At 43.5% G+C, this 72,089-nt stretch overlaps 1 protein-coding gene across 1 annotated transcript; it reads right to left on the bottom strand.

The window, feature by feature from the left end:
* Positions 1–32,451: 32,451 nt before the first annotated feature.
* Positions 32,452–71,348, bottom strand: LOC148039148 (las1-like family protein). The gene is made up of 7 exons (XM_087675037.1): positions 71,073–71,348; positions 70,785–70,876; positions 43,547–43,621; positions 43,266–43,372; positions 43,063–43,118; positions 34,153–34,294; positions 32,452–34,072 (listed from the first exon to the last, which is right to left on the bottom strand). Exons 1-7 carry the CDS (start codon positions 71,199–71,201, stop codon positions 32,964–32,966), a joined length of 1,710 nt encoding a protein of 569 aa, XP_087531163.1. The 5' UTR covers positions 71,202–71,348; the 3' UTR covers positions 32,452–32,963.
* Between the last annotated feature and the right edge of the window lie 741 nt (positions 71,349–72,089).

Raw genomic sequence — 72,089 nt, 5'->3', positions numbered from 1 at the left:
GGCTAGAAGCGTTTAATATCCAAGTCACCACAAGACCACCAACCCCACAAAGAACCATTATGGAGGAAGTGACAGGATACCAAAAAACAAAAGCCATGACGGAAACGCCACTGGATGGAAACCCAAGGACACCCTTGCAGGAAAAGCACATATTGCAATTGAGCATGGCCAAGGCATAATCATCGATTACCTCCTCCTTCTTAGCCAAACTCTATGTTCGGGCAGGAGCCATGCTCTCAACAAGGGCAAGCGTCTCTTCATCATCCAAGATTCAACTCGCAAGATGCTCTGCCCTTGTCCATGCATAGCTCACTCCAAGTGCTACCTCAATTGTTCAATGTCTCACATGTTACAAAGAGGTTTGCAAAATCTCAAGTGTATCTCTTCATCTCAACAACAGTTACTCTAGCATCAAGGCTGAAGACACAATCATCTTTGTAATATCCATCCTTCATAGCCTTTGGATCCCAACATTTCTCAATCCAAATGAAAGGTTAACAGCCTCAATGTATGGCATTGATTGTATTCATTTTTCCCACCAAAAAAAAAAGGAAAAAAAAAAGAGAGAGAAAGAAGAAGAAAGAAAGAAAGAAAGAAAGAAAAAGAAAAAAGAAAAAGAAAAAGAAGAAGAAAAAGAAAAAAGCACACACAATCACAGCACCGCACCTAGGGGTCCTCAAATTAGGTACGTCCAGTGACCTTGGTCGGCTGGCTCCGTCCCTAATCCCCTTGCCCTTTGTACATCCCCCACAATTGTTCAGGGCACATCAAGGGCAGGACATACCTCGGGAGCTCGCCTCGCCTATGGTTAGACTTGTCACCCTGAACCACTTGCACAATTCTCTCGCACTCATCTCAATGCCATTACAATCAATAGTGGTAAGCAAGGCATGAAAGACACTAGACAAGTACAACATACTTTTCTACGAGTAGCCACTAGCTACCAAAAGCTAAGACATCAAGGAGCTCAATTATGCTACATGGCCTTGACAAGACCATAATGATGTCTCAAGCAATATTCAAGTGTATTTTTCCCATCTTCATCGACAAATTTTTCCATCAACTTAGCCCCTTGCTACACTAACCCATTGCTATACAAGGAACCAGGTCGACAGTCTTTTGACTAAGTATAACCTAAATACTCACGAGCACTCACATACTATTTACACCAAAGCATTTACATGGTTTGGGTCCTCAAGTGCAGGACAATACTCCAAGATTACTTAGAGTTCGACATGTCTCCCAAACTAATCAAAATATGTCTTGTGCACGATAAGAAGACTAGCACTACCCCTTAGGAAGAGACCACAGGAGAGGTTTTCAATTGCAAGTGTTGAAGACTCCAACGCAAGTGTCGTTCGCTCTTCATCAACACCCAACTCTGAATGTTTATCCCTTACCATCCGACAAGACTGCAAAGAATCGTCATGTGCAGACTCCCCAACCAACCAACACTTGTGCTGGCCATCAATGCAATCCCCAACACAGCATAGCCCTACCACCAACTCCAACAACCTTTCACCAGCCACCTTGGCCACCAACAGGCCCCCAGGACCTTCTCCCACACCACCACCAACACTCCTCCACGGAAACCACCGGCGTCCTTATCACCCATGTCTTCGGTGCATGCTACAGCCTGCTACCTACGACGGTGAGTGCCATGGGACTGGCACTCGTCTAGGAGGGGGGTAATGTTAACCCCAACACGAAGAAAGCAAAAGGAAGTGGAAAAGACGCAGGGCAAAGGGGAAAAAAGGTAGCCCAAGTGAAGAAAGAAAAGGAGAAAAGGCCAAAAGCGCAAGGGCAACCTTAAAAGTCCAAGGCAAAGGCAAAAGGGGAAAGGCGCATTTTAAAATAAAAAGGCACACCCTGAAATCTTGTAAAAGAGCGCTGGGCTCTCACCCGTGCAATTTGTAAATGTAGATGGGCGGTGGAAAGGAAGCTAGGAAGGTAGAAGGACAATGGGAAAAAGGGCCTAGGCTACGGCCGGCCATGTAAAAAAGGGGGAAAAGGGGATGACCGCCCAAAAGGGATTTAGGGCTTTGTATATAAAGTTGAAAAGTGAATGAGAAGCTCATTCTTGTGTGTGGCCAAAAGTAGCTCTCCTCTTCTTCTTCTTCTTCTTCTTCTTCTTCTTCTTCTTCTTCTTGCTTGCTTGAGCTTGTGCTTGAGAGAGGGAGTGTGAGAGTGTGAGGGAGTGAGTGTGTGAGGGTGAGGGACCGAGGAGGAGAAGCTCTTCATCGTCTCCTCTCTTCTTCTCTTCTCTTCTCTTCTCTTGTCTTGCTCGCGGCAATGGAGCTTGGAGCGTGGAGCTTGAGGATGGAGCTTGCTTGAAGCTTGCACTTGGATCGTGGAGCTACCGGAGTGCGCGGGAGAGGAGGTAACTCGAACGGCATCAAGGTAAGCTCACTACACCCGTAGATATGGATGGCACGTCGGCTATGTGAGAGGTAGCCATTAGTGCTCGGCTTGGATTGCTTGAATCAATAAGCGGTCCGTGGGTCTCGGCGGTTGAGTGAAAGCTCCCACACTCGTGCTACTATCTTCAAAGTCCATCTCTGATCCTTTGTTAAGGGATAGGAAAATAGGGGATACAAAAGGGATTCCATTGTTGATGGAGGCAAGATTCTTTGTTGCATAAAATATTGGTTGATTCTTCTTTGAAAAAGAAAGATTAAATGTCACATACTTTGGTCTCTTCTTCATATCCTCCAAGCTTGTGGTGTGGCTATTTGACCCATCAAGTGGCTATAGTTGCATTTCAATATATCTTTGCTATCTTTCTAATCATCACCCTTCCCATCCTGCCCTAGCGCCTGCTTATTGGGCCTCTTCCCATCATATACATCATCCTCTTATGATTACAGATATCCCATCCCCTTCAATAGAGACATCTTTCCCTCATCCATCTATGAGTGGACATGTGAACTATATTTCCTTTTGTTGCTCTTCCTTGAAACATCTCGTATTATAAGAAACCAAAAAGAAGGGAAAGGGGGTGAGGGCTGCCGTTGAGGACAAGGGTATATGGAGTGGGGTTGTTTGACATGGGAGATGGGTTAGGCCACCATATGAAGAGAACATGAAGCAAAAAGAATGGAGATGCAACACTCCTTGCCACTATAATATACAACATAGAAACTTTGGTACCACCTCCATTTGAACTTACTAAAATATATTCCACAAAAATCAATTCCCCTTCTTTATCTTCTACATGAATAATCTGAAGCATCCTTTGGAGAAAAATCTTAGATATCTCACTTTATCTTTCATTCTCCTCGCATGATAGAAGAGGATCATTAAGTAACCCCCACACAAGATTTGAGATCAACTTCTTTCCTCTACTAAGCACCAAAATGAAGGTAGCCCTCCCCCGGCATAAAATGAATAGAAAACTAAGGTACAAGCATGCAAAATCTATACACATGGTTGCACCATTGATGTCAAAATTTGAAAAAAATATGTTAACCATTAGACGAACAAGGTGGAAATTTTGGAAAAGCTAAAGCAGAAGACAAAGGCCAAGGCAAAAGTGAAACGGAAGACGAAGGTGCACCAAGAAAAATCTAGAAACACAAGAAGCGCAGAAAAAACCTAAATAAGGGAAAAAGGCGCACAAGGAGAAGCGCAAGTCAATACTTTTGTAAAAGAGCGCAAGCACATCATGAATTAATTTAAGGAGCATCGGGCTCTCACCCGTGCAATTTGTAAATGTAGACGGGCTGTGGAAAGGAAGCTAGGAAGATAGAAGAACAATGGGAAAAAGGGCCTAGGCCACGGCCAGCCATGTAAAAAAGGGGCTAAGGGGATGACCACCCAAAAGGGATTTAGGATTTTGTATATAAAGTTGAAAATTGAATGAGAAGCTCATTCTTGTGTGTGGCCAAAAAAGGGTCTCCTCCTCTTCTTCTTCTTCTTCTTCTTCTTCTTCTTCTTCTTCTTCTTCTTCTTCTTCTTGCTGCTTGAGCTTGTACTTGAGAGAGAGTGTGAGAGTGTGAGGGAGTGAGTGTGTGAGGATGAGGGACCAGGGAGGAGAAGCTCTCCATCTTCCCCTTGAGGATGGAGCTTGCTTGAAGCTTGCACTTGGATCATGGAGCTACCAGAGTGCGCGGGAGAGAAGGTAACTCGATCGGCATGAAGGTAAGCTCACTACACCCGTAGGATCGATGGCATGTCGGCTAGGTGAGAGATAGCCATTAGTGCTCGGCTTGGAACGCTTGAAACAATAAGCAGTCTAGGGGTTTTGGCGGTTGAGCAAAAGCTCCCACATTTTGGTTTCGTTGCCAGGACAAACGGATTCAAGCCTTGAGCACTTGCGCACTTCGAATCGAGCATTGAAGTAGGGTTTTCCCTGAACTGGTGCTTGAGGTAGATAGGTAGGAAGTGAGGGAGTTTAAAGAGGTATTCGATCTCCTTAGTAAGTAGGTTTTTGTTGTTTTGGACTTGGGAAAGTATGATGGAGTAGTGTAGTATTTTCCTTATGATTTTTTCTTGCATTTAGAAAGGATAGGAACAAAATATTGGAGCAAACAGTAGGGTTTTCTATTGCTGTATAACAAGTTGAAATAGGGAAAAGAAGGGCAAAAAATAAAATTTTGGGTTAAATGTTAGTAAGGGAAGCAAGACTGAGGTGAGTACAGGCCTGGGCAGGGTGATAAGGGGCCAAGAGTGGCAAGAAAGGCCACATTGTGCATTGCAAGGTTTCAGGAGAGCAGGAGAGAGGGAGAAAGATTTATCGTGTGGATCCACTTTGATCTGGCCATCCAAGAGTTATTTGCCCAACCCAGGTAATTCCACACCTTCCCTTACATAAGTAGGTTAGATCTGGAGGTGCTCAGTAGGTAGGAAGCCCTTGATTGCTCGGTGCAACGAATTCTTTGAAGTCCGACAAAAATCGCATTGCACTCGACCCGTCCGAGTGACGATGATTCTGGGCCGAGTACCAGAATCGTCCCTCGGCCCACTCAACTTGGACAACCATCGCTCGGCCCATCCGAATCGACCATTCGAACCAACTTAAAAATTCGTCCCTCGGCCCTGCTGACTCGGCCCAACCCCACTTTCACAAGTTGACATTCCGCCTGGCCGAATTCACCATTCGGCCCTTGGACACTCGGCCACTCGGACTGGCTGAATTTGACATTCGGACCAGCTACATTCGGCCCTTTCTCATTCGGCCCTTGACTCTCGAACGGGCCGAATCGGGCATTCGGCCCCTGCAATTCAGATCTGTTAGGCCGAATTTACATTTTTTTAAATTTTAACATGTAGACCCTGAAACTGACCAAGAGACCATATAGAGCCGAAACCATATTATAAATCGATCACGGGGCTGAAACTTAGAGCAAGTAGTTCAAAATTTGGCTATAAATGGTCCTTTCAATTGTGCATGGTGTTTACAGTAACGGCCCTGCGGGCCGGGGGGACTGCCCCCCCGTACCCCCACAGAGGGCCCCCTCCACACCTCCCCCAAGTAGGTTGGAGAGAAAATGCGCACCATGACAAGTCCTCCAAATTAGACCCTACTAGTGTAGTAATGGCTCTACACGAGTGTTAACCATTAGACGAACAATGTGAAAAATCTGAAAAAGCTAAAGCAGAAGACAAAGGCCAAGGCAAAAGTGAAACGGAAGACAAAGGCACGCCAAGAAAAATATGGAAGCACAAGAAATGCAGAAAAGTCCTAAATAAAGAAAAAGGGCGCACAAGAAAAAGTGCAAATCAATACTTTTGTAAGAGAGCACAAGCGCATCATGGTTTAATTTAAAGAGCGCCCGGGCTCTCACCCATGCAATTTGTAAAGGTAGATGGGCGGCAGGAAGGAAGCTAGGAAGATAGAAGGGCAATGGGAAAAAGGGCCTAGGCCACGGTCGGCCATGTAAAAAAGGGGATAAGGGGATGACCGCCCAAAAGAGATTTAGGGTTTTGTATATAAAGTTGAAAAGTGAATGAGAAGCTCATTCTTGTGTGTGGCCAAAAGTGGCTCTCCTCTTCTTCTTCTTCTTCTTCGTCTTGCTTGCTTGAGCTTGTGCTTGAGAGAGGGAGTGTGAGAGTGTGAGGGAGTGAGTGTGTGAGGGTGAGGGACCGAGGAGGAGAAGCTCTCCATCTTCTTTCGCTCAACTGCCAAGACCCACGGACCGCTTATTGCTTCAAGCGTTCCAAGTCGAGCACTAATGGCTACCTCTCATATAGCTGACGCGCCATCCATATCTACGGGTGTAGTGAGCTTACCTCCATGATGCTGATCGAGTTACCTCCTCTCCCGCGCACTCCGCTAGCTCCACGATCCAAGTGCAAGCTTCAAGCAAGCTCCATCCTAAAGCTCCATGCTCCAAGCTCCATCGCCGCGAGTAAGAGAAGAGAAGAGAAGAGAAGAGAAGAAGAGAGGAGAAGATGGAGAGCTTCTCATCCTCGGTCCCTCACCCTTGCACACTCACTCCCTCACACTCTCACACTCCCTCTCTCAAGCACAAGCTCAAGCAAGCAAGAACAAGAAAAAGAAGAAGAGGAGGAGAGCCACTTTTGGTCACACACAAGAATGAGCTTCTCATTCACTTTTCAACTTTATATACAAAACCCTAAATCCCTTTTGGGCGGTCATCCCCTTATCCCCTTTTTTACATGGCCGACCGTGGCCTAGGCCCTTTTTTCCATTGCCCTTCTATCTTCCTAGCTTTCTTCCTACCACCCATCTACCTTTACAAATTGCATGGGTGAGAGCCCGGCACTCTTTAAATTAAACCATGATGCGCTTGCACTCTTTTACAAAAGTATTGATTTGCGCTTTTTCTTGTGTGCCCTTTTCCTTTATTTAGGACTTTTCTGCATTTCTTGTGCTTCCATATTTTTCTTGGCACGCCTTCATCTTCCGTTTTACTTTTACCTTGGCCTTTGTCTTCTGCTTTAGCTTTTTCAGATTTTTCACCTTGTTCATCTAACAATTAACATTACCCCCCTCCTAGACAAGTGCCAATCCCATGGCACTCGCCTTCGTAGGTAGCAGGCTTTAGCATACACCGAAGACGTGGGTGGCAGGGACATTGGTGGCTACCATAGAGGAGTGTTGGTGGTGATATGGAGGAAGGTCATTGGGGGCACGTTGGTGGCCTAGGTGGCTGGTGGTAGGGTTGTTGGATTTGGTGGCAGGGTTGTTCTTTGTTGGGGATTCGGCATTCTTGGCGGGCCTACAGGACGATAAAGGATAAGAATTCAGAGTTGGGTATCGATGAAGAGCGAATGACACTGTTGTTGGAGTCTTCAATACCTACAATTGAAAACCTCTCATAGGTGGTTTCTCCCTAGGGGTAGTGCTAGTCTTCTCTATTGTGCACAACACATAGTGCAATTAGTTTGGGAGACAGGTCAAACTCTAAGCAAGCTGAGAGTATTGTCCTGCACTTGAGGACCCAAACTATGTATATACTTTGGTGCAGATATTATGTGAGTGCTCGTGCATACTTAGATATTACGTAGTTAGAAGACCGCGGGTTAGTTTCTCGTAACAATGTGTGGATGAAGCAAAGTTGTCCATGTTGAGAAGAAGTACACGTGAAGGTATATGAGACATCCTTTGCATTGTGACTGCACGACGTAGCATAATTGAATACATGGACACTGCACTTTTGGTAGCTGGAAGCTATTGGACTTGCTTGATGAGGACGGTGTACTTTTCATGGCCAATTGTGCGGTGCTTACCACAATTGATTGCAATGGTATTAAGGCAAAGTGCAAGAGGGAATTATGCAAGTGGGTTAGGGTGATAGGTCTAACCATAAGCGAGACAAGCTCCCTCGGTATGTCCTGCCCTTGATGTGCCCTGAACAATTATGGGTGATCCTAAAGGACTAGGGGACTAGGGATGGAGCCAGTCAACCAAGATCACTGGACATACCTAATTTGAGAACCCCTAGGTGTTATGCTGTGATCGTGGATGCTTCTTATCTTTTCGTTCGTTTCTTTTCTCTCTTTTTTTCTTTTCTAATTTCTTTTTTGTTTCTTTTTCTTGTGTTGTTTTCTTTCTTTCTTTCTTTCTCTTCTCTTTTCTCCTCTTTTTTTTTTTTTTGGACTTGCCTGAGTACATCCATTGCAATATATTGAGGCTATCAGCATTTCAATGGGTTGAAAAATGTCAAGCTTCAAAGGCTCAGGAAATGGATATCACAGTGATGATTGTGCCCTAGCTTGTTGTTAGAGAAGTAGTTGTTGAGATGGAGAGATACACTTGAGATATTTCAAACCTCTTTGCGACACGCGATGTTGGTACAATTGAGGTAACAACTGCCGTGAGCCAACTATAGAGCTTGACCCAGAAAGAGAGCATAGCCCATGAATATGCTTTGGGCCATACGATGTGGGCAGTCGACAAGGGTGATTTTTGCTTTCGGCAGCGTGGCTTTGTCGCGATTCTTTGTGGGGTCGATGGTCTTGCGGTTATCGAGGATTGAACACTTTCGCATAAAGACCTGTATCATCCTACATCCACTTATCACTTCATGAGAGTACATGCATGGTATATGCCGCAACTATAATAAACCAGTGCAACGCAAGGAGACATCACTTATCTGAATTCCATGGTGTTGACTTAGATACTTATCACCTGCGCTTGATTAGCTTTTTCTTTTGCTAAAGACGTGAAATATATGAAACGCAGATATGAAAAGTTTGTACAATTGGGGAACATGTCAACACTTAACCATTTAAAGACAAAAAGTCATGGCCAGGTAGCATTTGATAAGCCTTTTATACAACATGGGGCTACTCTATTTGTACGAGGTGGGGCGAGTCTAGGTGGTCGGGTGACTGAGGCTGTGCTGGTGAGGGGCTCCTGTAAGGCTGGGAGGGGAAAATGTCGACTGGGACCCGGATGGTGTAGTCCCTGGCCGCAACTGTTTCCAGAATGCTTTTAAAAAATGCGTCAAATTCTTACTTGTCTCGAGCTACCCTCTCCTCTTTCAAGCACCTGGTGCTCGAGCGTCTCGTAGGAGCTTGCACGGCTGGTGTTGCCACGCCCTGTGTGCTCCTTTGAGCTTCTATGCTCCTGGCCTAGGGATCTTTTGGCCTACGTTCGGGTTGGTGTCGCTTCGTTTCTTTGCATACCTTTTAAGGGTAGGTACGTAGCATTCCAGCGGAGGCGCTTTTGCTACATGCTCCCTCTACAGCGGATAGCGTCCTTGCAAGCCAACTGCACTAGGTGCTCCATGTCGGCTTTTTTTTTTGTAGGGGGACCTACAAAATGTGAACCAAGGATTAGGCCTCGAGGCAGGATAAAATTATTTGCACGGAAGGGATTATACAATGGGTTATCAAGCGCATATGATGAGGAGGGGAGAGGTGAGGCATGCGGCATTTGTTGCAGAGGGATGGCCCCCATGATGATGTTCATTTTGGCTTCAACCATTAGCAGATATTGGCTTATGCTAAGTTGTGTGGACTAGTTGTCATGGAGTGGGGCAGGGCTCATCCTCAGAAGGATAGACCGGAAAGGGGGAAAGGTGTATAGAAAGGGACGGTACCCCGTCTACTCCATCAGAGTTGTTGGTCAAGGCTTCCTATGGCGGTAATGAGGGTTGCATGCCCTTCACTTGGAGGTGGGGATGGTCACACGACTTTTAAATGTGTGATGAGAGGAGGATCTGAGGAGCTTAGCCTATCAAACCCAACTCTTCTCCCTGCGCTTGACTATCATTGCTTGTGTGTTTTGATATTGTGTATACAGGGTCACACCAAAATCATTGTTTATTTATATACATATTTATGAATACATGTCACTTCACGAGGATAAAAGCCAATTGTAGAACTCCGGATTGTACTGAAGTGTGGCACACGCATCTAGTACTTGTGGCAGCTTACTCAATATCGATAGATATTTTGCAACATCGAGTAGCATTGAACCTTGTCCGAGTCTACTGGCGACATGTAGCTCCTCCTCAGTGAGAACCTTATCAGCCAAAGAGTTCTCTTGCCTAGTTCTAGCTAAGTTCGTACCCCGAATGGCAATTAGCACTCAAAAGGAAGTTGGCGCCACATAGGTTGGGTCTCTTTGAAACCGCCATTTGGCCAATCGCTCTTCTGAGACTGTCATGATTTAGGCTCCTACTTTGGCCATTGCAACACGGTTTTCAAACCAACGTTTCTCAAATTGACTTTGACCCTTCGTTTGTTGCTTTAGTTTCTCTATCTCAAATAGATTTGGTTGGTAGAGCATATCATTGAATGTTACAGTTAAGCGTAGTTCGTCGGCTTCCTCGTCAGAGATGAGTCGCATGCGTTCATGCAAGAGCCTATCATAGTGCTCGTTAAGATGTTCTTGCTCTTCCCAGGATAGGGAAAATGGCAAGTATTCTCCAAGCTGCTCCTTAGGGAATGCGCCCATTTCCGCAAGGACGTAGACACGTGCGAACACCTTGAGCTTAGCATCCAACTCAATTAAGCATTCTGCGATACTTCTATGTTCAACGAGGGCTTGCTCAGTTGCTATCTCATGCAAGGTTCTAGGAGTTTGCCTAGGCTTTAGCATAGCTGGGGGCTCAAGCCTAGATGAGCAAGATTGGTCAACACTAGGATTGCTTATGCTCTCGGGGATTGTGTGTTTTTCCTGAGGTTTTGCTGCTATTTTGTCATGGTTCTCCTCAGATGTAACTGGTATAGATTTGTCACCCTGTTGTGACAGCGTTGTATCCACTCTTGATTGGTCGATGTGAGTTCTATTGTCGGTGGATTGAGTGTCGAAAGCAACTGTTGATGGCAGCGTCTGCTTTGATTTTTCAGAGCACACGGATGTGTCTGAGGTTTCACCGCTATTAGGAGAGACATCAATGGATTCATTGGTGGATGGACTTGATGCTTTATTCCCCAGCTCTCCAGCGCTCTTGGTCTCAATGCTCTTGGGGTCCACAACCACCTGTAGTTGTTGTTGTTTTCATTGTTTTCTCCTCTTTTTCTTGGTCAATGAATGTGTATAACTTAATGACTCAAGTCCCTGAACTAGGTCAGCCATTAATGTGCTTGGTTGGGCCTCAACTTTCCCCTGCTCTAGTGTGTCCTCATGGGACATAGCCGTGGCATGCTGAATAGCCTTGCTATCTGTTTAACTCCTACAGTCTAGACTTTAGGCACTTTGAAAGTGCTGGAGTTGTTAATGAAGTTGGTTGCAATACCTCCTCCACATGTAAACTACTAAGGACATGTTCTGCAAGAGGCATTGTCGTGGCCAAGGGTTGTGACTGTTGTGATCCCTGATTTGAAGTAGTAGCAGCTAGTTTAGTGGACTTGCTACTATTGGTGGATTGCGGTGTCAAGTCCTTAGGGAAATTGGAAGTGGTCATGTCTCTTGTTGCCCTTAGAGCATTCACTTGCATAGATCGAGTATCAGTTGAGCTAGCCACGGTGGATTGCATAGGCACATCCTTAGGTTGAGAGCTAAGGGTGGTGTCGTGTCCTGCCTCTTGGACATTTGGAAGCTCTGATGTAGGTAGAGATTGGGATTGAGTAGCCACACTTGACGAGTGTTGTGCTTCCTGTGTCCATTTAGGGGAAGAGGGTGTAGGAGACTTGGGACTCCTAAGTGGCTTTGGCACTGGTGGTGGCTGGGAGATTTGCTCGTGGCTATTAGATGACTTTGCTATTTGCTTTGTTGAGCATTTAACCTTGCCATGAGCAATGTTGTGCCTATGATGCCTACTATCCTCTTGGGGAATCAAAGGCTCCTTGGGCACTAGTGGCTTTTGCATATCCTCAACGATTACATCTGATGTCTGCTTGTCAAGCACGCTAGGCTGAGGATCTACCCTCCAATTGGTCCCGTTGGGTTTCTTGATTTCGACCATGAGGGGCTCAGTTACTCCACTGTTTTTGACTTAAGACTTGGTTTTTCGTTTAGATCTCCTCCTACGCTTCTTTGCTCTTGATACAATCTGGCCTTCAGTCGACAAAGGAGATTTAATAGGGGGTTTTGGTACCCAAATCCATCGGTTACCTGCATAATACCCTTGAGCACGTAGCAACGCTTTGGATATCCATCGCGGCGTTGTATTGACTCTCCATCAATGCCTTCGTCTATAAGGCTTGGGCTTCTTTTGGGGTCTTCTATGATATTTGTAAGTCCAAAGGCCGTCCTTGGCATTGTCTCCTAACCTTCTTGTTTCAGGCATGGCCTCACTCACTAGTTCTCGTTGTTCGACCTGTGCTTGTATTAACTCTTCCAACAAGTCCTTGCTCTCGTTAGCAGGCTTAACTGTTATGACAGCACCTTGCTTGCCTTTCCCTCAAGGTTCGATGAGGTCACCCTTGCTAAAGGTCATGACTATCCTTACACCCGGTAGTGTCAGGTGTATCCTCTGTGCTACATAGTCAGCCTCACACTTGGTCGCCCTTTTCAAGGGTCTTCCAAGGAGGGTTCCTTTCTCACAATTAGCACTATTCGGAGGAACATGAAATATGATAGGCAAGCTTTTAGTTTGAATTGTCGCAAGGATTTTTCACTTCCCTATGAGTGCTTGTGGGTGTCCCCCGTAAGGGCTAAGAGTTGCATTAGTCGGTGTGAGCTCTGGTTGGCCTAGTAGGGTCCATGCTTCATAGGTCAAGATATTAAAATTTGCTCCTTCATCAATCAGAGCATCGATAGTATGCTCTCTTTTCATGGTGAGTTTGACCTTAAGATAAGCAGGTGGTACTATATCTTCATCTTCTAGGTCTTGGCTTGTAAATTTAAGCCTTCTCACAAATGTCCTTGAGTCCCCAACTGAATGACCAGATGTGGATTCTCCACTGGTGCCTTAGATCGTCAGTATAGTGCTATTCAAGGAGCATCTATCGTCAGGACTGTCATATCTAGTCATTCTCACTATTGTAGCTTGATGTTGTTGCTTTCCGCTTTGAGTAGATGCAGTCCGAATGCAGTGTTGTATGTGTTTTTGTAGTGTGGCCTTTTTGCCCTTGTTGGCTAAATGGGCCCATTGAGGTTCTAGGGTCTCTATTCGGGTACAGGCTTTTGGTTGCTCTTTTGCAAGTGCGAACCCATGCTCATGTAGAGCCATTGCTACACTAGGGTTTGCTTTGGAGGACCTGTCATGGCGCGTGTTTTCTCCCCAACCTACTTGGGGGAGGTGCAGAGGGGGCAGAGCCCCCTCTGCGGGGGTCCGAGGCGGACAGTCCCCCCCCGGACCCACAGGGCCGTTATGGTAATACCATACGTGATTTGAAAGACTGTTTACAGCCAAATTTTAAACTACTTGCTCTAAGTTTCAGCCCAGTGATCAATCTACGATATGGTTTCGGCTCTATATGGTCTCTCAATCAGTTTCACTGTCTTCAAGCTAAATTTTGAAAAAATCTAAATTCGGCACGACAGGTCTGAATTGTAGGGGTCGAGTGCTCGATTCAGCCCCCGTCCGAGGGCCGAGCAGGAAGGGCCGAATGTGACTGGTCCGAATGTCAAATTCGGCTAGTCCGAGTCGTCGAGTTGTCCAAGGGCCGAGTGGCCAAAGGCCAACTCGAGTGGGCCCAGGGTCGAGTCATGTGGACTGAGCCAAGTGGGCCGAGTCGGTAGGGCCAAGGGCCGAATTTCAAAGTTGGTCCGAATGATCAATTCGGACAGGTCGAGCGGTGGGTATCCGAGTCGAGTGGTCCGAGTCAAGTGGTCCGAGTGGTAGTGGGCCGAGGGCCGATTTTGGGACTCGGCACAGAATCGTCGTCACTCGGACACCTTGAGCACAGCGTGTTTTTCGTCGGCGCAATGATAAATCACCCGAATTACACGATTCAGGTCACGGCCTGTCATACACACCTCCAGATCAAAGCTATGGATGGAGAGGAAGAGTTGTATATACCTGGAATAGCCAATAAACTCCAAAATGCAAATCAGCAAATGAATCAAACCCTCATGCCCTGTTATGATAGCAGAAACCCTGATGCTTGTTTTTCTTCTTTTTCTTTATTTTTTCCTACCCTAATGCACCCAAATCACGAAGCAAATAACTACCCTACTCCAACATGCTTTTCCAAATCCAAAATAACAAAAACCTACTTGCTAAGGAGATCAAATACCTCTCCAAACTCCCTCGCTTCCTACCTATCTACCTCAAGCACCGATTCGGGTAAAACCCTACTTCAATGCTCGATTCGAAGCTCGCAAGCACTCAAGGCTTGAATCCGTTGGTCCCGGCAATGGAACCAAAATGTGGGAGCTTTCGCTCAACCGCCAAGACCCACGGACCTCTTATTGCTTCAAGCGTTCCAAGTCGAGCACTAATGGCTACCTCTCACATAGCCGACACGCCATCAATATCTACAGGTGTAGTGAGCTTACCTCCATGCCAATCGAGTTATCTCCTCTCCCGCGCACTCTGGTAGCTCCACAATCCAAGTGCAAGCTTCAAGTAAGCTCCATCCTAAAGCTCCATGCCAAGTTCCATCACCACGAGTAAGACAAGAGAAGAGAAGGGAAGAGAAGAAGAGAGGAGAAGATAGAGAGCTTCTCCTCCTCAGTCCCTAACCCTCACACACTCACTCCCTCACACTCTCACACTCCCTCTCTCAAGCACAAGCTTAAGCAAGCAAGAACAAGAAGAAGAAGAAGAAGAGGAGAGCCACTTTTGGCCACACACAAGAATGAGCTTCTCATTCACTTTTCAACTTTATATACAAAACCCTAAATCCCTTTTGGGCGGTCATCCCCTTATCCCCTTTTTTACATGGCCCACCGTGGCCTAGGCCCTTTTTCCCATTGCCCTTCTATCTTCCTAGCTTCCTTTCTACCACCCATCTACCTTTACAAATTGCACGGGTGAGAGCCCGGTGCTCTTTAAATTCAACCATGATGCGCTTACACTCTTTTACAAAAGTATTGATTTGCGCTTTTTCTTGTGCGTCCTTTTCCTTTATTTAGGACTTTTCTGCATTTCTTGTGCTTCCATATTTTTCTTGACGTGCCTTCGTCTTCCGTTTCACTTTTGCCTTGGCCCTTGTCTTCTGCTTTATCTTTTTCAGATTTTTCACCTTGTTCGTCTAATGGTTAACAACAAGCATGGATTCTCACTTGCAAAAGAGCAACCAAAAGCCCGTACCCGAATAGAGACAAACAGAGACCCTAGAACCTCAATGGGCCCATCTAGCCAACAAGGGCAAAAAGGCCACACTGCAAAAACGCATACGTGTTGCATTCGGACTGCATCTAGTCAAAGCGGAAAGCAACAATATCAAGCTACAACAGCGAGAATGACTAGATATGACAGTCCTGATGATAGATGCTCCTTGAATAGCACTGCACTGACGATCCAAGACATCAGTGGAGAATCCACATCTGGTCGTGCAGTTGGGGACTCAAGGGCATTTGTTAGAAGGCTTAAATTTACAAGCCAAGACCCGGAAAGATGAAGACATAGTACCACCTGCTTATCTTAGGGTCAAACTCACTGTGAAAAGAGCGCACACTATCGATGCTCTGATTGATGAAGGAGCAGATTTTAATATCTTGACCTATGAAGCATGGACCCTACTAGGCCAACCAAAGCTCACACCGACTAATGCAACTCTTAGCCCTTACGGGGGACACCCACAAGCACTCATAGGGAAGTGCAAAATCCTTGCAACAATTGAAATTAAAAGCTTTCCTATCCTATTTCATGTTCCTCCAAATAGTGCTAATTGCGGGAAGGAAACCCTCCTCGAAAGACACTTCAAAAGGGCGACCAAGTGTGAGGCCGACTATGTAGCACAGAGGATACACTTGACACTACACCGGGTGTGAGGATAGTCGCAACCTTTAGCAAGGGTGACCTCATCGAACCTCGAGGGAAAGGCAAGGAAGGTGCTGACATAACAGTCAAGCCTGCTAGCGAGAGCAAGGACTTGTTGGAAGAGTTGATACAAGCACAGGCCGAACAACGAGAACCAGTGAGAGTAAGGCCATGCCTGAAACAAGAAGGTCAAGAGACAATGCCAAGGATGGGCTTTGGACTTATAAATATCATAGAAGACCCCAAAAGAAGCCTAAGCCTTATAGATGAAGGCATCGATGGAGAGCCAATACAACGTCGAGATGGATATTATGCAGGTAACCGATGGATTTGGGTACCAAAACCCCCTGCTAAACCACCTTCATCAGCTGAAGGCTAGATTGCATCAAAAGCAACGAAGCACAGGAGGAAATCTAAGAGAAACTCCAGGTCACGAGGCAAGAAACCAAACATGAGTGTTCAAAAGAAAGAGCCTTAGCCTAGCATGCTTAATAAGCAGATGTCATATGTAACCATTAAGCGTGCACAAAGACCACTCATGCTCAAGGAGCTTTTGACTTCCCAAGAGGATGATGAGCACCAGAGGCACAATGTTGCTCATAAGAAGGTTGATTGCTCAACAAAGCAAATGGCACAATCGTCTAACAGCCTCGAAAAAATCATTCAGCCACTGCCAAGTCGACCTAAGAGTCCCAGATCTCCTATACCCTCTTTTTCCAAACAGACACAGGAAGCACAACAGCGGTCATCAAGGGCAGCTGCTCAATCCCAATCTCTATCTACATCTGAGCTTCCAAATGTCCAAGAGGCAGGACATGACACCACCCTTAGCTCTCAGCCTAAGGATATGCCTGTGCAATCCACCGTGGCTAGCTCAACTGATGCTCGATCTACACAAGTGAATGCTCTAAGGGCAACAAAAGACACGGCCACTTCTGATCGCCCTAGGGACTTGACATCGCAATCCGCCAAGCTTAGCCATCCCACTGGACTAGCCGCTACCACTTCCAATCAGGGATCACAGCAGTCACAGCCCTTGGCCGTGACAATGACCCTTGTGGAAGGTGCCCTTAGCAATTCACCTGGGGAGGAGGTGTCACAACTAACTTCCTTGACAACTCGCACTTCCAAAGCGCCTAAAGCCTAGGCTGGAGGAGTTAAACAGAATGGAATTGGCTGAAGAGCTAGACTCTCCAAAAAGACAGGCAATTGTACCCTCACAACCTAGCGAGGCTATTCAATAGGCCGCGGCTATGTCCCATGAGGACACACTAGAGAAAGAGAATGCTGAGGCCCAACCAAGCACATCAACGGCTGACCTAGTTCATGGTCCTGAGTCATTAAGTTATGCACTTTCACTGACCAAGAAAAAGAGAAGAAAACAGCGAAAACAACAGCAGTTATAGGTGGTTGTGGACCCCAAGAACATTGAGACCAAGAGCGTTGGAGAGTTGAGGAATAAAGCATCGAGTCCATCTACCATGAACCCTTTGATGTCTCTCCTAATAGCGGTGAAACCTCAGACACATCCGTGTGTTCTGAAAAATCAAAGTAGTCGTTACCATCAACGGTTGCTTGCAACACTCAATCCATCGACAACAAAACTCACATTGACCAATCAAGAGTGGATACAACACTGTCACAATAGGGTGACAAATCTATACCAGCCACATCCGAGGAGAACCATGACAAAATAGCACCAAAACCTCAGGAAAAATGTACAATCCCCGAGAGCATAAGCAATCCTAGCATTGACCAATCTTGCTCATCTAGGCCTGAGCCCCCAGCTATGCTAAAGCCTAGGCAAACTCCTAGAACCTTGCATGAGATAGCAACCGAGCAAGCCCTCGTTGAACATAGAAGTGTCGCAGAATGCTTAACTGAGTTGGATGCTAAGCTCAAGGTATTCGCACGTGTATACGCCCTTGCAGACATGGGTGCATTCCCTAAGGAGCAACTTGGAGAATACTTGCCATTTTCCCTATCCTGGGAAGAGCAAGAACATCTTGACGAGCACTATGACAGGCTCTTGCATGAACGCATGTGATTCACCTCTAACGAGGAAGCCGACGAACTACGCTTAACTGTAACATTCAATGATGTGCTCTACCAACAAAATCTCTTAAAGATAGAGCAGCTAAAGCGACAATCAGAGGGTCGAAGTCAATTTGAAAAACATTGGTTTGAAAACTGTGTTGCAATGGCCGAATTAGGAGCCCAAATTATGACGGTCTCAAAGGAGCGATTGGCCAAATGGCAGTCTCAAAAAGACCCAACCTATGTGGCACCAACTTCCTTTTGATTGTTGATTGCCATTCAAGGTATGGACTTAGCTGGAACTAGCCAAGAGAACTCTTTGGCTAATAAGGTTCTCACTGAGAAAGAGTTATATGTTGCCAGTTAACTTGAACAAGGTACCATGCTACTCGATGTTGCAAAATATCTATCGTTATTAAGAATGCTGCCACGAGTATTGGATGCATGTGTCACACTCCGAAGTTCTACAATTGGGTTTTATCCTCGTGAAGAAACATGGATTCGTAAATATGTATATAAATAAACAATGAATTTTGCGACCTTTTATAGATAACATCAACACACACAGGAAATGATAGTCAAGCACAGGGAGAAGAGTTGGGTTTGACAGGCTGAGCTCCTCAGGTCCTCCTCTCACCACACATTTAGAAGCTGTGTGACCATTTCTGCCTTCAGGTGGAGGGCATGCAACCCTCATTACCGCCATAGGAAGCCCTGACCAACATCTCTGATGGTGTAGACGGGGTACCGTCCCTTGCTATACACCTTTCCCCCTTTTCGGTATATCCTTCCGAGGATGAGCCCTACCCTACTCCATGACAACCAGTCCATGCAACTTAGCATAAGCCAAGATCTGCTAATGGCTGGAGGCAAAATGAACATCATCATGGGGGCCATCCCTCTACAACAAACACTGCATGCCTCACCTCTCCCCTCCTCGTCATATGCGCTTGATAACCCACTATGCAATCCCTTCCATGCGAATAGTTTTATCCTACCTCAAGGCCTAATCTTTGGTTTGCATTTTGCAGGTCCCCCTACGATAGCAGCCATGGACCACATAGTGCAGTCGGCATGCAAGGAAGCTCTCCGCCCCAAAAGGAACATAAGGCACTAGCGCCCCCACCAGAACGCTACGTGCCTACTCTAAAGAGGTACATGCCAAAAAGAGACCGTAAATGACACCGCCCAGGATGCAGGCTGAAAACCCCCCAAGCCAAGAGGATGAGGGCTCAAGGGAGCACACAAGGTGTGGCAACACCATCCGCGCAGGCTCCCACCAGATACTCGGGCACCAGGTGCTCGAAAGAGGAGAGGGCAGCTCGAGACAAGCAAGAATTTGATGCATTGTTTAAAAGCATTCTGGAAACAGTTGTGGCCAGGGACTACACCATCCGGGTCCCAACCGACATCTTCCCACTCAACCTCACAGGAGCCCCTCACTGGCACAGCCTCAGTCGCCCGACCACCCAGACTCTCCCCGCCTCGTGCAAATAGAGTAGCCCCTATGATATATAAGCAGCTTAACAAAGGCCATCTTGCCATAACTTTTTGTCTTTAAATGGTTAAAGGGGCAGGCTCCCCACCTGTATACACTTTCCTTACCTATTGCTAATATATGCCACGTCTTTAACGAGCACCAGAATATGCATCACAATCAGTATCATAGGATTTTGATAAAGTAATATCTTGACATGATTGCATCTATTCATTGCACTTGAGGCATGCGACTTGCATATACTCTCATGAAGTGACAAGTGGATGCAGGACGATGCAGGTCTTCGTGTGAATGTATTCAATGCCCAAGTCACCGCAAGACCACCAACCTCACAAAGAGCCGCAACAAAGCCACGCTCCTGAAAGCGAAAATCACCCTTGTGAGTACCCACGCCGCATGGCCCAAAGCATGATCTTAACCACTTCCTCTTTCTGGGTTACACTCTATGGCGGGCACTCACGGTAGATGTTATCCCAGTTGTACCAATATTGCACGTTCCAAAGAGGGTTGCAATATCTCAAGTGTATCTCCCCATCTCAACAACTGCTTCTTTAACAATGAGGCTATGACACAATCATCACTCTAATATCCATTTCCTGAGCCTTCGAAGCTTGACATTTTCCAACCCATTGAAAGGTTGATAGCCTCAACATATTGCAATGGTTGTACTCAGGCAAGTCCAAAAAAAAAAAAAAAGAGAAAGAAAGAAAGAAAGAAAAAGGCACAAGAAAAAGAAACAAAATAGAAAACGGAAAAGGAAAAAAGAAAAGAAAAGAGTGAAAAGATACGAAGCACCCACAATCACAGCACAGCACCTAGGGGTCCTCAAATTCGGTACGTCCAATGGCCTTGGTCGGCTAGCTCCGTCCCTAGTCCCCTAGCTCTTTAGCATCACCCACAATTGTTCAAGGCACATCAAGGGTAGGACATACCGAGGAATCTTGTCTCGCCTATGGTTATACCTGTCACCCTAACCCATTCTCACAATTCCCTCTTACACTCTGCCTTAATACCGTTGCAATCAATTGTGGTAAGCACCGCACGAATGGCCATGAAAAGTACACCGCCCTCATCAAGCAAGTCCAATAGCTCCCAGCTACCAAAAGTGCGATATCCCTATGTTCAATTATGCTACGTCGTGCAGTCACAATGCAAAGGATATCTCATACACCTTCACGTGCACTTCTTCTCAACATGGACAACTTTGCTTCATCCACACATTGTTACGAGAAACCAGCCCGTGGTCTTCTAACTACGTAATATCTAAGTATGCACGAGCACTCACATAATATCTAAACCGAAGTATATACACAGTTGGGTCCTCAAGTGCAGGACAATACTCTCAGCTTGCTTAGAGTTCAACCTGTCTCCCAAACTAATTGAACCATGTCTTGTGCACGATAGAGAAGACTAGCACTATCCCTAGGAAGATGATAAGTCTCTGTTTGTTTGTCCATGTCACTTGGTCTAATGTCCACATGTGCATCTGTGAGAAAATCACCCATGTTCAGGTGGTTGGCAATGTGTGGTTCCTCCTCACATAAAACTCTGCCTACGTATGGATATAGTAGCACACGATCTTCCAAAGGAGTGTTGTGGGTGATGGCTAGCATACGAAAAGAAGTGGGTGCAATATAAGTGGGATAGTACTCAATGGTCTTGATGGCTCGTCATTGCTCCGAATTTTTCATTATCTAATAATTATGTTGTTTCCACTATGTAAGGTGAACCACTTTTGAAGGAATTCGTAGTCTGATGTGGCTAGCTTCTCTAGGTCTACTATTTCTATCTTGGAGACTTCCATGTGGCTACATTTGAAAGATGTAATCAATTAGTTGTGTATGACCTATTTCTTACTAACTTAAGTGGCAATGAGCTCTTCGACAATGGAGGCATGCTTGATGAAGATGAATTCATATTCTTCCCAAGAGCAAGGCAAGCCTCTTACTACTGTTGCAATGTCTTCATCTAATAAACCTGGGTCAAAGTGTGGTAGAGCTACGAGCGAATAGGGTAAAGGTATTATCAAGATTCTAGATGTTATCGATAATACTCTCACTAGTATCAGTAGCCATGTCTATAGCAAGCTCTACATTGAAAGGTCTAAGGTAAGAGGGCAATAACTCAACAGGTGATGTGGATTTCACATTACTTACCAATTATGTACCTTTACCTGACCTCACTCGAGGACTTGCTTGCTTTCCCTCCAATGTTGGTACGTTTAGAGGTGTTGTGGTGGTTGTAGGTGAATGGGGAATGGCAGTGTTTGACGCGTTTTCTGGGAGTGAAGGCATAGTTGTCTCCAAATTCTACTAGTTGGAGTTCAATATGTTGTAACTTGCATGGATATGTGTGGGAGGGTTGCAGCCTCCAAATGCTTAGACCACCATTTGTGAGGAGATGGTAATGGTGGGTGGCATGGGGAGTTTTTGGCTCTTACTTACAATATCATAGAGTCATTCCGTTTTGGCTTTGGTTGTGGGGTATTGGTGCCTTGCTAGCTACTACAGGGAAGCACAAAGTTTAGCTCAATAACAACATGGTCACTAATAGTTTTTTTGGCATATGGAGGAGTGGAAGTTGTGGTCTTGTTCATGATGGGGCACTTTGGCAGGCATAGCCATTGGTTACCCTCATAGTATCCTTGGGCATGCAACAAGGTATTGGGAACCCAGCACGGTCTTACACACGCCCTTCAACCATAGCACCACTCTCTACGTTGTTTTCTCCAAGAGTGTGCGTGAAGATTAGGTGGTTTAGATATCAAAGTTACATAGCCTGTGTTAGTATTCAATCATGTGTGGATGTGTTGACCAACAGTTAGCTCACTTACAACCCTTCATTTGGCTGTCTAACTTGTTTAAATTCATGCAATATCTATTTACCCCCTCACTAGAGTTGGTGATATATGAAAACCTTGGTGGCATTACAGGTCTAGCTTGGTATCCTTGCTAAAAATCGTCATTATCCTGGTGAGAGAAAGATGAATGTGTTGGGTCTCATAATCAACATTGCACTAAGTTTGTTTCTTAAAGGTTCATCCCAATAATGTTTATTGTCCCACTCCCTTAGTGTTTGGAAGCACATAAAAGATAATATAAAGGCTTTCAGTCTCGATGGTAATCATGATCCTACACTTTCCTAGCAAGGAGTATGGCTTTCCCCCATGCAAGTTGATTCTAGCATTGGTCGAGATCAATTGGATGGCCACAATCCTCATATATGAGTATGTTGTTGTCGGCTCCCTCATCAATTAGTGCATCAAGAACATGGTCTCGTATATTTTTGGTGCAATAGGTTCCTCATATTCCAAGTTGATTTCAGAGCTCATATGTTGATAGGTGGCAGTAGCATAGGGGACTCGTGCAATGGGCGTGCATGCGAGTAGTATTTCTTGATGCGACTTCCATTGAAGAAGCCAAACCCCTCCCCATCTAGTGCTTTGATCTCCACATTGCTGGTTCTACTGACCTAACAAACCTTGAATGGCCCTAATCCACGAAATTTCATTTTTGTTTATGGCCCTTGATTGAATATAGCAACACCAAGTCACCTTTTCCAAAATCACGTTGCTTGACATGCTTGTCAAACCAGGCCTTCCTTCGTGCCTTTTTGCAAATGAGCGTATGTGTGGCAATAAGCCGAGTTCCAAATAGTCTTTCCAATTTGTTTAAACATTTTGTCCACACCTCCTAGTCTTCCCATCTCTCTTGAACAACTATCTGCAAGCCCAATTGGAACAAAGAACTCAATTGACAAGATTGCTTCCATTCCATAGGTTAGCTTAAATGGTGTTTTTCCAGTAGCCGTTTTATAGGCCATGCGATACGTTGACAAGGTTGCCATTAACTTGTCGTCCCAATCACTTTGTGAAGCAAAGACAGTTTTCATTAGCACATTGACCAAGATTTTGTTTGTAGCTTCCGCTTGACTGGTGGCTTGGGGATAATATGATGATGACTTTCTATGGATGACCAAGAAGGTGGACAATAGGTGCTTGATTACTTCATTGATGAAATGAGTGCCTTGGTTTGTAACCAGCTCAATGGGGCAACCAAAAACCTAGAGATGACTTGTTCCCAAAGGAACTTGCCAGTGGTTCTTGCACTGTTTTTCATTGTTACCCAAGGCTCTGCTCTAGCCTCTGCTAAAGGAACTTGGCAATGGACCTTGCATCGTTTTTCCTTGTTGCCTAGCCTCTCTCCACTTCATGAGGTAGTTAGTGGTGTCTACTATGATGTATTTTGCTTGCGTACTGAATAGCAAGACTGACAAGTCCAATGAAGTTGAGGCCCCACTTTTCAAATGGTCAGTGTGCTATCACTAACATCAACTCCATCTTGTCCTTACATATGGGAACTTTGGTGCACTTGCACTCATCTCGCAATGTTTAACAAACTTAGCAGCATCACAGAATAGTGTGGACCACCACAATTGGGACTATAAGACCTTTTGTGAAGTGTTGTCCCCATTGAAGTTCCCTCTTGCAATTCTTCCATGTGCCTCAATGAGCACATCATGCATTTCACAAACACGCCATCTTAACAACCCATCCTGTCCTAACCAATAAAGTTATCCTACAATGTATGATTTAATATCTAAGATGAGCCATCTCAATCTAGCTTTTTCGATGGGGCAATCAAGGATCCTGTTATCCAAAATTTGCACTATATCATATGCCCAGTATGGCATGAGATTGACTTCATAAAGCTCTTTTTCATTGGATACTCTGAAAAGGTGAGCATCAAGCAAATCATCCCATGATGCCTTCTCCAGCAGGCTCTCCTATGGTTATGCGGGGCATGTGATATGCCATGTAATGTTGTTTCCCCTTTCACACAACCACTGAAAAGTCAAACTCTAACAAAAGTAGCAACCATGTAGCAATGCATCCAAATGCACAAGGCTTATCAACCAAATAAGGCAATGCCTGATAATTAACTAAGAAGCTGAATGGTGTAGCCAAAAGGTAATGTCTAAACCTTTTAATAGCGAACACCATTGCCAACCATTCCCTCTCTGTTGTTGAGTAATTCATCTCCACATCAATGAGCTGCTTGCTTGTGATACTCACTGAGAAATCCATGTTATGTTCACCAGGTTGGCACAACATTGTTCCCATTGCAACTTTTGATGCATCAATATGCACATGAAAGGTAATAGTCCAATCTGAGGCTCGTAGGATAGGTACTAATGTCAGAGCCTCTTTAAACCATTCATAGGCTTGTCTGCACTCCTCTCTCCATTCAAACACAATTCGTAGTTTATATAATGGTCTAGCATTCATAGCGTAGTTCAACACAAACTACCAGTAGTATCCAATATGACCCATGAAGTGTTAAACTCCCTTGTAGTTGGTCGAAGGTGGAAGACCAACAATCACCTTCACTTTTCAAAAGTCCATGGCAGTTACATTCCTCGACACAATGTGCCCTAAGATACAATTGTTTTTAACCCAAAATTGGCACTTCAAAGAGTTCAGTGAGAGATTGCACTGCTTAGATCATTCAAATACTCTTTTTAGGTGTTCTGACCAATTGGTGTGAACAGACTAGTCATCAACAAATAATTCTAATCACTTCCTGAGCATATCTTTGAAGATTACACAAAAGGCATTGGAAGGTGGCTAGGGTATTAGTCAGCCCAAAGGCATGACTATGTAAGCAAACACCCCCCATTAAGTGGCAAATGTTGTTTTGTGTATATCGTCAATGTAGACTTGCACTTGATTATAGCCTTAAAACCCATCTAGAAAGTTGTATGCCTCCTTTCCTACCACTCTCTCTAGCACGAGCTCAGTGTACGACAATGGATAGTTATCTCTCTTGTTCATTGCATTGAATTTTTTGTAGTTTATGCACACTCTAATCCTAGCATTATTTTTTAGTACAATCACAATAGATGATACCCAGTCCATGTGCTCAATTTCATAGATGAATCCTACACTCAAGAGTTTATTAATTTCTTCTTTCACCACATGATCATGCTTAGGATTCATGGCATATGGTCTTTGCTTTACAGGTGTTGAATCAGACACCATAGGGATGTTGTGGGTTACTATGCTTGGATCAATACCCTTCAGCTCCTCAATGGACCATGCGAACACATCAAAGAACTCTTTCAGGAGACTAACGAGGTTAACCTCCTCATTCGGTCAAGTCATCTACTATGAACACTGGCCAAGGTTTTTCACATTCATCATCCAAGTTGCCCTCCTTAACCTTGGTAGGTCCTTCGATGGGCTCGCTAGGTTGACCTTGTCTCTTTGCTCCTAGCAAAACCCACTATTCTATCACCCTTCTTAAACTTCATGAATCGTTTGGGTAGATCTTAAAATTTCTTCTACCTTTCAATATCAGACTCTTTAGATTGTTTCTTTGCCTCCTCCTTTATGCACCTTAGATGGATTAGGAGGTCTCCTTTAGTGCATCAGGGCCCAATGGATTTTGGAATTTTAGGATCACCATTAGAGCTTATTTCAGAATCGGAGTTGAATTTGAAACCTTCACTAGAAGAAGGATCCTAAAACCAGGTGGTCAAAGCTCAAATGTTGATCCTATCATATAAAGTTGTGACAGCAAGCTGGGTTAGCCATGATACTCGTAATCCACTACATTTAGATGTTCCAGCTAGGTCTGAACACAATCCACCCTCATTACCCCTTTCTCTATCATGAAGGCATTGGTACCTTTGGGCTTAGAGTCCATAATTATCTACTCAATGGTCCACTCATCAGTGTCATAGTCTATGGTTTCTGCTTCTTCCTCACTTTCCTCATTTCTAGAGTCACAATCCACATACTCGTCATTGGAATCCTCCCACTCCGACAGCTCATCTTCCTCTTGTTTATCGTCATGTACATTTCTATTTTCTCTCAATAGAGACCAATTGTATAGTAGGTTCAAATCATGCACTCAGGTCCAATCAATCTTGTTTCTTCTAGGAGATCCCTGAGAGACTTTAGGCTAGCTGCATGGTTGCATGCTAGTTCTCTCATTAGATACTCGAGGATTTTGCGGAGCTCTAGTTTGGTCGATGGAATATGATATGTCATGGATGATGGTTTCATATTCAAGCTTCATGCCAACATGCACAGAGGTACCATAGGCAAGGTGTCGTCCTTTGGTATATGAGCTTTAGCTTGGGCAGTGAAGGTGATTGCCTTTTCCACAACCCTTTTGTAGTCATCCTCATTATCAGAGAACAGCAAGTAGATGGTTGCAAGCACGTGCATCCAATCCTACTCATCCCTCTAGATAGGGTACATACTTGGTTAATGGACCGTAATTGGGGATGCTCTACAATCGCCCTTTGAGCATGGCTAAGATGGCATCAAGGTCAACGGGTAAGGTCTTCCAAGTCTCCATCTTCACTGGCAATCCTTCCTTTCTATTTCCAAAGAATATTAGTCAATTACCCTAGTCCTCTATTACATGGGCATTTCTCATCCAAGGTCTTCCTAGCAAGATATCATAATACACACATCATCACGATGAAATTCACGCGAAACTACACTTCGGCTATCTTGATTGGCCAATCCTTAAGCAGTTTGAATAAGAAAACTTTCATACCCTTAGCCAAGATCACAGTGAATCTAATAGTTTCCACTGATGGACTTCCGGAAGATTATAGTACAATGTGGCTAAGGACACTCACTACTACTCCTGTGTCTACCGTGCCTTTTCGTGTTGTATCCCCCAATGCCATCATGGGTAGGACGGGATGCATCTCGATCCCTTCCCAAAAGGCATGTATTTGTAATGATCCTACTACATGAGATGGTGTCACACTAGGTATGTGGGTGTCGCTATCGACTCCATTTGGTGGCATAGTTTTCTCTTGTCTCTCAATCCACGCCTTAAATGTGTTCCATAACCCCCGATTTTTCCTCATTAGTTTCCCCAAGGGCAATGCCACGTGTTGACACAAGGGATGATAGTAGTCATGCATCAATCTCGTTGGTTGTTTGTCCTTTAGGAGGTTGAGTTCCCATCCCTAGGTTGGGCTATTGTAGTATATGCTAGATATCTCGTGGTCCTCATGATCTAGTAAGGATTCTCCCATGTGTGCCTAAGCCTCTTCTACCCATCCTCTCACTTTCTCTATAATTTCCATCTGATGCCTAAGGTCGGGATACTCTCCTACTTTAGCACTCCCCTTCTTCTCAATCTTTGATGTAGATGTCTCACGTTTTGCATCAACCACTTGCCTTCCTAATGCCAACATCGTTACATTATCACTTTTTTAATTGATTTTTTCTTATTCTTCTTACCGATGGAAGATAAATCTATCTTACTAGGTCCATGCAGCACTGTCACTTCGGCTTGCTTTCCTTGTGATGGGTCATCACATTAAGTGGTATGGACATTACATCATCTTTGAGAGTCTCTATCCCAAACAGTCCCAAAAGGAACTAATGGAATGTTAGAGCCACTTGTTGATGCCTTTCTTCTTGGGCAATCAGCGTATAAATGGGTTATGTTACACACAGGGCATCGCAACTCAACCTTGTCTTTATTCATTTGTTCCTTTTCTGAGCATAGGGAGGTGTCCAGGGTGATTGCAATTCCAACATGTCACTGGTCCCTGTGATTGCATTCCTTCAAATCCATATCCTCTTCCTCTACCCAATGTCATCACTGGGATGGGTCTATAGTCCATAAGGACTAGGTTTCCCTCTTCATCATATGAGATGTAGGGGTTGGCATACGGCTCCTTGTCGAGGGGTTCCTCTAGATAATGCATAAGAGTGTCACTCTAAGGCAAGGTGATGATTGGTGTGGGGGTCTAGGTATTCATGTTGGATTGATGTCTGCCTTTGGTGCATCTGCCTTTGCTCGTTGGGAGCTAGTAGAGCTAATGGAGCTCCTCGACCAAACTGGAAGGGGCGATTCATTGGATATTGTGGCTAATAGGGTTGTTGGTATAGCAAGCATCAAGGCAATCTGCAAGGCATAGCTTCATGCCCATACCTACCGCAATTGGCACAAGTCCTAGGTCTCGGCTCTGGACATTTTGCTAACATATGATTACAGCCCCAATGTACACATTGGATATTTATCCTTGTAGGTCTTCGCAAAGCATCTTGAAGCTTCATCACTTCAAGCTTGAGATTAGACATCTCCTGGGAGAAATCCAACTCTTGCCTTTCTCTTGAGCTTTAGAGGTCGTTTGTTCGCTACTACGAATGGTGGATCTTTCACTATGGATAGTAATGATTCCTATCAATTATGAGGCTTGGCTTCTTCTTTTCTTTAGCAGATCGTCCACCCTTATGGCCTCATTGAACACATTAGCCAAGACATCTCGTTGCAGACTTGAATTGCTTGGCAAGGCCTTATACAGTTCTTCATTCTTTATCCCATTGATAAACATTGTTGACATTGCCTTGGTCATAGGTCCCTCAAGTTCAGGGATTCTTATATAGAGACTCCTCACATGGGTGACATAGTCTTGAATCTCCTCCTCGTCTTTCTGGCTCACATTCATGAGCTTGACAATCAAGTTATCAAAGTATCTTGCCTCTGAGAAACACTTTGATGTTGACCATGTCAAAGTTGTTTTTCTCAGTGTCATCAAGGCTTATGAACCAAGTCTGGCCTTTTTTCCCAAGACACAACATGAAAGCTTGCATTTCTACATCCATGAGGTTGTTTGCATCGCAAACTTGTTCAAACTGATCAACAAAGCTATAAGGGTTATCTCATGCCCTGTACTTGTTCACTTGTTTTGTGATTATCAGTATTTTTGTCTAGCTCCTATTCTCGGGTGCTACCCCCAAGTCTGTCAGAAGTGTCATAGCTAGTGCAGCAGTACCCTTTTCTATTGACGTGTGGTCTAGCAATCTCTTGAGCAAGAGCTCGAATGGACTAAGGTCTGCATCAGGTGTTCCTGCTTCTCTTGCCTCTTCTCTTGCACTAGTTCCTTCTGCCATATCCAAGATGTGCTATATTTATCCTAGTTCGGTCTCCTTCCTTCGCTTATCGACCTATTGGTTGCATGTGAATCTTGCAACTTGCCTAATGAGGTCCCTTCCGAGTTTCCTTTCCGCCTTTATATCTACTATGATCTCTTCTACCTCTCTTCCTCTGTTCGACGTGAGTATGCTTGTCATAAGAGTGACACTAACTATTGAATATCAATTGGAAACTTCATTCCATCGAACTCCAAGGAGTCATTGTTTGAGCTTGTTCCTGCCATGTTTTTCGAGTGTTCTTGTGTGACGAGCATTTCAATGAGGCTAATGAGCCCATATAAGGTGCTAGGGGTTCCTATGAGGATTCTTTGCAAGCTCAGAATACTCTCTGCTTCCGATCAGTGTAGCATTAGCACCTGCAAGTGCTTTCACCTTGTTTCCTTGCAACCCTCAATGGCTAGGATGGCACTCTGAGTCTCTATTTTTTTTGTATGATAGTTCTCTTCAAGGTTTGGATGTGTACATTGACCTTCTCTCTTTCAACACTCCCATCACTCAAGTTCATTGTTTCAATTTTACTTTGTTACCCACGTTGGTTGTAGGGTCCATGTCAAGAACGTGCACCCCCTCAATGGCTTTAGAGCCTTTTAATCCCTAGGAAGTCCTCGATGCCTCTTATGGTGTTTTTCCCTGTGAATGTACACTTTCCTATTTCCATCTCGCTTCTCAAGTTGCAAATTCTTTAGTCTCTCTCCTTATTCAATATTTTATTCTTGCGTGTGATTGTACTTCCTTGCTTTCCTCAAGGTCAAGATTCTAGATTGTCCTCGTTGCTTACTTCGATGTGTGTGTGGTATCACCAATTCAATGTTGTTCAAAGTTTTGTTTAGCTCGCATCTTCCTTACTACTCACTCATGTTGGTCTCACACTCAGACCTCCCTCTATGGAGTCTTTAGCAAGATTCCTATGGTTGCAACCAATGTGAATCTTTCAACCAAAGTTACCCAGAGATGGTTATGGCAATGATACCGATATCCTTCTGGTAACATTGGTATTGGACTCCAGTGCAATGTGCTCAATCTCTCCCTTCTAAGCAACAGAAGTATCCTCAAGCCATTGTTGCCGCCGGCCCCTACTAAGCAGTGATTGGTGTGGTGTCGGTGTCCTTGCTCTTCTTAGGACTTCTTAGAAGTCGCACTTGTGAGACGATACTAGGGGTATTCAAGGTAAGCAACCAAGGTCTAAATTACAACTTGGGTCACTTCCCACACCCAAGAGACTCACAACGATATGTTTTAATGTTTACTCCCTAGCACAATTAACTTGTTTTTCACGAAAAAGAAAATCTCACTAACTAAGCAAAGATTGAGATATCTTGGAAATGTAAGTGTGATTACCTTAACCCCAAGTCACGACTCTTGATTCGCCCCACAAGTTTTGCAATTGTGGTTGCTTCTCCTAGGCACTCACAATTTTCTTCTCAGCACTATGGTTTGACTCAAGCCCTCAGTCTCATAAGGTGTTTGTTCCCAAATTTCGCTTTTGCATTTCAATGCCTTCATGGTAAACGATAAGGCTCCCTTAGTGTGCTTATATAAAGCACAAGCCTTTACTTTTGGCTCTAAAAGCACGTGAACTTGCTTTTGGTCACAACCTTCTAGAAACTTCCTTGCAAAGAAGTGCTTTTGTGTGACGCTGCTCGAACCAATGGGTTAACGTCTACGCTCACTCTCGGACCGTTGAGTCAACGCTACACTCGAATCATTGGACAATTATTCGAGGCATTGGGCAATACGTATTCCTGCTCTTCAAGGCAATTAGCCAGCATCGACTCCAACCAATGAGATAATCTCAAGCTCGGATTGTTGAGTCGATGTGTTCACCCCACGCTCAGAGCAATATATGGTGACTATGAGATATCAACGCTCGAACCAATGAATTGATCTTGCAGACTTGAAACAATAGTGGTATGACACTCGGATCACAAGTTGATGCGAGTTCAATGCACTCACATCAATCCGTCAACGTGCTGACACTCAACTCAATGTTAATGATTGTGCCCTTCGGGCTCTTGAAGCGTTAATGATTGTGTTCTTAGTGCTCTTGAGACGATATTTTTTATTGCACTTAGACAATAAATCTGTCTTTACCTGCACTCGAACCTATGAGCTATCCTTCAAGTCAATTTTAATGATGGTGCTCTTAGCTCATCATGTCAAGGTGGCCATGACATTCATGCACTTGAAGAGTTACTTTTTTATTGCCCTCGATCCAATGACTAGGCTTCTCGTTGGGTCATCATGATGTTGAAACTCTAGACAATGTGTGACTTGTCACTAGGGTTAATCCCAAGGTTAGAGCTAATGTTCGAGGTGCCTCTACTGGGGACGATAGTTCATCTTCTCAATAAAATAAGTGTAACTTTTGATTAGTAACTCAGATTAGAGTAGTATTGGATAAAAATTATCGAGGGTAATGCCCTCTAAGAGATGATGTAAAAAAACTTATGATAGAGACTATTCAAAATTTTCTATAGTTCACTTTCCATGATTGTATATAGAGGCTAATTGCACATTATTCCATTGGACCACTATGCACAAAAAATGCAATATCTACTATCTTTAAAAAGCCTATTTTCAAAATTTTCTTTACAAATCTGTAAATAAAGTGGCCCCTTAATTAGCCTAAGCTATGGGAACATCCCTTTAAGGAGTATCATCCATGAGACATGCCTAATCCACTAACTCATTGATGCTTCCCAACACTGAACTTAAAAGAGTAACATACAACTCAATTCAATGGAAAAATAGTAGAATGTTTCTATCGAGCTCGTCTTGCTCTAAAAAAATGTCATGGGTTCAAGAAATTTTGACTTATTTTATTACGACAATGAAGAACCCATTTGATTTATACAAGGACAAGTTAAAATGTGAGTAAGGTGGTAGGCAAACCCTAGCTTGAGCAATGAAGGACACTAGCAAGTGTGATGGACATATGCCAATGGATGTTTACTTAAATATATCAGTCAAAGACATTAAGTACACTCTTTAGGAATGACCTTTGGTATCATGGGGATTTCAAAATTAAATAAATTAATGTCTTGAATGAAGATTTGTGAAAGTCAAAACACTTTCAAGTCCATGTCTTAGAAATTCAAAACTGAGGTCAAACAATGGTCAATACTTAGGTAGGGCCAAGTATTTTCCCATTTTCCCAAACCTTGGTGTCCCTTGCAGTATTACTTTAAATTTTATTTCAAAACATGATTGTACAATGGTGAGAGAGGCCGAAGCTCCAAGAGGTTAGAGAATCAAACTAAGAGCTTAGAACATATTGGGGTTCCTTAAATTGAGAACTTAGAATACATCCAAGTTCCTTCAATTAAAATTCCCGGAGTTCCCAACAAATCAAAACACAATCAAATTTTGGAACACTTCTTTCTTGTTTGGAACAACCATAAATATTAATCCTCAATTTGCTCCTTGTTTTTGAATGCTAAAGGAGCCAACTTGAGTCTTCAATGATTGTACACAAGTTATACTTGTTTTAGATTACCAATCTCTCAACCCTTGTGGGAGAGTTTCTCAATGGGAATGGGGGTTTTTCCCAAAAACTGGAAACCCCCCGACTCGATCTTTGAGGTTTCTGGTTTTCTGGAAAGAATAGCAAACTGGTCTTTTAATACTGAAAAAGCTCTGTCAGAATAGCAAACTGGACACCACTCTCCACTCTTAATATGCATGCTTAAGAATTGAACAGCTTCTAGAACAGAATGCCTTATTTGAAAATATGAATCGAAGATTGAATACAGGCAAGTTGTTCAAAACTACAACGTTGATACAGCCCATCTATCAAAAGAAACCCCGGTGCAAGTGGAGTGCTCTCCTTTTCCACACATTGAATTGAGGAGTCATGCGCATTATCAATTTTAAGAGGCACTGTGTCTGACAAAACTTCTTCAACGTAACTGCAAGCATCTGCCTTGATTCTTTTCGAGGCAGCTGCAATGGACTCATCTTCACTTGCATTCCTTTTAAGCCTTGCAGGTCCAGACTGCACTCCTTTGTCCTCTATATTTTCAACCTCCAGGATTTCTGCTGCAACATTCTGCTGGGAAGGCTGATTTTGAGCTCCACACAAAGCTTCCTCTCTAGAGGTTGCCTTGTAATCCATGCTGGCATTTCTAAGGTAGGGTAGCACTCCTGCAGTATGTAAGGCAGACGGGAGCATCCCAATTGCACATGGCCTCCAAGTCTGAGCTATACTCCATGGTCCTTTCTTGACAGAAGTATTTTCGGTTTGAAGTCCATATTCCCCAGAGGACATTGTTTGCTTTCCAGAAGTAGGTTTACCACTTACCAATGACACAATCTTCGAAGTCATTGCATGATTGGCACTACAGAGTGATTCCAATAATTTTTTGGCTTTGGCCAATGCTAAACTGCTCTTCTCAAACTCTGATTCATTGTTCTGATCGTCACTGTCAACCATGGGTTGTTCCCATCTTGGTTCCATTTCATTGGAAGGTTCAGAACTTACCCCGCTCACTTCATTTGTAACATCAGGTAAGGGTGGTGGGTTGCTCAACTTAATCAACATATCAACACGATTTTTTATTCTTCTCTCACTTGTGTGACCCATTAATAGGTTGACCAGCTCCATGCCTGTGGCCTTCTCAGATGTCAAATTGATAGACCAGAAAATCACCTCTTTCAATAACTGAGGTATCCTTGAACATAACTTGCTTATTACATGATGCCAGATATCATTCCCTGCAACACACTTTAACAGTAGTCCTTCCTCTACAAGTATAGATACCATGTCTGAAACAGCAGATGATGTCAACTTCACAAGTTCCTTTTCACATTCCTTCATACTTGCTGAACCTGACCAACAAATAGATTGAAACAGAAGTCATTTTCAAGTTGTCCAGTAAAACTGAAAACATTCTTACACAGCTCCTCACCTGCAAGAAGAGTCTTTTGATTCTGATAGAAATTTTCAGCTAACGCTGCATATGCATATAGTTTAGTTTTAAGATTTATTCGATACTCATCCAGAACCTGTTTTTGAGCTTCCCAATACCGCGACTTGAGCCACTCAAGAGCCTGCGAAGAAATGGATCTATATCAATAATCTTGTCTCTTTCCTCTTTTAAAGCACACAAGATTCCTGACTAAACTGCAGACTAGTTTCTGCTCCTTTAAAAAAGGGTTGTTAGTGCGAGACTTTCAGCAATCAAAGAGGGTCAGATTATTCGCAAGAATACAACCATGAGTGACTGGTTCCTCTCAGCATAAAGATAATAGGTTCTTTATATCCTTGGCCTTCACACTTCTTGCTTGTGTATTGCCTGTTGATGGTTCTAGGAGTATGGGTTCTTCTTGTGTTCGTTTGTTCTCTGCAGTGTTTCTCTTTCCTCTCTGTGTCTGTGCAGTCTATTACAGCCGTTTCTCACGCTTACATTGCTGCCCCCTATTCTGACATGGTATCAAATGTCCGTGCTGATTAGTGTCCATGGTGCTGTTTTCTGCTGCAGGTCTGCATTTAACCCATTATATTCCATAATGTAGAGATGAATTAAATTTCAAGAGGAACACCTTATGGACATGAAATGTAATGGTTCTTTTAAAGTACCCTACTATACATAAGCAACCTATATTGTTTCTACTTGAACATTTTGTATGCTAAGATTTTGTGATATACATGGGTTTTTGCTCAGATGCTTTGTATGATAAGATTTTGTGATATATCCCGGTCTTGCTCCACCCTATGCTTAACTTCTGCAAACTGATCCACCTGGCTAGAAGACTGCTCTTTCTCTGCATGACTTGATTTCAGGCCTGGTCCAAACTGCATTTATCTATCACAGGAATGTGCATTTTTAATGCTGTCCCCCTATTCTGACATGGTATCAAAAGTCCGTGCTTGTTAGTGTTCATTGTGCTGTTTCTGCTGCAGGACTGTGTTTACCCCATCCAGCCTTGCTCCACCCTATGTTTAGCCCATGGTGCTGTTTTCTGCTGCAGGTCTGCATTTAACCCATCCCGGTCTTGCTCCACCCTATGCTTAACTTCTGCAAACTGATTCACCTGGCTAGAAGACTGCTCTTTCTCTGCATGACTTGATTTCAGGCCTGGTCCAAACTGCATTTATCTATCACAGGAATGTGCATTTTTAATGCTGTCCCCCTATTCTGACATGGTATCAAAAGTCCGTGCTTGTTAGTGTTCATTGTGCTGTTTCTGCTGCAGGACTGTGTTTACCCCATCCAGCCTTGCTCCACCCTATGTTTAGCTTCTGCAAACTGATCCACCTGGCTGGGAGACTGCTTTTTCTCTACATGACTTGATTTCAGGCCTGGTCCAAACTGGGTTTATCTATCACGGAAACGTGCATTTTTAATGCTTAGCTTTGGCATTATTAGGTTGTGCACAAGTGAAGTGCAAGTCAGTCAACTCACCTTTATCAATTAATTAATTAATGCTAGTCTGAGGCTATTTAATGTTTGGAACAATTCAAGGTTCCAAAGAGGTTAGCACATTAAAGGTGGATCAGCAGTAGCCAATTCTTGGGCAGAGTCAAATGGATAATTAATTCATTTTCAGATACTTGATTCTGAGATTAATTAATTAATACTGAAATTTGCCTTTCAAAGGCTACCACTTAGCAAACGTACTGATGCAAGCTGAGAGGAGTCTTTTTGGGGCTGGGTGTGGAGGCAGCCATTCAGAGGCTGCAAGAGGAAGGAGAAGTCATTGGATTAGCTCTGAGACAAGCAGCAACTGATCGCATAGCATGACAAGACAAGGGCAACAACTTTCTTGCTCCACCTTGGTGAGAAATGAAGATAGAAGAGGAGAACTCACCAATCCAATGAGGTTTTATTTCCCTTTTGAAGCTGTTGGTGCCATCAACATTGCCAATTAGAGCTACAATTCAAAAGATACTCCTTCAGATGATTTGCTATCTCATCCTCTAGCATTCCCTCCGCAATTCTCAAGTTGTTGGATGCCATCAGAATTGCCATCGGAGCTAAAGTTCAAAAGATACTCTTTTCAACTGATTTGCTCTCTCATCCTCTAACATTCCATCAACAATTCTCAAGCTTTTGATGCCATCAAAATTGCCATCAAAGCTGCAGTTCAAAAGATACTCCTTTCAACTGATTTGCTCTCTCATCCTCTGACATTTCCTAAGCAATTCTCAACATATTCTGTAGGGAAAGGTTAGGCATGGAGATCGAGGTAGACAGACCTTACGCACAGTGAGAGAGACAGAGAGAGTGCGAGTGAGCAGAGTAGAGAGTAAACACGTTTTTCGGTACAATGACGAGTGTACCACTTTAGGTTTTTAGATAGATATATGTATGAAAGTACAATGTGCTAAGGGTGTGTTCACACCCATGCACATATAAAAGGCACGATGGCCCTTTATTCCCAACAACCTCCCACCTAAAGGCAATGTGCCTTAAGAGGAGAAAAGAATCAGCTAAGTCTAGGTATGTACAAAGCTGAAATAAATATATCTATCCAACTCCCATCATTTGTCAGCAATGAGCAAACCGCTCTACTGGAAGACCCTTCGTGAGAAGGTCTGCAAGATTCATCTGTATGCACTTTGACAAGCTCAATGCTCTTGCTGTCAAGTACATCTCTAATGAAGTGGTACTTCACCTGTATGTGCTTTGTGTTTGCATGAAAGACAGGATTCCGTATATGCTTTGTGTTTGCATGAAAGATAGGATTCCGTATGCACCCATTGGTAACTGTGATGTTATCTTAGGCATGCCTTGGCATTACAAGATTAGACCTCTTCCCGATTTTGTTAAGAAGACCCTTGCATTTCAATTCAAGGGTTGAAACATAGTATGCATTGCTGATGCTGAAGATTGGCATGTGCCAATGGTTAGTCATGTTAGCATTTCTAAAGAACTACGTACATGATTTTTGTGAGAGAGTCAAAAGAAGCTAATGATTCAAGGGACACTTGATGCCACACACAATACCAACTAATGCTTCTAAGTTTCAGACTTTAAAAGAACCCCTCTCTTTAATTGATCAAGCCATATATGATTTTGTTAAACAAAATGAAGATTGTTTTAGTCATTCACTCCCAGGAGAGTTACCTCCTAAGCACCCGGAAGATCACACAATTGATCTTCTCCCAAGCAGTTCACCACCTAACCAACCACCTTACCGAGTAAGTACGAGTCAGCAAGAGGAGATCCTAAAACAAGTAAGCGAACTGTTGGAAAAAGGATTAGTTCAACCTAGCTCTTCTCCATACTGCTCTCCAGTCTTACTTGTTCAAAAGAAAGATGGTTCTTTCCGTATGTGCATAGACTACAGATCTTTGAACAAGATCACAATCAAGAATCGTTTTCCTATCCCAAGGATAGATGATATCTTGATTAAGTTGCAAGGGGCTAGTATCTTTAGTTGCATTGATCTCAAGAGTAGCTATCATAAGATACGGATAGCACCTGAAGATGTTCATAAGACAGCTTTTCGTACAACATTTGGACTATACGAGTTTCTAGTCATGCCATTTGGTTTGACTAATGCACCCGCCACATTCAATCAAATGATTGAGAAATTTTTCAGGCCTCACTCAAAGTTCACAGGTGTCTTCTTTGATGACATTCTAATATTTTCACGGCTTGAAGAAGAGCATAGAAAACATCTATCTACTGTTTTTCAAGAGCTTCACAAGCATAGACTACAAGTCAATGCTAAGAAAAGTGAATTCTTCCTTTCAGAAATTCATTACTTGGGCATTTTTTTCTCACAATTTGGTGAGAATGGATCCTGAGAAGATTCGAGCCATTATTGAACGGCCTACACCTACTTTTGTATATGAAGTTAGAAGTTTCTTGGGCCTATGTTCATACTACAGGAGGTTCATACGAGATTTTGCGTATATTGCATCTCCTCTACATGACCTTACTAAGAAGCGAATGCCTTTTCGCTAGGGATCAAGGCAACTACAAGCCTTTGAAAGAATTAAGTTTCTTGTAACTCAAGAACCAGTTCTCATAGTTCTGGATCTTCAAAAACCTTTTAAAGTTCACTGCGATGCTTCTGGGGATTGTATTGGAGCTATGCTTAACCAAGAGCATCATGCAGTAGCATTTGAGAGCCGACACCTCAAGGATCATGAGCTACATGCTCCTATATATAAGAAGAGCTCATGGCAGTGGTATATGCTCTTCAAGTATGGAAACACTACTTAGTGCAGATTTTGTTATTAAAACAAATCACCAAAGTCTAAGATACTTCCTTACTCAGAATAAGCTCTCAAAGAAACAAATGTGCTAGGCAAATTTCTTATCTATGTTTTATTTTCAAATCCTTCATACACCTGGAACTAAGAATGTGATAGCAGATGCTCTATCACGGCGACCTCGAGTGAATGTAATCACAACTGTTTACCATAACGAGTTCATGGATTTACCCAAAATGTATGCAACTGATTTTGACTTCTCAACCATATGGGATCAGCTTAACTCAAGTCAATCAATTACACTTGCTCAATTCGAGATGGTTATTTATATCATCATCAAGCAATTTGTATAGCATTACCATTGCGATACAAGATAATGGATGAAGCACATGCATCTCCATATGCTGGACATAGAGGTATTCTATCCACTACTCAAGCATTGGAAAGATATTTCTTTTGGCCCACTCTTAGAGCTGACATTGAAAGATATGTCCGCGAGTGCAAGATATGCCAAAAAGTAAAGTATGACAAGCATAAACCACCTGGTCTACTGAAGCCATTACCTATTCCCAATGAGCCTTGGGAAAGTATAGCCATGGACTTTATCATGGAGCTTCCTCGCACACAAGCAGGCAACGATGAAATCTGGACTATCATTGATAGATTCAGTAAGCAAGCTCACTTTATACCTGTGCGAAAGACAATCAAAGCCAATCATATGGCTAAGTTATTCATTGTACATATTTTCAAACATCATGGCATGCCTAAGTCCATTATAAGTGATCGAGATGCCCGCATGACCAGCCTCTTTTGGCAAGCTCTCTTTGAGAACCTTGGGACAAAGTTAAGGTTTTCATTCTCTTATCATCCTCAAACGGATGGCAAAGTGAAAGTGCTAATTCTACTGTTCTAGACCTTTTGAAATCCTATGTCCCTAATATTCAAAGAGAATGGAAAAAGTATTTGCCTTTAGTAGAGTTTGCGTACAATAATACGGTGCACTATAGTACTGGTAAGACACCCTTTGAGATCATCTATGGTAATCCTCATTTACCACCCATCCTTCTTACGAAGGATAAGATCTTTGCAACATATGAGTTTGTTAGAGACATTGATACAGCTTTCACTCAAGTAAAAGCTACTATCCAAAGAACACAAGAGAAGCAAAAACGTGAAGCTAATAAGCATCGTCATAAGTTAGATCTCAATTTGGGACAACATGTTATTCTTAAGTTTGAGAAGGCTCGCTTAAAGAAGCAGAAACGTCAAAAGGGTAAAGTGGTTAAGCTTTCTAATCGCTATTATGGCTCTTTCAAGATCATAGATAAGATAAACGATGTGACTTTTTTTTGGATCTACCAAGTCATTGGAACATTCATAATGCTTTCCATATAAGTTTGCTACGTCCCTATATTGGAGAACCTCCAATGGAACCAATCAAGGAAGACCTAACATAGAAAAAAATGAAGAGTTCCTTGTGCTTGAAAGAATTTTACACCATCAGGACAATACTCTAAGGTCACGTGAGGGATGTCACTAAATTGACTGCTTATTATGCATTCTCTATTTAATAAATTCATGTCAATAAATTAATGACTCACTTTTCTTTAAGTGTTGATGATGATCTAGCATGTCCATGAGACCATTTAGAGACCAATATTCCTAGTGCATCACTTAATGGGATGATCAGAGCACTGTGATGGGGATATCTGGTAAAGGCAATACAAGTTATGAAGGGAGAAAGAAGTGTCTGCCAAGTGTAAGAGTATACACAAGAACCAAGGAGTTACACATAAATGAAAATGGATTAAGTTTTAAGAAGAGGAAATGCATTAGCATTGTGTATATGTATTTATGTGTGCATCCGGGGACGCCTAGGAATGTTTACTTGTGTGTAATGAGCATTACATTCATTTGGGATCATCCTCTCCCTTACAGTCAAGGTTTAAGGTCTTTTCTTTCATTAAGAAAAACAAGAGAGGTAATTCTCTCACTAAGAAAGACAAGAGGCGTGATCCTCTGGAAGTAAGGAGAGAAGTGATTTTCTCTTTCTAAGGTCTAAAAAGACACAAGCTTTTGTGTGGAAGTCAATCTTAAGGCTGAGGCCCAAGGTAATTTAATGAACTCTCCTTAAGGTGGTTGCATGGACCACAAGTTAAGAGTACAGTTTGAGAAGCTGTTCTTTTAAAAAAATAGACATGGTGAATCCATTTTTAAAATATATCCCGATAGAAAGACAATCTCTAAAAACGGGGCCGCATGGATTATCGGAAACAGCGAGATCTACAACTTTCGTGTTGAACGTTTTTTCATCCGAACAACGCACAAAGAGATATCTCGAAATTAATGCTCCAGAATAGGTCCTGGAACAACCACATCTTGCATGAAGATCAACTCAAGTCTCTCTCCAAGAAGAGAAGCTCTTGAAAGCCTATAAAAGAGAAGGCTCTCCTTGGGTGTGAGGAAGGAAAAGGAAGTATCACTTTGCATGCATCCAAGAGGAGAAGAGAAGGTGCAAGTGCTGCGGAAGCTCTACTGAAATCAAGTGCTGTGAAAGCTCTACTGAAATCAAGTTCCAAGAGGAGAAGAGAAGGTGCAAGTGCTACGAAAGCTCTACTGAAATCAAGCACCAAGAGGAGAGCCCTACACATATTGTGTAGGAGAGAAGGAGACTCAAGAAGGATCAAAAAGTGTCAACTTCCAAGTTGTGCAAGTGTTAGCTAGCTGAATACCGTGCAAGAAACCATGATCTTGTTTCCAAGATCTACAAGTAAGAACTGGCTTATGTATAACGGAGGAGCTTGCTCCTAGTCAATAATATAACTCCACAAGGGGGGGGGACTGACCCATCTTCCAGTCCCTAGTGTGTTGCCAATTTCTCTACCTCTCTCTCTCTCTCTACATCTTTCTTTTCCCTCATCTATTCTCCCTCTCTGCTAGCATAATATTCGCCATATATATTTTAAGTATATAAGAAAGTCGAGCGTGTATCACGGATCTTATAACATCGCCCCATGGCCTATTGATAGGTGCCTCCTCTCCACTGTCTTCATTCATTGCACACTACATCTATTGGAGAGAGGGAGACTACAGACACTCTCGTCATCATATAGCCCATGTGGCTTGTATGCATCCTCTCATACTTTGGTATATGGATTCCATATCCCATTTCTTCATTTTATTGAGTTCTTGTGTTATTGCTTTATTGTCCATCTCTCTCAGTGTTCAACAGATGTCTCTATTGCTTTCATGTTGCATCTCTTTCTCAGAAGCTTTGTGGCAGAAATGTAGATGTGGAATGGTTGCAAGAATCTCAACCTAAGGGAGTTCTCACGGAAATAAAGGGCCAAAAATACAGGCTAAAATGGCATCAGCTATTGGCTGCTATTGAAACACGGTGGCCCTTTTCCGTGGACTACATGCAACTGGATTGGACATTAGACCGCTTGATCAGCCTGAACAAGGGACGCATCAAACTGGGGCAGGCTGTGACTGCAAAACTGCTAGCAATTTGCTGCCACAAACACATGCCAAAGACTCAAGAATCATGATGGCAAGTTAAGTCTTCCGTTGCAAGAAACACCATCTGGACTTCAATGCTCCCACAAACGTTCCACCTTTGGGTAAGTTTCAAGTGCAAGGATAGGGTGAGAGCTCTGATATCATAACCAGAATAGAACACAATGGAGTGCACACAAGAAAAGAAGAATGAACATGATGGAGGCAGAAAAAGTGAAATTGGATCTACAGACCGAAAATTGGAGGCAGAAAAAGTGAAATTGGAATTACAGACTGAAAACTGCACATGTATGCTGCCATAAATAGGCAAAAAAAGCAATAGCTCCAACCATAAATGCTGGCTGACTTGACAGCTGATCAGAACAAAAAACAAGCCCAAACCATGGATCACATAAATGGGCTAGGAAGAACCCTAAAAATCCAGAGATGGGGCTGGACACAAAATCTCTCCACAACTTCTGCCCTTGCCAAAGACATATTTTCTTTCATGTTGCACAAGAACTTGCTGCTGAATTACTTTCTCTATTACCCTCCCAAGAGTCTTGATTCTTTTCTGTATAAAAAGCTGGTATCCAACATTAGGGTTAAAAAAGCAAGCCTTTCCTTCACCTTTTCAACAAAGTTTACATCTTGTCTGATTAATCCCTTTCACTAATTGTCTGGCCTGTTGCGGTTACATTTAAGGTTTATCCTGCACCAAATCAGACGGCAATAGGAACTAGCTTTCTGTATCTAGAAGTATCTCATGGCCTTCCTATTCCTGTTTCAATTCACACCTGTTCATCTTCACTGCAAAGCCTAGTTTGTCTGTTGTAATCTAATTCCTTCAAAAAATCTCATAAAAATGAAAGCCTAAACCAGGACATGGAAAGTCTAGTAAATCCTATAGTCTTCACTATCCTTGATCAATATCATATTCCAAAGGTATAGTCTGATGCATCTCCAATTACTTTCTCCACATTCTTTCAGAATCAAACAAATTTTTTCTGGTTTTTAGGAGTTTATGAGCTTGTGCAGAAAAAAGAAATACACATCGTTTACATTGCCCAAGGACATATAGTGCATCTCTCTACTGCACCCTCAAAATCCTCTCTCAAAGAAGGAAGTTTAAACACATACAGAGATTATGTACCTGCTTGCTTGCAAGCCGAAGATATGAAACATTGGGAAGTTCCTTGTGAGCCACCTCTAAAAACCATAATAGGTTTTTCATTAGCAGATTAACCAAAAACTGTACACTCAATTCATACCAAAAGCAAGAAGTGTACAGTTGGCACACAGAATAGTATCAATTCACATCTAAAACAAGAAATGTGCAGCCAAACACCATCCTACCATGACGAATATCAACTAGTATACGAGGTAACCCAGCAGCCTCTGCACGTAAAGCAACTGACGTGGAATTCTGTTTTCTTGATAGATCCACCACTCCATTGACAAGCCTGCTCGCATAATACAGAACACTATATTTAACTTTTTGGAAGTATAGTTTGAGATATGTATACATAATGGTATGCTAAAGTAAAACTTGATGGATTTCCCTTGGAGCTTGCTGAACAACATTTGTAATAAGTTTTTGAGATACATACATTAGAACAGCTTAGTCAGAAAATCACCTCATTATGGCCATGGCATACATAAGGCAGAGCATCTCGTCTGTAAGAGAACTGCCTTGTAAGCTGGGACATTCCCTTCAACAGAGATAGCATAAAAATTAGAGTCTCTCTCTGCGCCCCCCCGCCCCCCCAATGAGTATTTATATTATATCATATCAAATCACAGGAGTACAAAAGTCAGATCACAGGAAGCATACAAGAGTTATGGCATATTAATTACCAAAAGCACAAGTACAAGTGAACTATATGATTGACAATACAAGAGCCACAATTGAGCTATATAATTGACAACAAGACTGAAGAAACCGCAGCATACCAAGAAAGCAAATCATCCCTTGAAACAATGTCTACAAGCTGAATGATGTCAAGCTGCAAATGAGGAAGGCCTCTCAAACCGGCAATGTGACTACAGACTCCAAAAGCAAAATCAAAAATGAATGCATTACAGATAGTCCAGAGAGCATAATCAAAAATGAACACAATCTGGATAGTCCAGATATGCCAACAGACTCAGAAAGTGGATAACAACCTTCACATGTGGCTGCACAGAATCTATCAAATTTGGCTTTCCAAAACCCTATCTCCTGGATGCATGGTGGGCCCAACCACCTCACACCAAATAGTAGACAAAAGGGACCATACCTTCCTTGCCACCAACCAAGAAAGAAACCAATGATGAGAAGTCTCTTCATTGGTAGAACAAAAGAAGCAAGAGCTATTGGAAATAAGCATTGATAGTGCACAAGCAACAAGAATACCACTCCCCACACCTTGTCTCTAATAAGCAAATGATATATTTAATTCACAAACGCACAGTCTAACAACAATCGCCCATTGATTTTCCTAGGAGGGCTGCAAAACATGCAAGGAAGTGAAAATAGTTTCCCGTACATGATGATAGCCTCTAGGAATACAAACAAACCTTCAAACCAACTAGAAGGATATCACAGTGAGTCAGTTCCTACAAACAATCGGACACTCATGGTTGGCCATGTGCTAGCCAAGCTTTATGGATCTATGCTAGAGCATAAGCTAAGTGAATGGGCACACAAGCACCAACATTGGGCACATGGACAGGCAAGGTTCAAGAGAGGATATTCTACACATAATCACATCCTCGCACTCCAAGTCACCATTGAGGAGAGTAGAGCACAAGGGAGGCAAGTATACTACTACTATGTGGATTTCTGCAAGGCTTTTGAAACCATACCCCATGCTAGACTCATACAAAGACTACAAGGCTGGAGGTTCTGTAAAGAAATGCTCTACCATAGAAAACACAACACAATCATACAATAAATACACAAACTGATAAAGAAACAACACTTAGGGTTAGGGTAATTCAAACAATGAACAGAATGAATGAAGATGAATGAATACTGAATAGAATACAATGCTCAATGCAGCAAACACACTATGCAATGAAGAATACTAACCCCCAAACTCCGATGTTTGGAGGACCAAGGCAAAGAGTATGAGCTAGAGAATGTGTCATACTCCAACGGATCCCAAAATGCAGCAAGCAGCCTGTGGATGTGTCTCGCAGCAGTAAACGCAATAGAAGGATGCCAGATCAATGTACCATGGGTAATAGACTGGCAAAAACATCAATGTAATGATGATGTTGTAGCTAGCAATGATCCCAATCAGCAAAAAACACACCATCAAGAGGCAAAAACCAAACCCTAAACGCAAAATGCAAACACAAAACTCAAAACTCAAACACAAAGACAAACACAAAGAAAAGAAACTCTGAAGTGAATGAACGTTGTAAATGAATGTAACAATGTATAGAATGCCCAAGGGCAAAGCAATGCAATGTCATAGAGTGATGTCCACAAGAGACGGATCCCAAGTGCTATGACCACTTGTCGAAGTGCGAAAGATGAGGAAAACACCAAACGTTGATCATCAAAGTGTCAAGGAGCTGAGGCAACTGCAAAGGATGATGCTTGATGATGACTGCACTGAAAGAGTGAGAAACCTGCCCAAATGAATTAGGCTAAATGGTGGGTAGCTAGTCTATTTATAGATATTTAAGGTTTCCCCCAAAAACCAAGGTTTTGGGGGGCCATTGAAACTCTCTCAAATCGTGCACCAAATTTATGTTTTTCATTAATGAAGCGTGTTTTCGGGCTGCTTAAAATGCTAATCAACTGTAAAGCATGTTTTAGCTCAGCACCCCCTCTTAGGCCCAAAACAAAGACTAAAACCAAACCCTAAACACAAAATGCAAATCAACTGTAAAGCATGTTTTAGCTCAGCACCCCCTCTTAGGCCCAACACACCATCAAGAGGCAAAAACCAAACCCTAAACGCAAAATGCAAACACAAAACTCAAAACTCAAACACAAAGACAAACACAAAGAAAAGAAACTCTGAAGTGAATGAATGTTGTAAATGAATGTAACAATGTATAGAATGCCCAAGGGCAAAGCAATGCAATGTCATAGAGTGATGTCCACAAGAGACGGATCCCAAGTGCTATGACCACTTGTCGAAGTGCGAAAGATGAGGAAAACACCAAACGTTGATCATCAAAGTGTCAAGGAGCTGAGGCAACTGCAAAGGATGATGCTTGATGATGAGGGCAGCAAGAGAAGGCTGCAAACACAGCAGTAGAAGGTCTGCCTAGAGGAGGAAAAACACAGCCAACTATCACCTACAGGCAGGAGGGCCAAACACACCGTATAGAAGGTTGCTTGATGTTGTGGGACCGAACACAGTAGGAGGGAGGGCACCAGACAATGGGCGACAGCTATGGAAGAAGGCACCATGCACAGCCAGGGCTAATGGAGGAGTGGCAGCAGTCAAGAAGGATAGACCACCATGTGGGTGGAGACTAATTTCTGAAATCTGCACTGAAAGAGTGAGAAACCTGCCCAAATGAATTAGGCTAAATGGTGGGTAGCTAGTCTATTTATAGATATTTAAGGTTTCCCCCAAAAACCAAGGTTTTGGGGGGCCATTGAAACTCTCTCAAATCGTGCACCAAATTTATGTTTTTCATTAATGAAGCGTGTTTTCGGGCTGCTTAAAATGCTAATCAACTGTAAAGCATGTTTTAGCTCAGCACCCCCTCTTAGGCCCAAAACAAAGACTAAAAGGAAAGGCCGACAATATTTACCCCAAGAGATCCCACCCCAAAGCAGCCAAGGCATCGGACAAAGGATGCACGTCGACTGCCCAGTGGCCCACTAAGACTACAAAGCCTAAAAGGGAAGGCCAACATTGTTTACCCCAAGGGGTCCCACCCCAAAGCACCTAAGGTATCGAACAAAGGATGCATGTCGACTGCCCAATGGCCTACTAAGACTACAAAGGTGTTGGTTATCTTACCAAGGGAGTCCAAGTAGTCACCCCAAAGGGAATAAGGCATCAAACAAAGGGTGCACGTCAACTGCCCAGTGACCTACCAAGCCCTACAAAGGCGGATGGAACCACATTGAACGTTTTTTTTTGTGGAAAGTTAATTTGAGGAATAATGGCTGATTAAGTAACAATGACCCGTAAGAAGAGAGTAGGGATGGTACACCCAACACATCACAAAACAATACAAGTTTACCCATCCACTCAACGATGTCAATGACAAGGGAAGAAGTATCGTGTGAAGAAAAATGGTGGGTGTAATCTGTCGGTGGAAACAACTTAGAATCCATCCAGTGGTGCTCTACACAATGGAATGCATAGTATGCTATATGCTAAAGAATGCTAATGCAACAAATGCCACTTGGAAAATATCCCTCGTGGGAAAATTGTTCACTTGCCCTACACCCGACACATCACAAAACAATACAAGTTTACCCATCCACTCGACAATGTCAATGACAAGGGAAGAAATATCGTGTGAAGAAGAATGGTGGTGTAATCTATCAGTGGAAACAACTTGGAATCCATCCAGTGGTGCTCTGCACAATGAAATGTATAGTATGCTAATGCAACAAATGCCACTTGGACAATATCCCTCATGGGAAAATACAATCTCGAGCCGCATAGCGGTCAATGAGATGACTCCAATGCTCAGATCCAAGGAAAAAATGTTGTAATTGAGAGTGGAATTTAAGAAGCAACCCCTGCATTAACTAAACATTAGACATAATATTATACGCTCTCCATTGAAGGATGTGATCAAGGTGAGCTAATTGAGGGCCCCCGGCACATGCTCGATACCAATGACAATGTCCCAAAAGTCCCTGAGATTCAAGCACTTGTTGCATGAAGTTCGACCAAGTGCTGAAATTCAATCCATTAAAACATGTCTTATCCGTGAAGGCATTCTCGGCCGTTGCAACAAGAGTGGTAGAGCTAGGAGATGGAGAAGGTGTGTAATGGGGATAGGGTGAATAGGGGGGAATAGGGTGGGGGAGTGGAGTGTAAGGAATCCCAAAGTGTTCACCATGGATACGAGAAGTGTGCACAATGGCCCCAAAGGTAGCATGGGTGAGCTAGGTATGGGCATGGTAACCGCAAGAGAGGCCCAAAGTGGAGGGATAGGGACACATGGAGCAATGGATGGAAATCCTTATGTAGAAGTGACCCAAGGGAAGTGTGACGACAGTCCATAAGCAAAGGATGGATATCCTTGCATCTGAAAGGTCATGTGGAGGGATTGTAAGTGTCTGGGTGCAGTAAGAGGGATGCCCATCACAACCGTCTCAAAGTGGAAAGATGTGGTAAAGTGGGGATAGGTGGAAGGCATAGTTTTAAAGTGTGGCGTTTCCCCTGGCGATGCACCAAAAGGTAAATTAATTGGAGGGTAGGTAGATGGTAGGATGAAGAAACAGAAAGTGCTAGGAGCCCAAATGGAAGATCCAATCTCTAGTGTGCTTTGAGCAAAAGTGGACTGTAATCTAAGATTTTGGAATGAAGATGTGAGTAGATCATAATGTGAGAAGATAATGGTGGGATGAGAGGGAGTTGAGAAGTGTGGTTACTTGCTCAAATGAAAAAAATGGTAGTGATATACCTCAAGAAGGGTGTTTGCTTCGAGAGCCTCCTCTATTAATGTTAACATACTAAAAACCATTCGAATCATGCACACCAAAAGAAGAAACAAGAGAGGGTTTTGGCTCACACGACTCAAAAAAGTTATACGAACCCGACACAAGGCCTGGCTGTGATGAAGGAGATGGATCGCTAGACGCGTGGAATGTCATGGTCCCTCTGAGATTAGAGAGGTGGCCAGTCTCACCAATCGGTCCAAACAAAGTAGTAGCACTTGTTCGAGAAGTATAAACCAAACTGTATGTGATGCGCAAGTACTCCTCAAACTCTTCATCTATGAGGTGACCAAAATGAGAAGAAGAAGATGGTAAATGTGAAGGTGTGTCTACCTCCTTGAGACTATAAGGCCTTCTCAAAGCCTCTAATGATGGAGAACCCTCATAGGGCGTCATAGGATCCCTAGAAAAAGGTGCTTGAGACATTATGAGTCAAAATCGAGTCACATGTAAGTCTCGCACAAAGACTAGACTCCACAATCACCATAGGATACACTTTAGAAGAGCACCGACTCAGATACCATGTGAAGATATGCTAGGGTTTGCACTGAGGAAACATAGTATGTACAACCTGTCAAAGTGAAGCAGTGCAGAAGCGAATGACCAAGACAGAGAGTGATCACAGAGAGAAGAGAGAGAGAGAGAGAGAGAGAGACTATGAATCGCAAAAAGTCTGCAGTAAAAAATGTTGTATAAGGATACATAAATATACACGGGTGCAAAGAGAATGTCTGTGTCTCCACCTTGAAGATCTCACTCTCCGTAAATCCCGAGAGCAGTCTCCACGGTCTACAGCCTGAAAATTGGGAGCACAACTAACTAAGATTGTGAAGACCGAGGCCAATAAATAGCCCAGCAAGAAAATGCCAAAAATAATAGGTCAACTACATTAAACGCAACTGACTAGACAAAAAAACTATCCGGCCAGCTGTTCGACCTGCCACATCAGCTCCCACGTGTCACCAACCTACTGTACCTGCTGCTCCTACTTGTCCAAGGAATGTCCAGCTCTAATACCTCCCCTCAGATCTTGGACACAACTAGGCTAAGGGATCTGGAGTGCTATCGAAGTAAGGCCTCAAGAAACGCCTTCATAAACAAAAATAAAGATCCCCCTCAAAGTTTGATAGATCTCATGACCTAGAAAGAAGTGAAGAAATCCCATATCCGTCATCTCAAACTTCTCATGAAGTGCTACCTTCATCTCCTTAACCATCTGAGTATGGTCACGTGTCACAATCAAGTCGTCCACATAAAGGACAAACAACAGACGACCTCCAACTGAGGTGTCAACATAGAGCTGGGGGTCAGCTTTGGAATGTCGAAACCCCAATTTCTCCTGGAGAAATGAGTCAATCTTCTCATTCCAAGCACAGGGAGCCTACCTAAGACCATAGAGAGCCTTGCTCAACCTGTACACCTTACCATCAAAAGAACCAAAGCCTAGAGACTGCTCAACAAAGATCTCCTCCTTCAACTCCCCATTTAAGAAGGCAAACTTCACATCTAGTTGATAGACCAGCCATCTAGCCAAGGCAAAAACTACACAAATAGTAGCGATCTGAGATGTAGGGGCAAAAGTATCATGGAAATCGATGCTTGGGCACTATGCAAAACCTTTAACAACAAGGCAGGCCTTGTGCTTGTCCAACGTGTCATTACTATAGTACTTGATCTTGAAGATGCATTTGACTCCAATGATCTTCTTATGAGGAGGCTTAAGCACAAGATACCAAGTGCCATTCCTCTCAATCGACTCCAGCTCTTGCTGCATCGCTTTCTGCCAATTATCATGCAATAAAGCCTCCTTCAAGGAGGTGGGCTCCTGATCCTGCACAACATGAGTCATCAAACAGTAATTAGTGTAAACAAGCTCGGTGTGGTGTGCTTGGTTCCTCCGAGAACGCCACGGGCCATCCTGTGGCTACCACTCCTCAAGGACCTCCTCAATCCTTGCATCACAAAGAGTGTCACAAGCCCAACAAGGAGGAGGCCGGATCTCGCCTCATCACTCTCCATCTGTTGAAGTTTTTGGAAGGTTCATCAACAAGCTGGGCAGCAATTGGTAAATTTGCTGGCCGAGAACCAAGCTCCTCATTTGAAAAAGAGTCCTCAAGAGGCATAGGCTCCACAGGAATAATCACTGGCACCCAACTATCACCAGAATCTCCAAGAACAAGGTGTTCCCCACCCCCTTCTGAGGCTGGAACTTCCACGAACCTAACATCACGACTTATGTAGGCATCTCGCTTAACTAGATCATATAATCAGTAGCCTTGAGACTACGAGCTATGGCCCACAAACACCTGTCTTTTGGAAGCCACGTCAAATTTGTCACGTTGTGCCTTCGAGATGTGAATATAGACATCACACCCAAAAACCCTGAAATAAGAAATTTTCAGCTTAGACCCAAAGTATGCCTTATAAGGGGTCATACCAACAATAGCAGAAGTAGGGGAATGATTAAGGATGTGAACTACAGTAGCCACAACCTTAGCCAATAGACACTGAGGTGTCTAACGATGCTCCATCATGGTACATGCCATCTCGATCACACTGCAACTCTTCCGCTCCAATATGCCATTCTCCTGAGGGGTGTTTGTATTGGCAAACTCCTGGTGAATACCACAATTTGCACAAAAACGAGCAAGCTCATTAGAAACAAATTCTCCACCGTTATCCAATTGTAATGTATTCTCCTCAAAGAGCAACCAATCCTTAAAGTTGGAAAAAGAGCTTCAAGGAATAAGCCCATGTCATCCTAATGTAATCATCCACAATTAGCATAAAATACAAGCTTCCGCAAAGGGACTCCGCCCTCATTCATCCACAGAGATTGATAGAAACAAGCTCCAAGGGTGCTAAAGACCGCCTCCAAGCCCTGCTAGGAATAGCATCACGAGTCTACTTCCCACGGATGCAAGATACACAAGGCTACTGGCTCACCACAATATCCGGCAAACCTCGAATAAGCTGTCCCTTTGATGCCTTCTGAGGGTAATCATAGTTGAGGTGGCCAAACCGGGCATGCCAAAGCTCGGACAGAGTTTGTGAGGTAAGAAAAAGAGAAGTCAAGGCAAAAGAAGACCGCAACTTATAGACTCCATTCTTCTCATAACCTAAAGAAAGAACCTATCTCGATCCATGATCAAGAATCCGAAAAGAATCCACATCAACTTCGACCAAGAGGCGGAGGGCACAAATCTTGTGCACCGAAAGGAGATGGTAAACCAAGCCCGGCACATAAAGCACCTTAGATGTATGGGCACCACCTCGCCCATCTGGAATAAGAGGCATGTCACCCCATCCCAGAATAGGAATAGATGAACTATCACCAATGAGAATCTGGCCATGAGAAGGCCACAAATGAGCAACACCTATTGAAGAAGGGGTCATGTGCCGTGAGGCACCACTGTCAACAATCCATCTCGAGTGAAGAAGGCCATCAACACAGCATCAAAATCTGCCAGGGTCGAATCCTCAATCCCCCCCAAGTGAAGGAAAGCAACTAATGAGGGAGCAATCACCACTCTGGAATCCTTTGAAGATTTCTCCTTCTTCTCTTTGTCCCTCTGCTTCTTATCGGGGCAATTCTTCTTCCAATGACCTATCTTGCCACAAATGTAACAAGTGGACTCCTTTTCTTTGTCCTTCTTGGATTTGTCGTCTTCCTCCTTTTGGTCCTTCCCCTTCTTCTGAGAGGACTAACCAACCAAAACCTAAGATTTAGAGGCATTGATCCCTTTCAATTCCTCCTCTTGGTCCACGACCATAAGAACCGACTCTTCCCACCGAAGAGTCTCAGACCACCCTGAGGCAATCAAGGCAAAATAAAAACCACTAAAATGGGGTAGTAACTGTGAAGGAAGAGTTATCGCCATGTCTTCGGAAGTGATCACCTTCCCTGCGTTTTGTACTTGCATCTGGAGCTGCCTCAACTTCTTAATATGCTCCCACATAAAATATGACTTGTTGACACCCATGGTCCTCATCTGCACTTCCAAAGAAACTCGTTTTATGACAGTCATATGATTATACATCTAATCAAGCTCCAGCCATATCTCCCAGACCATTGTCAAATGTTCAATGTGAAAGATAACAGCTATAGTGCATGAGAAACACAAAAAACGAGCAGATGCGAGCATTGAATTTATCCCAATGTGCCTAAGCCTTTGCCAACTCCACCTTATCACTAATGAGAGTCCTAACTCATCTCGCGAAGAAGCACGATGAATAGCATAGCAAGCTCTGCCAAATCATAGGACTCCAAAATGGCAAGCATCATGACCCGCCAAATGCGGTAATTCTCACCATCAAGCTTTTGGTCTGATGAAAGAGCCAGTAACACGAGCACCTTCCGGTCCGACTATTGGAGACTGGTTGAGTTGTTGGATATGGAGCTCATGAAGATGGACCAACAGGCTATGGAGGTGTAGAGAGAGAGAGAAAGAGAGAGAGAGAGAGAGAGAGAGAGAGAGAGAACTCTTGCAAGTACACAACAAGCTGAATAGATTGATGTGATAGTTTATGATGAAAGTACAAGTGATAGGGTCTAAATATATAGCTTGAGGTATCCACCTACAACTTTGATCTTATAAAATGCTAAGTGGTGTAAAAGGTGTTCACACCTAAATATGCACTTTTATACACTAATTTCACACGGATAAATTTATCTAGATGTGATGAAAGTACAAGTGATAGGACTTGAATATATAGGTTGAGGTATCCACCTACACCTTTGACCCTTATTAAATGCTAAGTGGTGTAAAAGGTGTTCACACCTAAACACACACGTTCACACACAGGATAAATTAATCTAACAAATCCCTCCTTCAGGTCATGGGTGGCTAAACTCGTGACACGAAACATAGGAAAGAGAAAAGAGGGAATGTCTTACCTCAAAGAGGCAATGTTAAATCCCATATAATGATTCGGGAAAGGAGATACATAAGTGAGAGAGATGTCAGAAGTAGTCTTGCAATGGAAGCATAGACAAGTGCTGAAATAAACTGTTAAACACAAGACAGAAGAGAAAGAAAACAAAAGAACACTGCAAAAGAAGAGAACTCAAAGATGTGCTCAGAAAATGGAATCCATATACCAAATACGAGAACGACACATACAACAATGAGTCTCTAGCTCCAAGGCACTGGCACTAGCTCCCTCTCTCCACAGAACCTATAGGTGATTATATGACTGAATGAGGAGGGAGCCACGTATATAAAGAAGAAAATAATGCCAAAATAGGGACTAGTCAGCCAGCATAAAATGCCCCAAATAAGCATCACAATAACCATAATAAAATGCCTAAATAACCTAGCCATGCCCAGTATAGGTTAAGAGTAGAACCATGGATACCCAAGCAGTGGGTGATCAAGCCACCACCAAGGTGCCTCAAAGAGAACCTGATGCCGATGTCAATCGTACCAACTAGAGAAGAGTCATGACAAATCTTAGTGTCCATCAACAATGTCTTGCAGTACATACAAGGCCATCCTGTCAAAAATGCCTCTGAACATATGTGACCATGGATTCCCCGCCTTTGGCCAAGGCTGCTGAAGTGTCCCGTCATGTAAGCTTAGACTAGGAGCCAATCCCACTCTCTATCGAATAACAGCCCATCATGAAACTGTATGTCAATCCCAACTCCAAGATTTGAACTTGCCACACTTTAATCAATGCATCAAGGACGTCCCTATTTGGAACTTATGCACATGTATGCCTGTATAGATAAGGCTTGACTGCCCCATCTCACCACTCTCTCCCATTCCCTCTCTGGCACTAGAGAGTTATGAGGGATAACCGCATCACTTGGACTAGAAAGCAGTACAGTAAGGGGCAACCCTTCCATGCCTTGGACTTCTCCTTAGCTGGAGGATCAAAGTCGGAGTCCGAGGAAGAGGATGACTCATCGGAGGAGTCTGCATCCCAATTCTTCTTCTGCTCCTTCCGTGAGGCTATTAACTCCTGGTAGTCCTTCCACAAGTGTCACTTCTTACCACAGTGTTATTAGGCCTTTGACTTCTTCCTAGCACCCCTCTCTAAAGCTGTAAAGACCTCACTGGAACCCCTATAACGAGATGGAAGCCGCCCCTATAAACGCAAAGATGCCTCGTGCTAGAACGGCATCAAGGACATGTGTAAAGTTCATAGGTACAAAGGATGTTCGAGCCCGCAAAGCATTGGCCACTCCATCAAACTCTGGAGGGAGCTTGCAAAGTACCGTTCCCACTAGATGCGCCTCTAGAAGGGCAGACTACATGGGTCGAAGCTGGCCTTGAACCTATGTAGCATGAAGCAGAAAGGGCTGAATGGTGTGTTGTGCTAAGAATTGCTCTTAGCCACTTAAACAGCCCCAAAATATGCTTATTTTAGGCTTATTTTAGCCAAAGCCCTAAAATGAGGAGCGGATCGAGAGAGTTAAGTGGGAGAGGATATAGAACCCTAATTTTCTATAAATTGGCAGCCAGCCCTCCACTCTTCCCTCAATCTCGTTTTTGCAGGTTTCAGGTGTTACCAGCTTGCTGCCCACACCCCGTTCGCGAAGGACATCTCAGTCCTGGTTGTTCATCATTGTTTCCTACAGTCTAATGCCTGTTTCCAACCCTCCACACGCTGATTGCTGCTGTTTCTACCTGGCGACTGACTGCTGATCATCTGCACTGCTGTCGTACAGCCTGCCACATTAGCGAACTGCTGCGTTTGCAAGCCCCAGCTATCGCCCTGACAGTTTTCTCTCTCCTGCTGCAATCGCTGCAGTTTTTCTCTCTCCTGCAGGCTGTCCTGCCTGCGTTTTTAATCTTTCTCTCTCCTGCAGGCTGTCCTGCCTGCGTTTTTAGTCTTTCTCTCACCTGCTGCCTGCGTTTTTAGTATTTCTCTCTCCTGCAGGCTGTCCTACCTGCGTTTTTAGTCTTTCTCTCACCTGCTACCTGCGTTTTTAGTTTCTCTCTCCTCACTGCTATCTGCATCAGATCTAGCTTCTCACTACTGCGTTTGCTGGTGTTCGACATCTCGAGGCTGCCTTGCTGCGATTCGGGATCTGTCCGCAGTACGACACTCTTCAACTCATTACCCCTGCCCTGATCCTTGAGATACAGGAATTCGAGGTTCAGTATTCATTCACTGCATAGTGTGTTTGCTGCATGAGCATCGTATTATTAGTAGTCATATCATTTCATTTATTAACTGTGTTCATTGTCTCTGAGTTACCCTAACCCTAACCCTAACTGTGTTCTTTTATCAATCTGTGCTTTGTCGTACGGTTCATGTCTATGCTTTTGTGTTAGGGTATTTTCTTTACATGGTATCAGAGCCTGGTACTCTCTGAGAAACCTAGGCCTTTGATCTGAGAGCTCTTCGCAAGAAGCAAGAACAACAATAGGTTCAAATGACTTCAAACACACCAACACCGATTTTATCTCCATAATGGCCTATGCCGAGAACCGAGCGAGAGTGGGCCGATCAGCTTGCTCCACAAAGTTCCAACATGGTGGAAGACACATCTGAGTATATGGAAGAAAAGATAGGCAAGCAGACCTTTGAAGAATAAAACTGATCATAGTCTATCGACGAAAGAAGATTGAGGAGCTCGACCGAAGGATTGATCTTCAAGAAAAGCTCTTGAATGAAGGTATGCATGATTTTCACTCTTCAGATGTTGCACATAAGTCTGATGATCTTGCAGGGCCATCGAGACCTCCATGAAGGATGGGCCCCCCTCTTGGAGAGCAAGATCCGGAGTATTTTCCATTTTTTCAAACTTTTCTCTCCTCTCCGATGCAAGGTACTTTTGATTCGTCCTTTGTGCCTTCTTCTTTTACCTCTTCTGTTTTGCAATATACTGGTAGAGATCATGTGGAAGAAAGAGTCCAGTCTATTGACTACAGAAAAGTTGCTCTTGAGGACCAATTCTTGTATGTTAACACACGTTGCGGGGATTATAAGAAAAAGTCAAGTACCTCTTCTTCTGCCCTTCCTTCTTTTCCGTCTACTTCTCATAATCAGAATGAATTTGGTGTTCCTTTCACTTCATTACATGGTGCATCATCATCTTCACACTTTCATTTTCAGTCTTTAAATGATAAAAATGAACAAAAAGAATCTGCACCTCATATACCTCACTTTCAAAACCCACCCATCCCACCACATTCTTCCGCTGCTTCACCACTTCCATTTACACCATTTACATTTCCATTTCAAACACCTAATGTCGCACCGCACATCACACCGGGGAGTTATGGAAACATAGGCACATCCTTTGGGACCTCATCCTTCCCTCAACCAGGTGGTGTTCCACCTACCTCATACACACTTTCAGAATCATTGCAGCCTGGGTATCCCACTCAATCTCTCTGGAGTGTGGATCAGTTGCCACCACAGTTTGCCTCCATGGCATTGCCTAGTGGACCTTCTAGTCGTCCTGCTATGTCCCCACCTCACTTTGGACAAGGTTACCATGTCCCAGTGTCTCCACCTACACCGCACCTTATGGAAACATTCATGTTCCAATACCTCCGTATCAATCGGCACTCATTGGACACTCATAACCTCCTTCTGCCTACCCACCTCTTCCCCCTCCCTCTTTCTCTTATCAGACACACCCACCTCCATCATCTTTCCGACCATCATCTTACACCACCTACCCAACACCTCATGGTTCTAGCTCATCTTTTGCCAAGAATGTATTTAATCACAAGACTCGTTTTAACGAGTCAAACTTTACTACTTGGTCGAATTTGATGAGACATGTCCTTGACTCACAGAACCTATGGGATCTTGTGGAGGGGTTGGAACCCCAACCCGATCCCGCATTTGTTCCATACGAGGTCTTCTGCTCATGGAAGGCTAAGAATGCCTCTGCTATTGTCGAGCTGATGCAAGGCTTATTGCTTGAGTTTCATTCTCAGCTTTAACATTTTGACTTAGCGTCAAAGCGATAGGCACACTTGACTGACCACTATGCGGCTCGCGATAGGACCCATAGTATTAATCTTGACCATGAGCTTCAGCTTTTCAAAATCACTGACCGGGATGACTTAAAAGTCAAGTTGGCTGAGTATCAGCATCTCCTCGCCGAATTCTCCACTACGGGGACTCCCAAGTCCTCTGACAATCAAGTCACATTGTTCATAAATAAACTTCCCAAGAAATACTTCAATTTTGTGGAAGGAATAGTTTCAAAGCCTACCATTCTATGAATTTGAGTGTCAGTTGTTGCGTTATGCACGGTTGTTCGATCACTTTCATATGAATTCCTCTTCAGAGGGGGCTCTTCTTGCTCATTCTCAAGGCGATTCTCAAGCTAAATCAATCTGGAGATTCTCAAGGAAACTCCCAATCACAACTTAAACCAGGGTGGCAAAATGTACCTAAAAAGAATAGGTATTGTCAACATTGTCAAAAGGCTGGCCATTTTGACGACAAGTGTCGATCAAAGGCACGAGGCACAGCACCAAAACCTAAGTCTCAGACCCCCGCCCCTCAGTCAGGCAACCCCCAGTAGGGGAGGCAAGGTAATGGCAAGGGGCAGTTTAAAGGTCAGACTCACACTACCACCGCACAGCCATCTCAGTCGACAACGTTCTCAACTCTAGAGGGCTTGTCTGACTGGTCTGCAGATGCCCACATCGTCTCTGTAGAGACATCCGATGCGAGTCTCGTTCCCATCTCTAAGTTGCCTCTTGACGAGGTTACTGCAAAGGCCCACTCGTCATAGCCGAGCACTTCAACTCCAATTTGGATTGTGGACAGTGGAGCTACACATCACATAACTCCTACAGAGGACATTTTCCGTACCCGAGCCCTTGCAGTTGGGCAGGTCCGTGTAGGAAACAACTCCTCGGTCAAGATTCAGGCTCAAGGTTGCGTCAGTTTTGCCACTGACAAGGGTCCGGATCTGGCTTCGCTTGACAATGTATATCATGTCCCTCAGCTTGGGGTGAACTTGTTATCTGTTCAGTAGCTTTGCTGGTTAGGGCGAGCAGTTTTCTTTACAGTGACCACAGTCGAGGTCCTTGACTCTCTAACTGGTTTAGTGATTACTCGTGGTGAGGCACGGCCTGATGGCCTATACCACATGACACATTTTCTGACCGAGCCAACTGCCGAAGGCTCCGTGTTCCATAGCTTCCAGGCCTTAGCCACATCTCGGGAGCCTACGCACAATGAGCTCATAATATGTAGTAGAAAGCCAGAGATTGCAACATGTCCCATTGCGGCCACTATCTAGTGATGAATGGTTGATTGGTAGCTTGGAGTTGTCATGAACATGTAAGTCCAAGATAAAATCTGACATGAATAGTACTATGAAACCCACCACAGGCTCCAAAGATGTGCATCTTAGTTGGTTTATTCCATTCTCATTGTTTGCACATTTGTTTGGTTCATGTGATGTTCTGAAGAAAACAAAGATTACTTATCACTGCAAGTGTCTATCCGAGGAATGGATGAGTCAGCTATTGGGTGAGTCTTGACAAGTCAAAAGAACACATTTTGATGAGACAATTGAATGCAGGGTCAACCAATCTGATCTCACATTCAAGTAAATCTTTTTTACTACTTTGAATGCCTTGATTTAATTGATATAGGTCTTGCTTAGATGAATTATTATGTTATTCGCATTTACTTACCATTATTTTTGTTTTTTATTATAGGTATTTCATCGTTAGACAAACTTTGTGCATTTGCTTTCAATATAGAAGATAGCTACTTTTGCGAGGGGAGTGGATCAGCTTGGATCAAGATACCCAAGATGAGACACATACAACTCTCATAAATGTGGTTATTTCCACGCTTCAAGCTAGCTCGAGATGTCTGTAAAGCCTGTCAGCTCGGGAAGTAGCACCGTACCCCATTTTCTCAATAGTCTATACATAGAGCTGAGGAGCCTCTTAGATTGATTCACATTGAACTTTGTGGGCCGACATCCACTGCCGCTTTGAACAGCACGATGTACTTCTTTTTGATAGTGGATGATCATTCTCGATACATGTGGGTGTACTTCCTCAAGCATAAGTCAGATGCTTTCACATATTTTTTTGCTTGGGTGCTGCTGGTTCATAACCAGACTGGTCATTGTGTTAGGTGCATGAGGAGTGATAGAGGTGGTGAGTCTATCTCCCACGAGTTTTCCGAGTTTCTACATAAGCATGGCATTTCTCACTAGTTCACCTCTACCAATTCCCCCTCTCAGAATGGAGTCAGAGAGCGTAGGAACCGCACAGTCATGGAAATGGCACGCTCTATGCTGTTCACAGTAGAGTTTCCTGAGCGCCTTTGGGTCGAGGCTGTTAACACTTCGGTGTACATCCTCAACCAGTGCCCGACTGCGGCTCTTCCTCAGAAGACCCTGTATGAGGCATTTCTTGGCTCTCGGCCTATTATTTCCCATTTCAGAGTCTTCGGGTGTCGTGCGTACACACACACGTCTGATGACATAGGTAAGCTTACTCCCCAAGCTGATCTCCTTATTTTTGTGGAATATGTTAGCAGTCATGTTTGTCATGCCTTGTCATCTCCTACCTGTGAGCCTCAGTCTGAGTCTGACGAGGACATTAGGAGCCCTGACATGTCTGTCATGTGTTATGATGGGGAAGGCTAGTCACTCTCAACTAGCTGTCTTAGGATGTGCATTTCTTTTTGGCCTCTTTTAGTGGGCAGCCACTGGCTGCCCGGCCACTTTTTTTGTCATTGATGTGGGACGCCCATTTTAGGGCATTTTTAGGGTTTGCGTCCATTTTAGGGTTAGGGTTAGGGTTTGTCCTTTTGCCTATTTATAGGCAGCCCCCCTCCCCACTTGATCACTTGTCTTCTTGCAGATTCTGACACCCCTTCTCCCCCGTGGTGGTGCTGCCATCATCATCAGCCTGATCTGGTGCCCTACTGACAATGAGGGCTGCGTGCAGGGACTGATCAGTCCATTTCAGTGTATTCAACATTCATTTCAGCAAATTTCTCTTCCTTATTTTTTGCTTTCTCTCTCTCTCTCCCTCCGTGTTCATATTCCCTCTTCCGCAGCGCACTCTCATAGAATGTTCCTCTGAATGTAAAGCCTATCGTTTTTTCGATCCTCGAACAAACAAGGTGATCGTTAGGCGGGATGATGTTTTTGACGAGAGGGATATTGTGCAGTTTTTTGCACCGGATTCCAATCCATTTCCTTCTTCCACATCATCCGAGATCGTGCCTACTGAGCCTGGTCTACTTCCCGCTCCTGACATTCCTGCAATTTCTTCAGCTCCCAAGCCCCCTTTGCAAGACCCATTACCTCGCTCGTACCAGCAGACCATGCAGGATTCGGGGATCCTACCACCAAATTCCTCTCCGGAGAGACCTAGAAGATCTACCCGGCTTGCTCCTCATGCATCATTTGCAACACTGTTTACAGCTGATTACATAGTGCATTCTGAGCCGGATACATGGCACGAAGCTCTTCAACATCCTCAACGGCGAGAGGCCATGGAAAAGGAGCTAGAGAGTATTGACCAAAATGAGACTTGGACATTGGTGGATCGTCCGAGCCACAAGAAAGTCATCGGGACAAAGTGGATTTTTAGGACAAAGCTAAAAGCTGATGGGACTTTAGACAAGTACAAGGCTTGCCTTGTAGTGCAAGGGTTTCGACACAAGCACAGCATTGATTATAAAGAGACCTTTGCCCCTACTGCACGGTTGACTTCCTTTCGGTTGCGGAGTGCCTTCCTGAACGGATACTTGGAGGAGGAAGTCTATGTGGAGCAGCCACCAGGCTTTCCTTCAGGGAACCCTCAGGATAAGGTATTCCGCTTGGAGAAAGCTCTTTATGGGCTGAAGCGAGCGTCGTGGTCTTGGTTCCATAGAATGGATGAGTTCTTACAGACTCATGGATTCCATTCTACCCCTTATGACCCGAACTTATATGTTCGATCCACACCAAAGGGGGTTAGCTATATCCTGCTATACATTGATGACTTACTCATCGCAGGTTCAGATTCTGCTGCCATAGCAAAAATTAAGACTAAGCTTAAAGCTACATTTGAAATGCCAGACCTTGGTTTCTTGTCCTATTTTTTGAGGATGGAGGTAGTTCATTCTGGAGGATGTATTTTTGTGTCACAGCAGAAGTACGCCCTTCAGCTTGTGGAACAATACACTTCGGATCAAACACGGCCAGTGGGCCACGTCTCTTGATCCTACTATCCACTTGTCTAAGGATACCCTAGGACAGCCCTTCGATGCACACACCTATCGTTCTGTTGTAGGAAAACTTCTTTGGTTAATTCACACTAGACCAGATTTAGCTTACTCAGTTAGCATACTCAGTCAGTATTTCACAGCACCTAGGATGTCACATTGGATTGCATGTCTTCGTGTGTTGCGTTATTTGAGATGTACTTTTTCTTATGGCTTGACATATGGTTCTGGTTTATGTTTGCAAGGGTACATTGATTCTGATTGGACAGGAGATCCTGACACCCGGTGTTCCCATGGCAGCTACCTCTTTACCTTGGGCATGGCTCCCATTTCTTGGTCCACCCCCGTAAGCAAGAGATGGTGGCGGCTTCCACGGCTGAGGCTGAGTATCAAGCTCTCTTTGATGGCACCACTGAGGCCATCTATCTGAGAAGCTTACTGGCAGCGCTTCATTTTCCATGACTCTCCCACAGTTGTCTATTGCGACAACCAGAGTGCCATTGCCCTTGCGGCCAATCCGATCATCACACCACGGACACAGCATGTGGGAGTCCACTTCCACTTTTCTAGAGAGCAGGTTGAGCTAGGCACTATTTGCCTAGAGTTTGTGCCTTCATCAGTTAATTTTGCAGATATCTTGACCAAAGCGGTCAACCGGCCGATTCTTTAGTACCTGCTACCCAGGATCAACTTGGGTACACCCTTCCCTACTTCTTCAGCTTGACGGGAAGAGGGTGCTTCCCTCTTGCTTTCCCTTCCAATTTGAGAGGGGGCGGCTTCTACTCTTGATCGTGACAGTGATGATGCTTACAGTTTTTAGAAATTACATTTACTTATTCTTTTATATTGTACTATGGGCATTTATAATTTCATCCGTACCGTCAAGATGACCTGATTGTAAAAGGACACTTGGACAAGTGAACAATTCCCCTGCGAGAGCACTGTCCCAGTGGCACCGTTGCATAGCATATTGCATGAGCATGACATCTTGCATCTCCCTTTGCATTACCCCATGCATTGGCATTGGAGTAGTCGCCTCTAGGCTCCATCATATTCGTAGCAAAACACATGGCAGTTCTCCTAACGGCAGTTTTCCTACCCTTGCTTGCTTGCTTGTTTTGCTTGTCTTGCTAAGCCCACCATCCTCTTTTTTGCCTTTCCACATATTCACCACATGCTTGGCACATACACACACTTGTTCTCATCCTTAGGCACTTATCCTAGTCAGTGCGAGGGATTGGTCTGCTAGTTTTGTGCTTGACTTGGGTTTAAAACTCTCTTTATCTTTTCCTATCTGTCACTTAATCGGCCGCTGCCCCTATATTACTTATGTATTTTCAAAACATTTCCCAAAAAAAAAAAAAAAAATCCATTGATTCTATCCGCCTTTGTAGGACTTGGTAGGCCCTTGGGCAGCCGTCGAGCACCCTTGGTCCGATGCCCTGGCCTCTCTAGGGTGATCACTTGGGCTCCCTTGGTAAGATAGCAATCGCCTCTATAGTCTTGGTAGGCCTCTCGGCAGCCAACGTGCACCCTTTGTCCAATGCCCTGGTTGCTTTGGGGTGGGACGCCTTGGGGTAAATCAAAATTTAGGCTGGCCTACTTTTCTCGCCCTATTTTGGGCCTGAGAGGGGGTGTTGTGCTAAGAATTGCTCTTAGCCACTTAAACAGCCCCAAAATATGCTTATTTTAGGCTTATTTTAGCCAAAACCCTAAAACGAGGAGCGGATCGAGAGAGTTGAGTGGGAGAGGATCTAGAACCCTAATTTTCTATAAATTGGCAGCCAGCCCTCCACTCTTCCCTTAATCTCGTTTTTGCAGGTTTCAGGTGTTATCAGCTTGCTGCCCCACTCCATTCGCGAAGGACATCTCAGCCCTAGCTGTCCATCACTGTTCCCTACACTCTAGCACCTGTTTCCAGCCCTCCACACGCTGATTGCTGCTGTTTTTGCCTGGCGACTGACTGCTGATCATCTGCACTGCTGTCGTACAACCTACCACATCAGCAAACTACTGCGTTTGCAGGCCCCAGCTATCGCCCTGACAATTTTCTCTCTCCTACTGCAGTCGCTGCAGTTCTTCTCTCTCTTGAAGGCTGTTCTACCTGCGTTTTTAATCTTTCTCTCTCCTGCAGGCTGTCCTGCCTGCGTTTTTAGTCTCTCTCACCTGCTGCCTGCATTTTTAGTCATTCTCTCTATTGCAGACTGTCTTGCCTGCGTTTTTAGTCTTTCTCTCGCCTACTGCCTGCGTTTTTAGCCTTTCTCTCGCCTACTGCCTGCGTTTTTAGTTTTTCTCTCTCGTCACTGCTGTCTGCGTCAGATCCAGCTTCTCACTACTACGTTTGCTGGTGTTCGACATCCGGAGGCTGCCTTGCTGCAATTCGGGATCCGTTTGGAATACGACACACTCTCCAACTCATTACCCCTGCCCTAATCCTTGAGATACAGGAGTTCGAGGTTCAGTATTCATTCACTACATAGTGTGTTTGCTGCATGAGCATCGTATTATTAGTAGTCATATCATTTCATTTATTAACTGTGTTCATTGTCTCTGAGTTACCCTAAACCTAACCCTAATTGTGTTCTTTTATCAGTCTATGCTTTGTCGTACGGTTTCTGTTTATACTTCTGTGTTAGGGTATTTTCTTTACATGGTGTCCTTCCACTCAAACTTCATCTATTGAAGTTCTTCATAAAGGGTCACAACACACATGGGAAAGGTGCCTCGTGCATCTGAAGCTTCGACCATATTTCTAGTGACGTCCTGCAAGAGATAATCATTGGTAGAACTTCTTTAGAAATACACCAAAGTAGTATAAAATACGCACGTGCATCATCTGAATCCCATGTAAGTGTAGCTTCCTCATGGTTGTCCTCATCAACATCTTTGAGAAGAAAAAAAGAACATGGAGGCCGAGGGATAGCTCCGCATATAAAGTACCAAATCTGCATCTGCACAAACTGCGCTTTCATCACAACACTCCATGTAAGATTGTCAAGCCCATGTAACTTATCATCTATAGAAGTGCATGGAGGAGCCATTGGGAGAGAAGAAGAAGAGAAGATACATGATAGAGGATATATAGAGAGGAAATTCAGCCAAACCAATAGCAAAGACTTCACAAAATGAGAGTTCACATGCAATGTAACCAAAAATCTTATCAGAAACAAAGGCCAACTACTGCAGTGAGGAAAAGCCAATCAAAAACTGCCAAAAACAGCAAAAACGGCTTGTACAAACAATCGCCCAGCCATGGTTAGGGGTAGAAATTGAAAAACACTGGCTAGTTGAGCATTTAAAGCAGCAAAACGGAACTGATGATTGCATGTTGGAATCCAAGCGCAGGCTGAAAACGCGGGTCGCTGGTTTGAAAAACGCAAGCCTAATCAGTAGGGGGAAGAAAGACTTGTAATCAACAGAAAATTTGCAGTAGGAACCTAGATCCTGCAATCTAATACCATGTCAAAAGTGTTGCAACAATGGAAGCATAGACAAGTGCTGAAATAAACTGTTGAACACAAGATAGAAGAGAAAGAAAACAAAAGAACACTGCAAAAGAAGAGAACTTAGAGATGTGTGCTCGAGAAACAGAATCCATATACCAAACACGAGAATGACATGTACAACAGTGAGTCTTTGGCTCCAAGGCACTTGCGTTGGCTTCCTCTCTCCACGAAACCTGTAGGTGATGATGTGACTGAATAAGGAGAGAGCCAGATATATAAAGAAGAAAACAATGCCAAAATAGGGGTAGGTCGGCCAACATAAAATGCCTCTTTCATAAGGCTATTAAGAAGTATAGCCTTTTTATCATCATCATCCAGACGGCTTTTGAACGGTCAATTGTCGATAAAGAAGACTTAAATGATCAAGATGTTGCTTAAGAGTCTCCGAAGGATTGTAGGAGATACTAAACAATTGCATCTTTACAAATAATTTGGATATATTAATATCTCCCCAGTGTGGTTTGAAGACCATTCCATACCTCTTTTGCCATTTTGTAAGATCAAGGTGATGAAGAAGGTTATCAAAGAGGCCGAGCCCAACGATGGCGAGTACACTTTCATTCTTCTCGAGCCATTCTTGATGAAGTTGTACATTGCCCCGAACATGCTTCGGCTCGTAAGTGACAACTTTCCACGAGCCTTCCCACATGAGTATGAGCTGGATCTTTGTCTTCCAAATGGAAAAGCCAATGCACAAGAAATTTTCAATCGTGATGCCATATCTCAATATCCCGATGGTAGAAGCCATTAAGAGAGCTCGAATTGAAAAAAGAACAAAATTTTGATGAAGAAATTTGAAGAAAGCGGGATCAATTTTGAAAAGCCTCAATTTCTATCGGGTAAATGACAAGAAATTTTGATAAAAATCAAAAATCCCCAATTTCATGCAAAAACTGCCCCTTAGTTCGAAGAAGAAATTTTTGAGAATTCAAGCTTAGATTGAAAAAAGCCCTAAATATTGTCCATGAATTTTGAAGGACCTTTTTATCACAGCTGAAAATCCCCACATTGCGTGTGAACTACCCCTTAAGTAAAAGTTCTAAATTTTAATTGACAAGGTTTTAAGTAAAACCTTATTTCTTGTCAGCAGTCAACAGACAGGCAAGCGAGTCATTAAACATTTGTTGACAAGGCAGGCAGGACGTGGGCAGCTCAACAGGTCGTGCATGTGGACAATCATCCCTCATGCGATAAATTAATCTAACATGAGCCTTATTCCGGCATTAGGTTGGGAGAGGAAGAGAGAAAGCTGGTGTTGCAATTTTCCAGCCATTAGTGATCAGCCCAGCCATTGGAGACTAACAAAGAGCTGCCACCAATTGATCAAAAGGCCATTGGAGGCAGACAACAACAATTTTGGGGCCATAGGGCCAAACGACTGGACTGCACTATCTCCCTCTAGGAGGGGAGACTCTCTCTCAACCTCCTCGGGAATAGCACTAGCACTACCAAAAGGGGTCGAGATTGGTTTAGGAATGGGAATTCGATTTAACTTTGGTGTGGGTAAAATACCCTTACATGTGGATGGTGAAATTTTTAATGTGGGTCAAATACCTTTGGCCTCAAGGCAACCACGAAACGCATTTGGCTAACATTGAAATGCGAAACGACTAAAACATTTCAATGAAACGCAAAATGCCTTGAGTGAAATGGTTGATTGAAACAACTTTTTTTTAATGAAAATTTTTACAATTTCTTGCTCTTTTGAGAGTTTTGACACACTCTTCATATACGATAGACATCATTTGTTGACATGAAAGGATTTGTATGGTATAGATATGTAAGTTGCAAGTCATTTTTTATAAAGAAAACTCTCTCATATATATTATTCAACTGTTTCACTTGGCGTTTCGCTTGGAACTTATCCAAAGGTGAAACGTTTCACGGGTGAAACGTTTCGCGGTTACCTTGTTTGGCCTCTAAGCAACATCATCTACGTGGCTGGGTTTCTAGCAAAATGTACAAAACCTATTCTTTTTATGCAAGAAATCCCAAGAGAGTCTATGTGAGGTTTGGACTTTATCACTCCCTTTTTCCGCCAAAAGGAGATTGAGCATCAATATTGGAACATGGTCCATGTCTAGGATTGATTGGGAGGGTGGAACTAGTTCTAAGTGACTCAGTGATCCCTATCTATCCGGAGTCCCTCAAAGGAGGTGACTAATTAGCACAAGAAAAGGATTCATGCATTTGCTCAAGTGGGGAGGATGGTACAGTGTGCAGGAGGAGAATTCCCCACACAACAAGGCCCCAAGAAAGAGTGACACTTATGGACATGGGGGAGGGTGCATAGTGCACGGGTGGCATTCCCAATAACAAAGCACCACAGTTCAAAGTGGAACACCTCTAAGTGACTAGTGATGGCCTAAAAAACCTCAATGTATATCAAAGGCAACATGAGCTAAGACAAGATAACCTCTGATAGGTCTAAAGTAGGGTTCTGGATAGAAGAGAGAAATATCAAAGTGGGAAGTGATAGTGGGAGAAAAGGGCAAGAAATGTAAAGATGAATGTGAAGCCCAAACTTGGCCTCAAATTTTAAAAACAATATAGAATTACCTTGTGGAATATCTTTGACCATAGAATTCTCTTCTAACCATATTGGTACCAATCTAGGTCTAGCACCAAGCTTGTTTGTGTAGAACTTGAACTTTCATATATTTCTTGAGTGGATAGCCTTTCCTCAATTGAGAGGTGATCGATCTCATTAGCTGAGTACTCCAATTGAGATGTACCTTATGAAGAAATATGAGATGAAGATTTGGGCCTCAACGAATGATCCCTAGAAGGAAGGTTAGTAGATGGAGCATTCTCCTCCAAATCAAGATCATAATGCCTCAACAAAGCCGTCATTGAAGGAGTAACCTAAGAGAACATCAAAGAAACCCGAGATGGAGTGATCTAGGTCAACGTGAATCAACACATGTGATGTAAAGCGTAATCAAGAACAAACCAAGAGATCCATGATAGCCTTTGGTAATTCTTTAGAAGAGCACCATCTCTAATACTATGTGGAGATATGCTAGGGTTTCCAAAAGAAAACCCAAAGTGTACAACCACAATGGAAACACAGAGCACTCAAATACAAATACAGAATGCAAAAACACAAACAGAGAAGAAAGAGAACTCTAAGGTGAATGAATGTTGTAAATAAAGGACAAGGTGTACAAGATGCTCAAGGGTAGAGCTGTCCAATAGCTGGTGGCTCTAGTGGGAGCAGGTTGAGGGAGTAGTCGAAGTGTGACGTCCATCCGAGAAAGATCCTGAGTGTTGTAACCACCGATCAAAGCAAAGATGATGTTGGAAATGGAAGGGCAGCAAGCTGCAAACCAAAACACAGTAATCTCTAGGGCTCGAATCGGTAAATGCAGCAGTGTAGCCACCTGAAAGTGATGACAGCACATCGCCAGCAGCAAGCAAGAGTTGAGTGATAGCTAGAGGAGGGTGAGGTGATGCAAGGCAGCCTGCAGGAACAATAAACCCAGGCAGCAAAGCAGCAATCAAGGCAATAGATTGATGACCTCAGTAATGTGCAGCAAACGCACACTACTATGAGACACCAAGTGGCTAGTGGCGGTCAAAATCAAGTCGCCTAATGCTGACGATATTGTGGAAGAAGTTGCAAAGGCTGAACAGTCACTACAAGGAGAGCTAATGGTTGAGATGTGCAAAACAGGGATAAACCAAGTGGCCAAGCAGCCTCCTATTAGTAGATTTGGATCCTCCCAAAGTTTGGCTCTTTCCTTATGGGACACAAAAACTTTGGTAAAATTTGTGTTTTGGGGCTGTTTTAATGAGATAATGAAGATTTAATGTGCTAATGAAGATTTAACGTGTAATGCATCCTTTATAGCTTAACAACAACTCCTAGTTCAACTTCATATTAGGGAACACTTCGTCATTCTAGCCAAAAGAGGGGAATCCATGGTCATAAATGCAATGTGGCATCGGTGACGTGCTTGTCATGTGCGCTGCTTCAGTGACATTGTTGACAAACATAGATAGTTGCTATGACTACTTTCTGTTTTCAAGAGTTGGTATGATCAACATCAACATCGCATTCTCTCCGAGGCACCTTGGTGGGAGCTTGATCACCCACTGCTTGGGTATCCATGGTTCATTACAATGGTCATTGTTGTATATACTATGATGAGTCATTACCACTACAGCAAATTTACACGCTTCCATCATTGCACCCAAATCTGACACTATGTGGTTGGATCATGGGTCTACACTCGGGTTACAAGGGAGGTTGTTGTCTTGAGTTGGCAACCTGCATGTTCAAGCTTCTCCAACTGCAAAGAGGGGCAGCACAAAGAAGAAGGATAGTGCTACTTTTGCATCAAGAAGAGGCATCTCCAAATTCCAAAAGGATTGCAACAAGCTAGCAACTTTGCAAAAGGACGAGAATAAGGGCATTTGCTTCAGTTCATTTGCCCATTCTCACAAACTCAAGAAAGTCCCGAATCAAAGATATAGAGTGGCCAATCAACTTCAATCATAGTCCTAGCTAGAGAAAGCATACTTATCAGTTGTAAACATACAGCATCATAAATTGGATCTAGAGAATTCATTCACTTATATGAGGGGTCTAAGAAAATGCAAGGGAGGAAACCTTGACCCTAGGCTAGGGAGTGCAAGCAAGCAAACCTTCATGCCTTGTTTAGTCCAATTTTGGCACCCTGCTCTCCATACTTCATACGAGGGTTGGAAGGTTGAGTTTCTCAAAATAATGTATGTAAACTAGGACTAATCTGTCCTTTGATACCAATTGTAACCCATTGCCTACATGACAGTGCTCTTAGTCTCGCTAGAGAGTTCGGGTAAACGCATGGGGGAAACACACACACCAACACACAACAAGACAATGAGTAAAAGAAAAAGAGGGTTGAGCCTAGAGAAATTGCTTAATGCTGAGATTGAATGGCTCTCACATCTGAAGAGATTCAATTGAACATGAATCTAATTGTATATACATCTTTAGGGACTAATAAGATTAGCCCAATCAACATAGATATGAATCAGGTTGGCAAGTATAAAACATCAGGTCATGCAATTAAAAAGTCCTAGAAACTCAAAGAAATGCATTGTAGATTACATTGCCATCACATTTGCTGTTCAGCTTGGATATCTCCGCACACCAACATCAATGAGAGTATATACTCCTTTCCCAAATCAAGGATTATTTACAACAAGTGATTACATGCAAATACACATGCGGATCGCACCTACAATGGATGCTCAAATGAAATGGATGATCCCCTGACAGGCACGGCCTAACCTACTCCAAAATTTGAACTCTTGCTCGTTACTAGACTGAAATACGTTGAAATTCACTAATTTATGGATCCTTGACACTTGTCCTTATTGGAAGTTATGTTCAAATCGTGCGATGCAACAACTTGTGCATTACCGTATTTTTCACTGGACCTTTGTCACGATCCCCTCGTAAATAACAGCCGTTTCAACCAAAAAAGCCAAAACAAAAGAACCAAAAAAGAAAGAGAACAAAGCTGATGCTTGAAGCGTGTGCTTGAGTCTGCGTAAAACTGGTGAACTCACGAGAAGCAAGGGTCCATCATCTGGATGCTGACGAGATCCCCGGTGACTTCCACGGCCACTGGCAAAGAGTTCCGTGCTCTCCATGCCGAAATCTGAGTTCAAAAATCAGTAGGGGGAGGGTAAGATCGCCTTTACCACTGCTTTTGACTGTTTTGGATAGACTGTGTCATGGCGTTTATTCGCATTGTACATTGATGAGCTGATGGACAGTGAGTTCAACCGAAAAAACAGAGCAGAGAGAGAGAGAGAGAGAGTGTGTGTGTGTGTGTGTGTGAGTTTTGGTTTCACCTTGGTCAGGGCAGCAGAGACAGTTGACGGCACCGACGAGAAAACAGCCTCTCGGACTTCATTCCAGGCCTGCCAGCTCTCCCATGGAACCAGCTTAAGGCCACTCTGCGCTTTCAGGATTGTATCCATTGTAGTTACGAACCTTCTTTTTTGTTAGTATTGGCCCTGTGTTTTTGGTAGCCTTTTGGCTCTATGCACTAGAAGGAACGTAAGGAACGTGTGCGTATGTTACGCGAGAAGGCAGGTCCAATTCGCAGGCACGGACTAGCCTAGTCGTTTAAAGTGCTACCCATATGAGGCCCTGCGAGGGTATCCAGTAACCCATCATAAATGGCGTCGCTTTTTTTTTTAAATTCATTAATTCAAAGCTTCTTCATGAAAATATCTAGCATCGGTCCAAATGAGGTGCTAACCTAGTTAAAGTTTCTCGATTAAGCATCCCATGGATAGGTGTTATGATATCTTATGTAATTTCTCTTTTTTCGTTGATGCAATCAAAATTCTATTACGTAAATGAAGCAAAACATTCCCAGATGCTTTGGTAGGTACCTCATAGCCTTGTTTGCCCTTCTTTGCAATTGCCAAACCCTAAGACAAGGTTCAAAGGTGCTTTCGATATCAACACTACAAATTCTAGAGGCTTCTTACACTACAACATTCCTAATGTACCATATTTTTCTAATGAATATTGCCCCTTGTGATAGCCCACAAAAACCAGATTTCTTCTGTCATAGGTCCTTTGTCCCTCACCCACTGGCGCAACTTACTTGCAGTTGATAGTGTTGGAGAATCCTAGAGTGAACATGAACTTCTCAAACTTCTTCCACATCTTCTTGGCATGACCACACTCCCGAAATAGATGCATGACATCCTCTTTCCTTTTTGAGCAAAACACACACACATAAGATTCAACCCTTTGAAGTTGCCTACCTTCTTCTTCAATGGTAATTTCTAAAAGGCCACTCTCCACAGTAGCTAAGCATTCAACATGTTGGAAGGAGTAGCTATCTAGACCTT

This window comes from Lygodium microphyllum, chromosome 3 (genome assembly GCF_053477565.2).
Source record: "Lygodium microphyllum isolate KBCC chromosome 3, Lygodium_microphyllum_v1.1.10, whole genome shotgun sequence".
NCBI classification, from domain to species: Eukaryota; Viridiplantae; Streptophyta; class Polypodiopsida; order Schizaeales; family Lygodiaceae; genus Lygodium; species Lygodium microphyllum.
This window is presented reverse-complemented; position numbering and strand designations above follow the sequence as displayed.

Excerpts from the sequence above, each read along its gene's own strand:
- LOC148039148 (XM_087675037.1), bottom strand. The coding sequence starts at position 71,201 with ATGGATACAATCCTGAAAGCGCAGAGTGGCCTTAAGCTGGTTCCATGG. Across the intron at positions 43,119-43,265 it reads ACTAGTTGATATTCGTCATG|AGGTGGCTCACAAGGAACTT; the intron begins GTAGGATGGTGT and ends TATGGTTTTTAG. Across the intron at positions 34,073-34,152 it reads TCAAAAGACTCTTCTTGCAG|GTTCAGCAAGTATGAAGGAA; the intron begins GTGAGGAGCTGT and ends TTTGTTGGTCAG.